At 37.6% G+C, this 67,339-nt stretch overlaps 4 protein-coding genes across 4 annotated transcripts; 3 read left to right on the top strand and 1 right to left on the bottom strand.

Moving 5' to 3' along the window:
- The first annotated feature begins 13,114 nt into the window (after positions 1–13,114).
- On the top strand, positions 13,115–14,152 carry LOC137726253 (uncharacterized). Its single transcript, XM_068465154.1, has 2 exons — positions 13,115–13,555; positions 13,640–14,152. Exons 1-2 carry the CDS (start codon positions 13,115–13,117, stop codon positions 14,150–14,152), a joined length of 954 nt encoding a protein of 317 aa, XP_068321255.1.
- Positions 14,153–28,048: 13,896 nt separating this feature from the next.
- Positions 28,049–34,037, top strand: LOC137715265 (flavonol synthase/flavanone 3-hydroxylase). Its single transcript, XM_068454528.1, has 3 exons — positions 28,049–28,648; positions 32,598–32,925; positions 33,633–34,037. The coding sequence occupies exons 1-3, from the start codon at positions 28,185–28,187 to the stop codon at positions 33,843–33,845; spliced, it is 1,005 nt and encodes a 334-aa protein (XP_068310629.1). The 5' UTR covers positions 28,049–28,184; the 3' UTR covers positions 33,846–34,037.
- A 4,197-nt stretch (positions 34,038–38,234) lies between these two features.
- Positions 38,235–41,301, bottom strand: LOC137726236 (uncharacterized). Its single transcript, XM_068465132.1, has 7 exons — positions 41,212–41,301; positions 40,770–41,154; positions 40,231–40,656; positions 39,571–39,759; positions 39,316–39,441; positions 38,874–38,947; positions 38,235–38,420 (listed from the first exon to the last, which is right to left on the bottom strand). Exons 1-7 carry the CDS (start codon positions 41,299–41,301, stop codon positions 38,235–38,237), a joined length of 1,476 nt encoding a protein of 491 aa, XP_068321233.1.
- An 11,179-nt stretch (positions 41,302–52,480) lies between these two features.
- LOC137726226 (uncharacterized) lies at positions 52,481–52,855 on the top strand. Its single transcript, XM_068465121.1, has one exon. It carries the CDS (start codon positions 52,481–52,483, stop codon positions 52,853–52,855), a length of 375 nt encoding a protein of 124 aa, XP_068321222.1.
- The last annotated feature ends 14,484 nt before the right edge of the window (positions 52,856–67,339 follow it).

Genomic DNA, 67,339 nt, shown 5'->3' with positions numbered 1-67,339 from the left:
ACACAATTTAAATAATTGGAAATTAAATAAGTTAGTTAAGAAAATAACCTCCAAAATTAACGGCAACAACGCATTGAATGTTGTTGGAAATTCTAGCATGAAGGCAGCTGCTGCAATTGTTTTGCAGCTTTTGCCATCCTGCATTATGGTTAAAATCAGTAAAGTGAAAAGACTTTGCGTGACAAAAGCACCGTCGAGCAAAACATGTTGCTACCACTTTTGGTGCCATCCAACCACTATTTCCTGCGTTTGTTATAAGACTTTGCGAGATGAAAACACTGTCACGCAAAACATGCTGCTTCCACATTTGGTGCCATCCAACCACTATTTGTCGCGGCTTTTATACCACTTTGCGCGACGGACCATTGTTCGTCACGCATTACCAGTTTTTTTTTTTTTTTTTAAATAATAATAATTTGTTTTAAAAAAAAAAATTGAATTTTTCCATTCAGTCTCCAATTTTTTTTCAAACCACATAAATACTTAATAAATCAAAAACTTATTTCATTAAACCATTTGTGCATAATTAAATAATATAAATATTTATTAAAATGCATTAAATTTATTTAAAAAAACATTAAGTACATGTTTAAGTAAACCGTTCAAAATAAAATACTTCTAATTCATATCTCATTATTAAATAAGCACTAAATTTAGAATAAAAAACACTATTCTACTCTTTCGTTGGTAGTTCTGGTTCTCGCTATAGTTCTGTCTGTAGACATCGAAATTTCAACATTTCGTGTTTACACTGTCACACGTTGATTATCAAACTTTCACTCCCGGAAATGAGACTTGAACATGTTGTTGATTGCCTTCATCACATTTGGGTTACTTTTGGCAATGTCCCAATTAGGCTGTCATGCGAAAAATATAAATTAAAATCTCCCTATTATATTAAATTTAACAAACATAATTATTATTTAACTAATAACTTAACACATACAACTAACTCATCAATCATGTGCATCTTCAGCTCCTCGGGGATGGCTCTCCAAGACTCCCAATCCACAACACATTCGACACGAACTAATGCTCCAACACCGGACCAAAAGCTATCGCGCTTATTTGACTTCACCACCCCTATTAATTCGTCACGGTAACGGCTCCCACCATAAGTGTGTCGGACATCAACAAAATATATATTCATAATATTAAAGCTAAATAGAAACTTTATACAAACTGCAAATTTAAAACATAAACCTTTTTCGGAACCTTTGCCATCTATTGTCTTTGACAAACGTGCACCACCGCCGGCCATCCCACCAACAATCAAAAAACAAATTGATTATAATTTGCAAAATTGTAAAGCGTCTCCAAAATGCATTCTGAAGAAGAAGGAGAGCAAAAGCGCATATTTATAGGAAGGTCAGAGGCTTTGTGCGACGAAGCTTTGTCGCACAAACATCTGCAGTAAATACGGTTTTGATTCATTTGATTCACATGCACTGAATGCTCTAACCTAAAAACTGAACGACCTTTGCACGACAAAGGCTTTGTCGCGCAAGGTTTTACCTTCGTCGTGCAAAACATATAGATTCGAAATACGACAGTAAGGTTATCTGCGTTTATTTCGCCCTTTGCGCGACGAAACTATTGTCGCTAAAAATTTTGCGCAACGAACTTTATGGATTCTAATTATGAAGTTTATGTAAACATAGATCTTTAGTATCTATATTTACGTAAACTTCATAATTACAAACAAATATTCAGTTATAATATTTATTCTAAAAATAATTTAAAACTTAAGTAAATTGAATTAATATTCCATGCAATTATTTAAACAACAAAACATGAATTAAACCCTAATTAAGTCCAATACATAACCAATAAAAAGACCTTAAAATTAAATATTGTCCTAAAAAACATAAATTTAAAACTATTGTTTCAATGGTCATCCATTCTGCTCGATGGCATAACGCCATCGCTTATAACCCCCTTTCAACGCCTCCTCCATCAACTTCATTAACTCTTTGTCCATTTCGTCAAGAGTATAGTTACACTGTTACACATATATGCAAATAATTAATTCCAATATATAACAAAAAATTTAACAAAACTATATATTTTCTACTTTTGTCACACTTACTAATAATTGATCCATCACCGCCTTTTTTGCATTCTCGGGCACATATTTCTAAGACCGCCACTCAGCAGTAGGACAATTAGCTCGCATTGCTGCATTAATCACATATGCAAACTCCACATATTAGGCCCCGGGTGCATGCTATACTCCTGATTTTTATCCTCCATTCGAGCATGAAGAGAATTGTGAAGAATAAGGAGAGTTGAAGCGCATATTTATAGGAATGTTAGGCACTTTACGCGACGAAGCCTTTGTCGCACAAACCTCTGCACTAAATACAGTACCGATTCCTTTTATTCACATGCACTGAATGCTCTGGAACAAAAATTGACTGGACTTTGTGCGACAAAGCATTGGTTGTGCAAGTGTTTTGTGGATTACCATGCACTAAATGCTCTAACCCAAAAATTAAACACTAACGGACATTTTTACAGTGTTTTGCGCAACGAAATGTCGTCCATCAATGGTTTCTGTGACAAAAGTTTTGTTGAGTAAAATCTTGCGCAACAATTGAAATTATTTATGTTATTCCATCTCAAAAATAGTTCCTCAAAATACTAATGTCAATATTATAGTATTTTGAAAATCTATTCTCGAGACAAAACAAAATAAATACAGTCCATATAAATTTATTCTTCCAAATTATTAATAATTCAGTGTCATTATTTAATTAACCATAAATAGACTAATAAAAAAAACTATTCTAATCTTCCTCTGGTCCAGCCACTTCGTGTCGCTCTGCGTCACGTTGAACATTAAACTTCAACTCTCGAAAACGATACTTGAACACAACGTCAATGCACTTCATTAGATTTGCGTTACTTTTGTCAATGTCCCAATCAGACTGATATGCAAAAATAAATAAATTATACACATCACTATTATATTTTATCTAAGGAACTAAATTATTATTTAACAAATTAATAATTTACACGTACTGCTAATGCATCGATCATGACTGTTTTTATGTCCTCGGGACGTCTCTCCAAGACTCCCAATTCACTCCGCATTTGTCGCACACCAATACCACGACGTTGCCTCTAACCTTGTTCACCATATCCTACTAATTGTGCATTACAGATTCGGTAGCGACTATTAGTAGAAGAATGACCAACAGAGTCTACCATTGCGTACAAAAAATCAAACAAAAATTGGAATAATAATTCAGTGAAAAGAATTCTGGCTTCTTTGCATTTCTGAAATGAATTGCGAAAATTAAAGAGAGCAGAAGCGCATATTTATAGGAAGATTAGGAGCTTTGCGCGACGCAACCTTTGTCATGCAAACATCAGCACGGCCTTTGCGTGACGAAGCCTGTGTCACAAACAGTTTCCGGGGCAAAACTTTGTCGCACGATCTTTTTGCACAAAAAAAAATTACCCGCAGTTTTCTTACTAACTTTGCGCAATGAATATCTTTTTTCCATCATGCAAACACTATTGCACAACAAATTTGTGCGTCATGCAAACACTATTGAGCGACGAATATTGCTTTGTTGCCCAAACATCTGTTATGCAAATAGTTTTTCCTACTAGTGTATGTAGATTAGGGGAATTTAATTTGTCCAGCATGAGTGTAGGAATTTGTGGTGTGAAATATCTTAAAATTTCAGAACCGTTTATATGAAGTTAATTGTGTTGATTAGATTTGTATAATAAAATCGGATAGTTCGAGAGTGCACTAGTATGTGTTTAGGGTTTGCGATGAACATAGCAAGAAATTGTACATGTAGCAGAATTCCTTGGTATAAGAAAGCAATGATGACTCAAGCAGTGAAAGCGACATTGAGAAGGACACAAAGGAAGCACATGAGTATATCGACAGTGATTAAGAGTTTATCATTAATTTCTATAATAAACTTAATGTAAATATTTAGATAAAAAATATGTTTATGCAGCGGAACATGTTTCGTCTGTTAAGAAGAATTTACTCGGCAAAATATTCGTCGGAATAATCCCATTACTCTTAGGGTTTAGGGTATTTTTTGAGTACGTATTCGTATAACTTGCCTGACGGAGATTCCGTCGTTGAAGTACACAGCCTTATTTAACATTTCCAAATTCATATTTGATTTTTTGTCTTCGAAAATTAATTGTGACAATCAAATCTTCAATATTGTTCACATAAACAATGAGATTGTATAAGCCAAAAATTGGACAAAAAATATATTTCGACATTAGGTAACATGACAAAATTATTCAATGATTCCAAAAAAAAGGGACCCGATCATGAAATAAAAATACTTACGATAGGGATTAGAACAAAATGATACAATACACCTAATAGTGTCAATGATGACAACACTAAGTGTTGTTTGAATCAATTGAATTGTGGGGAGTCAAACTCCACGAACATGTTTTCGGTGATTCGACTGCCAAACTTGTTTGAACAAAGAAAGAGATCGTATACGTCGAAAATCATGACAAATAAACTTAAATGGACTAGAGATCAGTTCAAAATGTTGGACTGTTACAAACTTAGCGTCAAGATCAAATGACTAAATTACTCCTTTCGGTTGTTTTTACAAAATATGCTATTTGAGGGTTGAAAGACACGTTCAATGTACCTGATCTTAAACATCGATTATTGATTAACTATTACAATAATGGATACAAAATTTGAGTTTTTTACTTAAAATTATTAATTTAATTAGGCAACGGAACAGAAATCCATAGGACGAACTTTACTTCTTCCGTCCTCTAACCCCATTTTTTCCATCGGGCAAAACTTCAAAATTCCTCCCTTTTGTTTTCCAGAAAATCAAACGTCCCTCCAAAATTTGATTTGCCCGACGCTATTGATCTTTTCCCTCAATCAAGTTTATTTTCATGCCAAAACATTTCACTTCCCGGTTTTTAATGCTTTTATTTACCCGACGGAGACACAAACAGACACGTGTAAACACATATAAGTGTTTATCTGATGGAAGCTCCGTTGGGTAAACCCTGCTTCCTCTATATCACTGAGAGCCCTCCATTTCCGCAATTCATTACAAACTTCACTCTCACTTTCCTCGGTAAGAACGGGGAAGGAGAGGGGGATGGGTTTGGGTTTGGTTCGGTACAACTAGGAGTGGGTGGGTGGGAAGGGAGATGGGGACGGGGTCGAGTTTGGGGAAGGGTAAGGTGGGGAGGCGGAGGGGGACGGGTTTGGGTACCAAGAGGGGAACGTTTTTAAGGGTTGACGAAAAATTGCTGTTATAATATTATAACTTTTGCTATATTATAATTTGTTGTGTTCTAAACATAGGAGGTATATCTATAAAAGTCCAACTTTTTTTTTCTTTTTTTCAAATAGATGCCTAGGCATAACACTCATTCTAATCCACGAGTAAGGATTGAATATGACAAACTACGTGGGCGTCTGGCACCCCCTTAAGTTCAGGCATTGTTGAATCCTTGATAGGTGTACTCATTCCTACTAATTGTCGTATGTCTATCCACAAATGGAACTACATCCCCCGCAATGCGAAGCACAAACTAATAGAAGAACTCTCGATAAGTGTTTTATTTTTTTCATATAATACTTTTAGAAAAATTTAGTATCCGGTCCCTAGTTTCTAATGTTCATTGACTAAGATCTTATTAGTTTTTAGATCTTGATCAAAGTCCTTAGCATTAATATATTAATGAATTACATGTAAGTTACATAATTTTTATAGTAAAAATTAGTAATTGATTTAGAGTTTTAATACTCACACTCTTATTAAACTCCTAATTAATTTCAATTCAAACATTTTCAAAATATAAAAATTAAAATTAGAATAAGTTTGTACCCATTAAATTTTTATATAAAAATGATATGTACCCATTCTTAAATATACTATTTTTTTTTATATGAAAATGTACCATTTTTTAAATATAAAATGTACCCTTTGTTTTTTGGGGCTTTTCAATCTAAGTCCAAAAACATAGGTAGTTTTTTAACTAAGTCCAGTTATCCAATTACATATTTTTATACCAATTCTGCCCTTTTAGATAAAAATATTTAAATTCTTTAATTTTTGTATCATTTATTCAGTTTTTAATTTTGAATATTTAAATACTAACTAAAATATTATCTAGTAACCACCTAATGATGTTTACCTACAAAACCGATATAATTTAGTATCTACCTATTGTATAGGAAGAAAAATACTTTATACCAACAAAACATATGTAATCTACTGCAAAACAAAAATAAACTACCTATTGTATAGGAAGAAAAATGCTTTATACCTACAAAATAGATATAATCTACCAACAAAATAAAAATAAACTACCTATTGTATAGGAAGAAAAATGCTGAACCTTCATGGCAGAACATTAGAATAGAAATATGATATAATATACCTCCATTAAAGGAACAAATACTAAACAAAAAAAAGGAACAAATACTAAGTTTCAGTTTACCCTTATGATACGCACAAAAATATAATAGAGCAAATATAAATGCATGATACTGTATTATTGCTTGCAATTGATACTGTATTGCCGAACGAATATGTAAAAAAATTGTGAAAGCTATGTAAAAACTGAAATTGTCATGAAGGAATTTGGAGGGAGGAACACAAAATATCACCCATGAAAGATGAGAGAAGAAAGAGGATGATTGATTCCATGATCTAACAAAGGGAATTGTTTAGAAGAAGGGAAAAAAAGGAGGGATAAAACAGACTGGGGGTTGAGATTTTATTGCTATAACTAATCCTACAATTAAGGGATTAGATAAACCACAAATAATCATATAATTAAGAAATTTTGAATATTTACTACAATTTATAAGTCTAAGGGATAAATATGGTACAAATTATAAATAAGCTTACGTGGAATATCAATTATTGGACCTATTTCAATGCAGTGGACTAATTATAGTAATGACTCACAAAATTGGATCTATATCAAATTATCCCTTGTTTTTTTTATATATTCTATTTTTTTTATATGAAATGCTTAATAATTATTAAGCCTAATATCTTTTTTTTTTTTTTTTTTTGTGTTTTTGAAAAATGTACCCATGTATTGGTAAAATAATTTTTTGGTTAGGTTTTTATGAACGTACCCATGTATACACATAATATATTGGAGAATATAATTTATCTTTAATATTTTTAATCCCATAAATTATGGGTTTTATTTAAAATCTCATTAATATAAATAGTTACAAATTTCATTTTTAGTTTAAAAATAAAATAAATACATTATTACATTAATGTTAGGGACTTCGATCAAAAACTAAAAATCACAAAGGTTTTAGTCAAAGAACATTGATAGTTAGGGACTGCATCCAAAGTGTCCCTTTTTTTTTTGTTTGTTTTTTTTTTTTTTTTTTTGCAAACGATATTATCTACCTTAAAAGTTAGGAGAGTTGGCTAAACCTCTCAATAAGCTAGGAATAATGTTGTTAAGATTTGCATGTAGCGATAATCGAATCTAAGACCTCTCACTTACAAGTGAAGACTGAAAAGGAATACCACTAGACCGTAGTATTAAGTGGTAAAACTCTTTTTAAATTATAGAAATTTTCTGTCCGTCTTCATCATGGTAGTTCTTTTTTCATCATGGTAGTTGAAGCGTATAAATCTTACTTAAAAGTATGTGTATTCTTACTTTTACATATCATTTGTTTTCTAGCAGATATACACCACTACTAGAAAACAGGCAACATGACATTGTTTTGGAGACACCATTCGTTATCAATGTCTTTTGAAACCAGGATTGTACCGTTGTGTATATTTGGTGTCCTTTAAGCTTTCCGACACCGATGTATAGTGTCATTCTTCAAATTTGTATTCATTATTTTGCTTTTTAATGCAAAATAATAATTACTTTGAGAACTTTAACGAAAAGCTCTCGGTACTATTTACTTTAATGAAAAACCACATTTTTACAATAAAAAGTCAATCATGGTACTATTCACTTTACCTTTTATTTTGTCCTTATCGTTAAAACTCAAAGTTTTTAAACCATTTTTATTAGTTTTCCTTTCTTTTAGGGAATTGTTATTGGCACTCCAAATTTCTCATTCTACACTCCAAACTTTCTATATTTAGAAAGAAAAATACACTTGTGAGGAGTGTAGAATAAGATTTTTGGAGTGCCAATAATACTTTCCTTCTTTTAATGTCAAAATAATAATTATTAAGTTTTTTAATTGTCATTATATTGTGCCAAAAGCCAATCAACTAACTCTCTCTCTTCATTTTCCTTTTTCTCCTTTGTTTTTTCCGACACACACTATCTCTCTCTCTCTCTCTTACTTTCCTCTTTCTCTCTTTGTTTTCACCATCGACATCTCTCTTCCTTTTTTTTCCTCTTCTTCTTGTGTTTTTCCTCAAGACTCTCACTCCCCCCCCCCCTTTTGTTTTATTTTGGATTACATAAGAGTTGGTGAGAGTTTTTCTCTTCGTTTGTGAGAGCTCTTCTCTCCTTTTGTGGGAGCTTTTCTCTTTCTCTCTCTCTCTCTCTCTTTCCGAGAGCTCTTTCCCATTCCTCTTTTTCAGATCCGATTTTGCTTTCAATCTCAACCTTGAAGCTCCTTTCTTTCAACCCCATACTTTCCATATTCCCATCAACTTTCTACATCTACTTCCTTTTCTCCCATTTTCTTCCCCACCACCGTTCCTTCTCTTAATCAAACATTAGAACTTGTCGTTTTGGATCCGATTTGTTGGGGATTAGGAGTTGTTAGGACTAGGAGATGAACTAGTTGAGATGCAATCTCCATTATATATATTTTTCTAAATTATTAACATAAGACGTGCTTGCGCAACGGAAACCATGTTTCGTTGCTCAAAATGGACAGGATAGGAAAAAAAAATTTTCGTTACAAATATTTGTTGTTGTCTCGTAAAGTTAGAAAGAAAACGCGGGGTAATTTTTTTTGGCGCGAACCATTTGCGTGACGAAAATGGGACATTTGCTCGACCAAGTATTCGTTCCGCAAGTTCCTATTAGTTTTGACCATTCACTGCATGTGAATCAGAGGAATCAATACCGTACTTATTTGCAAAGGCCTTAACCTTCCTAAAAATATGCGCTTCTGTTGTTCTTATTCTTCACATTTCCATTCTAATTTTGTTTGTGGTGAGATGGAGGATAAAAACAAGGATCAGAGCATGACCGACGCTGACCCAAATGATTTGAGGCAACATTTTCAGTTCGCACATGAGGATAAAAACAAGGATCAGAGCAATTGTCCTACTGCTGAGTGGCATTCTTGGAAAGATGTGCCCGAAAATGCAAAGAAGGCGGTGATGGAAGAATTATTAGTACATATATTGTTGATGGATCAATAAGTAATTTTGTGAAATTTTTTATCACATGTTGGAATTAATTATTTGCATATATGTGTAACAGTGTAAGTATACTCTTGATGATGATACGAACGAACAGTTGATGAAGTTAGTGAAGGATACGTTGGAGGGAGGTTACAATCGGTGGCGTATGAAGTCTTGCGGAATGGACCAGGACCATCAAAATAGTACTTTTAAATTTATGTTTTGTATGATAATATTTAAATTTAAGGTTTTTATTTTTTTTATTTTTATATTTTTTTTTATTTTTATAAGTTATGTATTTGGACTTAATTAGGTTTTAATCCCTGTTTGTTTTTTTATTGAGGCCTAATGTAAACACCCTATTCTCGGTTTGTATGTGTTTTAAATCTTCGTACTTATGCTCAAAATAATTGTATGGATTAATGCATTAATTATTCATAGAATAAATATTTAAAGTATTAAATATTTTTAGAAAAAGTATTTAACTGAATATTTGTTTGTAATTATAAAGTTTACATCTATGCTTATGTAAACTTTATAATTATAATCATTCCACTCGTTGCGTAATATATTGCGCAACGCTACTCGATCGCGTAAGACAGAGAATGAATATTTATTGCATATTTATGTAGCGTTTTGCATGACGAACATGCAATTTGCGCGAAGAATATCTTCGTCGCAGAAAGGGATCCTTGTGCTATATAAACACAGTTTCAGAACCCTAGTTTTTAAAAAAAAAAAAAATTGTTTGGAAAGAATGATTGATTCTGGAGAAGGTTCTAGGAAAAAGAAACTCGTCATGCGATTAGAGAAGCATCGATGGAAGCAAGTGCCATACTTTGAAGGCAAAAATATGGCTGAGGCGTACTACGAATTTAGGTATGACATTGGGAATTTGGTGCGGAAGGATTGTTATACCGAGTTTGAGTCTTGGAAAAAGGTCCCTGAGGAGTTGAAGAAGTCTATGCTGAGGGAGTTATCGGTAAGTTTGTAGTAAAATAATGAACAATTATTTTTGTTAAAACGTAATATTTTTGTAATTATTAATTTATTGTTATCGGCATTACTGTAGGTTCATTGAGATGTTGATGAAACCGATGAGAAGCAACAGACTTATGTAGATGGGCTTTTCAAGTAGAGTTTTTGGCAGTGGAAGTCTGATGTGTTGTAGGCGAGGGAGGATTGAAGTTGAGAAGGGTTGCTTTTATTTAAAAAAAAAAAAAAAAAAAAAGAATTTGTGGACTTTATATTTAATTTAATTAATAAATTTATGTTATTTAGATGATTAATATTTGCATTAATTATAATATCTATTTGGTATAGTAAATTAGTTTTGTTAATTAATTTAATGTTTAACTAGGTTTGACTTTTTTATTTATAATAAAATAAAAATGTACATTACATAAAAATAATGTGACAGCCCGTTCCGAAAATTTTTAAAACGTATGTGTGAAAAGATGATTTTGCCCCTAGTGTGATTTTTACGTTGTGTGGTTGTTTTGAGCTTGGTATGGCTGGTTGTGGGCGACACACATTTCCCTACACTTTTCCTTCACCCTTCCCTGTCCTTGCACCCTCTCCCGTGCCATTTCCCTTCCCAATTTCTATCCCATTTGTACGGACATACCCCAAAACCCTTGTAATCTTCATAGATCGAAGAAACAAAGTACATATATATGCTCGTGAGGTCCGTAAAAGTTCAACCATACCCATTTCAGGTAAGGATACCTTCGTTTTCACGTCGAACTTGGGATACCTGATTTTTTTCACTGTTCATGCACACATAAATTCTTATGTTTTTGGGAATTTCAAGCTTGTAGGAAGCTTGGTAAGGTCCTTAGGAGGCTCGGGGTGGTTCGTTTGAAGGTTTTGGACGTCGGGATCGTGAGTTTCGAGGTTGGCTGGAGTTGGTGGTGTTTTCTAGACGCGATTTTGTGGATTTTAGCACTTGAAAGTGGTATGAACTTGTTCCTCTCGTTGTAAGCTTCAATTTGGTACCAATTTTGTGAAATTTGGTTGAAAAACGAAGAAGATACGACGATTTGAAGTTTTCCCGATTTTCCGGCACGGGCGACGGCGCCAGAGCCTCGCCGGAGAAGACAACGGAATATTCCGTCAGTTTGGACGAAATATTCCTAACTGCGTTAACGGAATCCGTTAAAGTTAACGAAATATTCCTGACGGCGTTAACTGACGTCGTTAGCGTGCCAGGCACATGCCTGCGCGTGGGGGCGCGTACGACGATGAAATTTTTTTCTAGAAATATGGGGATGTTCCTGAGGTTGAGTAGATCATGTTGGTGTATTCATACACCCCATTTGAGCATTGTATGAGAAGTTATTTCTTAAGGTTGGTTATGTGCTTTAAAATTAACGTTTTTATAGTTGTTTCACATATAGGTGAGACCTATCCCGAGGACGAGCGTGGTCACTCGAGGCAAGGGGGTTATGACCCTTCTACATACCAGTGAGTGGGCTTTTGGTTTTCCGTATATACCTAGATACTTATACTTTTCCCAGAAAGTGATATGAAATGTTTATTCGTTTATATGCCATGCATTATATTGCCGTTTGTTTATGCATTGTTAGTTGCATATATATATATATATATGTATGTTTGGTACGGCGGACACACAAGCCAGTGCCAGGTGAGTATGATTTATGTTTACGTTTAGTAGTGATTTGAGATGCATAGAGAGCTCATAACCTGCACCCCCGGTGTTAGTGCACCCGCCCAGAGTTGGGCACAGTCCTTCATGTGATGTTCACCTCCCGCACCACACGCTCATCTTGGATCCAAGTTAGGTGCACAGTCCTGTCGTACAGACCACTTTAGGTGGTTCCGACTCGTAGGTGACCCGCGATTATTCGCCCAGCCTTCACATGATCGTAGCACTTGAGCGTACTTATATTACGCACAGTCCTGTCATACAGACCACTTTAGGTGGTTCCGACTCGTGTGCAGGTATAGCTAGTGAGATGGAGATTTGAGCTCTAGATTCAGCCGTACACGTCACTTTAGGTGACTCCGGTTGACAGATTACATGGCATTGATTTGATATTCCTGAGCACTTGCATTCTATTTAGAGACATTTGACATGGCATATTTCCGAACATGATTTATATATATGTATATTATATTTTCTGGGAAGTATACAGGTTTTACGGCGAGGGGTTAGAATCTTGTTTATGAAATGGTTTTTGAAAAGCTTTGTTTTTGCCCACTCACACTTTTTGTTTTGCGCCCCTCCAGGTTCTAGTTGGCTAGCACGTTTGGTGGCTTCCCTAAGGATTTTTCCCCGGCATATCTGACAGACTATCACCAGTGTAGGACCACCTTCGGGTGTGCTTTTGTTGTGTCATTTTCTCCCAGACTGCATTAGGTCGTCGTGCTCTAAATTTTGTGTTTACACTTACGCTTGCACATGTTTGTTATTACTTTGTGTAAAGTTGGTTCTTTTTATTTATTCGTATTATTTTTATTATTATTTTATTAGCTTCCGCACTGTGCACATAGTTACGTCACTTCCATGTGACGGCCAGATCTCTATCGGGGTGTGTCAGTTTGGTATCAGAGCCTAGGTTTGGCAGCCCTGTACTTTTGTGAGTATTCTAATGATTTTGGTGTCTTCTGTCAAAATTATGCCACCTCGTCGGGAACCACGTCGCTTTGCTGAGCCTAGTTTCCCCGATATAGCTCAGGTGGGGGAAGCTATTGCTACAACTATTCATTCGACGATCCGCCCTCCCTAGAGGACTCCTCTGGAGACTATGTATAATTTGAAGTTGGATAAGTTCGAGGGTAACGAGGGTTATAAGGGCGCGGAGTGGTGGCTAGAGCATATTGAGAAGATTTTTCGTGTTTTGCATAATCAGGGGAATCTCCCTGTCGAGAAGTGGGTAGAGACGACATCGTGGTTTTTGGGTAAGGATTCTACATCCTGGTGGGAGAAGGAACTTCGTCGTTTGACTCCAACTGAGAAGACTGATTGGGATGTATTCCGAGAGTTGTTCAGGAGAAGGTTTGTGCCTCATGAGTATATTGATCGAAAGAAGCAGGAATTCACTGAGTTGAGACAGGGGAAGTTGACAGCAAATGAGTACTACCGGAGGTTCACAGATTTGTCTCGCTATCATCCAGATGTTGCTGGCAATCCAGCGGAGATGCTTCGTCGTTTCCGTTTAGGCACTAAGAAGAAGTGGTGTTCGATGGTGACCACTACCCATTGTGATACCTACCAGGAGTTTTATGAGATTCTGCTGAGAATTGAGGATTCAGAAAATATGCCGAGCTAGAGCGAGGAAGAAGAGAAAGACGGTAATCAGAGGAAGGATGATAAGGGTAAAGGTCAGGCGTCGCTCGAACCTCGTAGGACACAGAACTTCAAGAGGGGTGGCACTAGTTCTAGCTCTTCTAGCGGTGGTTTTAGCACCACTGGTCAAGGACGTGGTGGTAGGTTTGCTGGTGGTGCTAGAGGCCAAAGACAGGGTGATACTAGTAGAGGTAGAGCCCCAGTTTGCCGCGGATGCAATAATCGACATTTTGGTGAGTGTAGGCGAGGCAGCAGTGGTTGCTTTACTTGTGGGCAGATGGGACATCGTGCTGCAACTTGTCCCCAGAGTCAGCAGCAGAAGCCTCAACAGACTTTCTTTCCACCACCTGTACCGATTCAGCAGATTCTTGCCCCAGGTAGTTATGGGCAGACAGGTCGAGGTGGTGCCTATTACTATCAGGGCGATGCTGTTCCTCATGCCCCGGGACAGTATCAATATCCCCAGGATCCATATTCTCAAGGTGGTCATCCCTAGTATTCTAGTGCTTATATGCCGTATCCTCCAGTCCCAGCAGGTGGGTCTCAGTGGTTTCAGGGAAGACAGATTCAGCAGGGAGAGATTGCTATGAGTAGTACGGGGTCTTCGAGGCAGTCTGGTCAGCCCAGTCAGGGGCGTGGCACTCAGAGTCATGGTGGCCAGACTAGCAGAGGTCGAGGTGGATGACAGCAGACCTAGGGGCGTATTCATAACATTTCGCTGCATGACGCTCAAAACAATCCAGATTTGATCATGGGTACGTTAAATATCCTTGGTTATTTTGCTAGAGTATTAATTGATTGTGGTTCTACACATTCTGTGATTTCTCATACTTTTGCTCAAGTGACGCAACCTCGCCCCACACCTCTAGGGTATGATTTAGAGTTTGCTATGCCTAGAGGGGAGAGATGTATTGTAGATCATGTGTACCCAGGATGTCTAGTGATATTGGAGGATGTTGTTATGCCAGCTGATCTTATCCCATTGGATATTGTTGACTTTGATGTGATTCTGGGCACGGATTGGTTGCATTTCAATCGCGCCAATATTGATTGTTACGGGAAAATAGTTACGTTCCATCGTCCTAGATTACCTGTGGTTACTTTTGTGGGTGAGCAGAGTGGGGTGAGACATGGCGTTATTTCGGCCGTACGGGCAAAAAGGTTGTTATCTAAAGGTTGCCAGGGGTACTTAGCTCATGTGGTGTTGGATGAGGCTGCTCCTAGTAAAGTAGAGGATGTGAGGGTAGTCAGACATTTTCCTGATGTTTTCCCTGAGGATTTACCTGGTTTGCCGCCAGACCGAGACATGGAGTTCACCATTGAGTTGTTTCCAGGTACTAATCCTATTCCTTGACTCCTTATCGTATGGCTCCCGCTGAGTTAAGGGAATTGAAAGTTCAGCTGCAAAAATTAGTGGATAAGGGTTTTATTTAGCCTAGTACTTCACCTTGGGGAGCTCCAGTGTTGTTTGTGAGAAAGAAAGACGGAACTTTGAGGCTATGTATTGATTATAGGCAATTGAATCGGGTAACGATTAAAAACCGTTATCCATTGCCGCGTATTGATGATTTGTTTGATCAACTTCGAGGTGCTTATGTATTCTCCAAGATTGACTTGAGGTCTGGATATTATCAGGTGAAGATTAGTAGGGATGACGTTCCTAAGACGGCATTCATAACTCGTCATGGTCATTACGAGTTTCTGGTTATGCCATTCGGATTGACGAACGCACCAGCTGCATTTATGGATTTGATGAACCGGGTGTTCCAGCCGTATGTGGATAGGTTTGTTATTGTTTTCATCGACGACATTCTGGTGTATTCTAAATCTAAAGCGGAACATGTTCGACATCTTACTTTAGTGTTGAAAAGGTTGAGGGATCACTAATTGTATGCTAAAGTTTAGCAAGTGCCAGCTTTGGTTAGACCAAGTCGCATTTTTAGGCCACGTCATTTCAGCTCAGGGTATCCTGGTGGATCCTCAAAAGGTGGTAGCTGTGGAGAAATGGGAACAACTGCGAACCATCACTAAGGTGAGGAGCTTCCTTGGTTTAGCAGGGTATTATCGACGGTTTGTTAAGGATTTTTCTGTGATTGTTTTACCACTGACAAGGTTAACGAGGAAAGACGTTAAATTTGAGTGGGATGATAAGTGTGAGCAGAGTTTCTAGCAGTTGAAGTATTGTCTCACTCATGCACCTGTTTTGGCACTCCTGGACGATAGTGGTGATTTTGAGGTCTATAGTGATGCTTCTTTGAATGGTCTGGGATGTGTGTTGATGCAGCATGGTAGGGTGATTGCTTATGCTTCGTGACAACTGAAACCTCATGAATTGAATTACCCTACACAAGATTTGGAGTTAGCCGCCATTATTTTTGCATTGAAGTTGTGGAGACACTACCTTTATGGACAGAAATGTAAGATCTTTATAGATCAGAAGAGTCTTCAGTATCTTTTTACGCAGAAAGATCTTAATCTTCGTCAGCGGAGGTGGATGGAGATGCTCAATAATTATGACTGCACGATTGATTATCACCCTGGTCGTGCAAACATTGTGGCTAATGCATTTAGCATGAAGTCTCAGGGCCGTATTAATGCGTTGTACGCTAGTCGTATTCCTCTCCTGGCAGACTTATGATCTACGGGAGTGAAGTTAGAGGCGGAAGATCGAGAGGTGGCTTTACTTGCTAATTTTCAAGTTAGACCAATTTTAGTTGATCGGGTGCTTGAAGCTCAGGTAACTGATAGAGAAACTCAAGAATTGATTCAAGCTTGAGATCGAGGGAGGAGAAGAGACCTCAGAGTTCATGATTCGGATGGCATGTTAATGCAGGAGGGTAGGATGTTCGTGCTTAATAATTTGGAATTAAAGAAAGCAATTCTCGATGAAGCACATATCTTGGCTTATGCTATGCATCCATGAGCTACTAAAATGTATCATACCATTCGACCATTTTATTATTGGCCGGGTATGAAAAGGGAGATATCTGAGTATGTGAGTAGGTGTGTCGTTTGTCAGCAAGTTAAGGCAGAAAGGAAGAAACCGTTTGGGTTATTGCAGTCGCTTCCCGTTCCAGAGTGGAAATGGGAAAACATTACTATGGATTTTGTGTACAAGCTTCCGCGTACACATAATGGTTTTGACGGCATTTGGGTGATTGTTGATCGGCTTACTAAGTCAGCACATTTTATTCCAGTGTGGGAGAAGTATTCTTTGGGCCGATTAGCGGAGTTGTTCATTTCAAAGATCGTGAAGTACCATGGTGTCCCTGTGAGTATTGTCTCAGATCGTGATCCAAGATTTACATCTAAGTTTTGGGTGGCGTTTCAAGAAGCTTTGGGTATAAGGCTACTTTATAGTACGGCGTATCATCCTTAGACGGACGGACAGTCAGAAAGAACCATTCAGACTTTGGAGGATATGTTGCGAGCTTCGGTGTTACAGTTTGGTGATGTTTGGCACAAGCGGTTGGATTTAATGGAATTTGCCTACAACAACAGCTTTCATTCGAGTATCGGCATGGCACCATTTGAGGCATTGTATGGCAGATCTTGTCGCACACCGTTGTGTTGGTCAGAGGTCGAAGAAAGAGTTTTGGTGGGCTCGGAGATTGTTGAGGAGACTACTTAAAATGTTTAAGTAATTAAGTTTAATCTGAAGGCAGCCCAGGATAGGCAGAAGAGTTTAGCAAATCGACATGCTACTGACAAAGTGTATGAGGTTGGCGATTGGGTATTTCTGAAGCTTTCACCATGGAGAGGCGTTGTACGGTTTGGAAAGAAAGGTAAATTGAGTCCCAAGTGTATCAGACCATACGGTCACTGAGCGAGTTGGTGAGGTAGCTTACAGACTGGAGTTGCCTCCGGAGTTGGCTAGAGTACATAACGTTTTTCACGTGTCCAAGCTTCAACATTATGTTGCTGATCCGTCTCATGTGATACCTCATCAACCTTTGGAAATCAATCCGGATTTAACTTATGATGAGGAACCAGTGACGATTCTAGATTGGAAGGAAAAGGTTCTAAGGAACAAGACAGTGAACTTGGTGAAAATTTTATGGAGGAATCATTCTGTGGAGGAGGCTACTTGGGAAACTGAAGATCGGATGAGAGATTTGTATCCTCGGTTGTTCTTTGATCACTAGGGGTTTGTTGTATGGTTGTTTTGAATTTCGGGACGAAATTCTTATAAGGTGGGTAGGTTGTGACAACCCGTTCTGAAAATTTTTAAAACGTACGCGTGAAAAGAGGATTTTGCCCCTAGTGTGATTTTTACGTTGTGTTGTTGTTTTGAGCTTGGTGTGGCTGGTTGTGGACCACACGCATTTCCCTACACTTTTCCTTCACCCTTCCCTGTCCCTGCACCCTGTCCCGTGCCATTTCCCTTCCCATTTTCTATCCCATTTGTACGGACATACCCCAAAACCCTTGTAATCTTCATAGATCGAAGAAACAAAGTACATATTCATGCTCGTGAGGTCCGTAGAAGTTCAACCATACCCATTTCAGGTAAGGATACCTTCGTTTTCACGTCGAACTCGGGATACCCGATTTTTGTCACTATTCATGTACATGTAAATTCTTATGTTTTTGGGAATTTTAGGCTTGTAGGAAACTTGGTGAGGTCCTTAGGAGGCTCGGGGTGGTTCGTTTGAAGGTTTTGGACGTCGGGATCGTGAGTTTCGAGGTTGGCCGGAGTTGGTGGTGTTTTCCTGGCGAGATTTTGTGGATTTTAGCACTTGAAAGTTGTATGAACTTGTTCCTCTTGTTGTAAGCTTCAATTTGGTACCAAGTTTGTGAAATTTGGTTGAAAAACGAAGAAGATAGGACGATTTGAAGTTTTCCCGATTTTTCGGCGCTGGCGACGGCGCCGAAGCCTCGCCGGAGAAGACGACGGAATATTCGGTCAGTTTGGACGGAATATTTCTAACGGCGTTAACGGAATACGTTAAAGTTAACGAAATATTCATGACGGCGTTAACTGACGCCGTCAGCGTGCCAGGCACCTGCCTGCGCGTGGGGGCACGTGCGACGGTGAAATTTTTTTCTAAAAATATGAGGATGTTCTTGAGGTTGAGTAGATCACATTGGTGTATCCATACACCCCATTTGAGCATTGTATGAGAAGTTATTTCTTAAGGTTGGTTATGTGCTTTAAAATTAACGTTTTTATAGTTGTTTCGCATATAGGTGAGACCTATCCCGAGGACAAGCGTGGTCACTCGAGGCAAGGGGGTTATGACCCTTCTACATACCAGTGAGTGAGCTTTTGGTTTTCCATAAATACCTATATACTTATACTTTTCCCAGAAAGTGATATGAAACGTTTATTCGTTTATATGCCATGCATTATATTGCCGTTTGTTTATGCATTGTTAGTTGCATATATATATATATATATATATATATGTGTGTATGTTTGGTGCGGCGGACGCACAGGTAAGTGCCAAGTGAGTATGATTTATGTTTACGTTTAGTAGTGATTTGAGATGCATAGAGAGCTCATAACCTGCACCCCCGGTGTTAGTGCTCCCGCCCAGAGTTGGGCACAGTCCTTCATGTGATGTTTACCTCCCGCACCACACACTCATCTTGGATCCAAGTTAGGTGGACAGTCCTGTCGTACATACCACTTTAGGTGGTTCCGATCGTAGGTGACCCGCGATTATTCGCCCAGCCTTCACATGATCGTAACACTTGAGCGTACTTATATTACACCCAGTCCTGTTGTACAGACCACTTTAGGTGGTTTCGACTCGTGTGCAGGTATAGCTAGTGAGATGGAGATTTAAGCTCTAGATTCAGCCGTACACGTCACGTTAGGTGACTCCGGTTGATAGATTACATGGCATTGATTTGATATTCCTGAGCACTTGCATTCTATTTAGAGACACTTGACCTGGCATATTTCCGACCATGATTTATATATATGTATATTATATTTTCTGGGAAGTATACAGGTTTTACGGCGAGGGGTTAGAATCTTGTTTATGAAATGGTTTTTGAAAAGCTTTGTTTTTGCCTACTCACACTTTTTGTTTTGCGCCCCTCCAGGTTCTAATTGGCTAGCACGTTTGGTGGCTTCCCTGAGGATTTTTCCCCGGCATATCTGACAAACTATCACCAGTGTAGGACCACCTTCGAGTGTGCTTTTGGTGTGTCGATTTCTCCCGGACTGCATTAGGTCGTCATGCTCTGAACTTTGTGTTTACACTTACGCTTGCACATGTTTGTTATTACTTTGTGTAAAGATGGTTCTTTTTATTTATTCGTACTATTTTTATTATTATTTTATTAGCTTCCGCACTGTGCACATGGTTACGTCACTTCCACGTGACGGCCAGCATGCCCTGATCTCGATCGGGGTGTGTCAAATAAAACTGAAAAACATAAAAAATAAAAAAAAATTAAAATATGCATTGCCCGATGAGACATGTTTTTGTTGCGCAATTTGTTGAAAAGAATAAATTATAAAGTAAAGGAAATAAAATTAAAAAAAATGGTAAACTTGCGCGACGAATGTTTCTTTTTTTGTCGTGCAAATAACATTTGCGCAACGAAAGCCATGTTAGTCACATAAAGGACATTTGCTCGACGAAGATCTTGTTCGTCGCACAAAATCATTCGTCCAAAAGTGAACTTTTTAATCTGGATTCAACTATGTGCATAGACAAATTGCAAAAAAAATTGTAGATTGTGCCTCTGCACTAATCCTGCTGATTTTGCTCAATCTGGCATCTGTCATTTCCATTTTCTCTCAATTTCATCATCTAATACTCTCTCAATCTGCTTTTCTAGGTTGATTGAGCTATCTCGGTGTGTCTGGTAAACGTTTTTTGTCGTTAGGTTAAAAGTATTAATGTAAATTCATACTAACGCCATTAATTTCGTTGTCTATAAGGATATTGTGTGTGATTAGCAATTGGTGGAGAACGATTGAGAATGTATTTTGTTTGTTTTATTTTAAAAAAATATAAAATTAATTAAATTATGTTGAACTTAGTTTGTTTTGTTTATATTGTGTTGTGAAATTATATTGATATTATGTTGTTAAATTTGTACGTGACGTACAAATATGTGTTGTGATGTTAATTAACTTCGTACTTGTTTTTTATTTTTAGTAAAACTTAGTTTCCCGTTCGAGGATTAGTTGGATTTTGCGGATGGATGCGAAAACATAACTGCGGTCCAATTAATTCTTGAATTGCCCCATTATTTGGACAGTTTGGGAATACTCTATTATGGCGTGTAGTTTATGGTTGAAGAATTAGGTTTCGGTTGTGGGGGTTTTCAATTGTTTGCCGAAAGACAAAAGGTGTTGAATGGTCTTGGATTGGGTTATGAAAAATTCACGCTTGCAAAAATAATTGTATTTTATTCTACAAAGAGAATAAATCATTGGATAAATGCCCTGTATGTAATGAGTTGAGGTTCAAAATGACATCTCAGAATAGAACAACTAAGATCCCACAAAAAAATGATGCGTTATCTGTATGTGTGATAAGTTTCTTTTGTCACACTATATATGACACGTGAAATTGTTAGATTGTTTACATGCATCGTTAATTAGGGTAGTGTGCTAGTATAAAGGTTAAGTGATCGGGATTTCTTTCAATCAAAATTGTTACATAATGCAATTGTGCGTTTAGTCCAAATTTGGCTTATTCAACTGTTGTGATTGTTGTCGGATATCATATATTATTCATTACAATGTCCAGGGTTTGGGAATTGTTATAATTTTAGGGGAGGTTTTGCTGGAATTTTAGTTTTATTTGTTGCGTTTGTTTGAATTTTTTTTTTTTTTTTTTGCAGCAAAGAAAAATACCCGGACCTTGTTGCCAGTTGAAGATGGCGAAGGTTACCCAGGTGACCAACGGACATATCAGGATCAGATACAACAATCGGCATCAGGCTGCACCAACAACGAAGCAACATAGCGCATTGGCCCACGACAATGGTCATGTCGTTTGGACCTTTTCCCTATGCAATGGAAGTCTTGGAAGGCGATGTCGGACAAGGTGGGGATGAAGGTGGGCACAAAGTTGTCGGTAAGTATCCTACCTTTTAATTGTTTTTCCTTGAAATTTTATATATTTATATTACTTAATGTATGTGGTTACATTGCAGACAAACTACAATTTCGACGACATCAATGACGATATGTTGGAGTATGTCAACAGTCTCTTCGCTAAACAGTACAAGCAGTGGAAGAGCGACCTGCACCAATATTTTGAGACATTTGATGATTCGCAGGTCGCTCTTGAGGAGGGTTACCCAAAGGAGTTTGAGGATCGAGAAGATAATTGGGTATGGCTCTGCAGTCATTTTCAGGAGCCCAGCTATGTGGTACGTTTTTTATATTAAGTTTAAAAGTATTATACGTTTCTTACTAATGTTTATTGATTTTTTTATATTTCATTTAAATTAGAACTAATACGTTTGTCTTTTGTATAACAGAAGAAGGCGAAAGCCAACAAGAGCAATCAGGAGAAGAAGACTTTTCTCCACCGTTCCGGTTTGAGGCCCTTCTCATATAGGATGGAGGCACAGCGGCAGATAATAATAAATTTTTTCATATTAAATTTTCAATATGTCAATAATATTTTTTTTTTCGTACTAACAATTTTCATATCTTGTTCTATTCAGGGGGGTTTAAATTTCCCGGCAACGATGTCTTTAGCGACGTTTATATTCGACCTCAGGATGAGTTGGCCGAGTCACTTCATGTAAGTATTCTTCAATTGTAATTACTATCTTACGCATTCAAGTATCATGATTATTATTTGAATGTTATTATTAATATTTTCATGTTATCTTACACAAGAGACGATGATGGAGAAGAGGCAATTGGTTCTTCAAGAGTCCACCTCCCAGCTTCCTCCTGACACTCCACTCCAGTCTTTGAATCTCCCAGAGGATGCAGGGTTTTAGATCGTTACAGAGACCTTGGATCAGAATCTTAGATGGAGGTTAGGGACGTATTGTAAGGGATGAGGAATGCTCAACGACGGGAACCTAGAGCCTCTTCATATTCGCAGTCAAAGAGTCAGGTGACAACTTTGACAACAGAGGTGGGCAACCTTAAGACTAAGCTGGCCTCGTATAAGAGCCAAATGTCATAGATTGTATAGGCCCACAGTCAATTTGGCATTCGTCTCCCGGATCTTCATCCACCGTCGACATCCGAGCCCCTCCAACCCAAGCATGCCCACAACTCTGCCCCTTCAACCTCTGAGCCCGTCCCCAACCTCGAGACCTTCTAGCCGCCTCCAAATGACGACCATGTTGATTATGCCGCATTATTTTCTTAGTTTTGTACTCCTTTACTTTTTAAACATTTTCCTTGTACATACATTTATATTTATTTAAATAAATTATTTTTCTCTTCTTTTTTTTTTTTGTCAAAAAATTATTTTTCTCTTCATTACATTTTTTTAATTGCAATTTAATTTTATTACAAAATAAAAAATGAAATTTAAAAAAAATTATTTTTGCGCAACGAATAGCTTCATCTCGCAATATTATATTATAGCGACTAACAAGGTTTCATCCCGCTACTGTAAATTTTCGTCATGCAAAGTTTCGAGAGACGAATACTAGTTGTCCCATGTTTTTCTCCAAGTATTTTGTGCGATGAACACATTCGTTCCTATAAATTTTGTGCAACTGTATGACACTTGGCACGACCAACTTTTGTTCGTCGCGCAAATAGTTAAATGAAGTAGTGTAACTTTCTATTTCTATTTGTGCTGAAGGTTCACAGCTCGGAGGCTGGTGTCATGCGATGAAGTTTGGAAGCTGGTGCATGTAGATGTGTAACATACTAGGGCGTCTGAGACTAGAAGATTGGTTTGGTGAGTGGACTCTTTTTCTGATTTCTTATATCTTAATTTTGTTCTATTGGATTACATAGAAGTTGACAGTAGATAAGTTGAAGTTGTACAAGGGGTTGGTTGTCTATATGAGATGTGCATGATGGTGAATCAAACTCAGGTAATTAATTCATTAAGTTAGTTCTCTCCCTCTCTAATTTTTTTAACAACTAAATCTTGTTCTCTTTGTTGTTTGTATAGAGAGTTTGCGAAGTAACCAAAGGTCCAAAGTCCCACAAGATATTGGTTCACAAAAACTGGGAGAAGCCTAGAAAGTGTTGAAACAAAACACTTTCTGTAAGGATTTTTTTTTTTATTTTTTCTCTCTCAAATCACATGAAATTACTAAGATAAATTTCCATTTCTACTTTTACTGAACTTATTGTATTAATCTTCCATTTTAATTTGTCCTGAAATCAATTTTTTTTTTTTTTTTTGTGTTTTTGTTATGCGGTGCCGGTGTTGATTATGAATTATGTGGCAGTACTCATTTTCTTGGATGGAAACAATTAAAACTAACCAAGGTTTCAAATTATTATCCAAGATTTGTAATCTCTAAAAACATAAATTATAAATTTGAACTCAGAATTTAGGTGCTCAAGTTGGCACCCATTTTAAAAAATGTAATTTGGATTTTGGACACCGATGACAAAGAGCATCTTTTCTGACATAGTCACATCAAGATTAAATTAATTAGGAGTTGACTCTATTAAATAATTTAAAATTTCTACCACCAACTTGTAAACGGTGGCGATTGTGGCATTAGAGACTGCTAGGTCTTGACACCGAAAACGGCGTGCAATGAAATCAATGGAAACCAATGGGAACGGTGTGGTCTAGCCTGTTTTCTAGTAGTGCAGTCTCAATATCATTTTCAAATGGAAGTTGTGTTTATCCCATAATATACCGGAACAATTTAATTATCATTTCACATTTTCTCATCGCCTTGTCAAGTCGACTTTATCTAGTGGTGACTCACTTGTTTGGTTTGAAGAACCCTCAATGTTAATAGAGAGGTATTACCAAGATATGTACCCTAGTTGATTTCATTCAATAATAATATCAATTCCATTCTTGAAACCGTTGATAAACGTGACCTAGTTGCACGTCCAAGTAGAATATTTTGCTTTTTAAAAAAAAAATAGATAACCATAATTTGACAAAAACGATATATAGCACATATAATACATGCATGAAAAAAAATATTACTATCTAGATATTAATTTAACAAAAGACATAAATCGCTTTAGATTAATACTAGCAACATTGTATTAAAATTTTTAACCTTCTTAATTAAGTAGCCATTTCAGCTTTTAAAACAATAATACGTAAGTACTAACTGATAACGTTGAGACATAATTAACTAAGAAGCCATATCAGTTTTTAAACGAGTATTAAGAAATCGTTACACATTTTTCAATCTCTTTAATTTGATTCCGGTGCATATCCTGGTCCCTCTGTCAATTACATCAATTCGTGCATGATTCATTCAAGGAAAAACTTCTGAATAGCCAGCAAAAGGCTTCTCAACATTGATACTTAAATCTCGTGTCTTTCACCAGTCCTCCTTTGGAAAAGGTACTAATTGCTACTATTCTATCTTCTATTTCCGTTTGGAAACGAAGATCATTTTTTTTTTTTTTAAGTATTCTATTTATTGATTTTAGTTTTGTTTTCTAAAGAAAAATGTAAACCATCTTATCTTTTCAAGCAATATATCCAATAATTTTGTTCGATTCAAGTTTAGCAGCTGTGGATTTATTCTTCTATTTTGATTAGGGTTGGTTCGATATGGGATACTGAACCAAAAATGGCATATCAAATCCCGAACCGAAAATTTTCAAGACGAAAATCTCATGACCGCTCTCAAACCGAAATTTCGGGATTCTTGAAATATTTTCAGTATTTCGGAATTTCCTGAAACCAAACCTGTATCAGAATCCAAATCATCTAAATTGAAATTGAAATCATCCGAACCTGCATTAAAAATCCAAATTGAAATCAAGGACATAGTGATAGTGAATCAGTGAAGATTTTTGGTAGAGAGGAGACAAAGTGAAAAGAGAGACCTAAGTCCTCCTCCTGACCCAAGCCCCCAATTCAAAACCTTAACCTTAATTCGAAATCCCATACACACAGAGAATCACTGGAGAGAATCGGAGGTGGGGATGAAGCCGTGAGGTGTGGTGGCGGCCAGAGTGGAGACAGTTTGTTGGAGTGAGATTGTTAGAAGGTGGGTGGCTGCTGAGCTTTGAATCCGAGAAAAAGAGAGAGTTTGAGGCTAAGTGAAGGCAGATGAGAAAGGCAAAATGAAATGAGAGAGAGTGAGAAGGGATGTGTCGACTCGGTTTTGGATTCAGTGGAAGGAAAGGTAGTTTCGATTTTGGAGTGAGTAGGGGTGGTTTCTAGGTTGTACAGGGTGAGAGAGAGAGAGAGAGAGAATACGAGAGAGATGAGATAGAAAATAGAGTAATGATATTCATATCATATTTTTGTACTACATTTTCATATCACCTTATATGGCATTTGATGTGGACAACCACATCAATTGAATTAATCAGTTTTTTTAATTTAGTTCATTATTTAATAAACTAATAATTAAAAAAATGGTTAATTAAATGATAATTATGGTATATAAGAAGTCTTTCTCCTTCATTTCCTTAGGTTTTGCAAATTTTTCAAATAATGTGGCTATCCACATCAGATGCCACCTAAGATGGTATAAAAATATGGTATAAAAACATGATATGAATAATATTACTCTAGAAAATAAGTGAGAGATAAAGGGTTAGGTGGTTTATGGATTGTTGAGAGACCCATCCATCCCATGTGTTTGATACAATTTTTGTCAACACCACACCATACTTTAATTATTTTAATAATATAATAGTAGTCATTACACATTCCAACACACGCACACACACATATACATATACATACATATATATATATATATAATATTAGTAAAGTTTGGTTTGAGGATAACGAATTATTTCAAAGTGTCACATCGAATCTCATACCAAACAATTCGGAATTGGTTTAGTTTCGGTACCAAAATTTTCGGTATTTTTTATTCGATATTTTTTCGGTTTGATTTCAGTATAGTTTGAGATTTTCGGTATTTTTTTTTCAACCCTAATTTTGATGCATGGTTTTGACATGACTTAGATTATTAACAATATATATAATTTGGCAAAGCTTTAAAGGCTTTTCGTTCTAGTTGTCATAGATCAAAGTTTGTACGCCGGTTGTGTTGTGACCAGAGCTAGCTTCAAGATCAACCCCAGGTCCCCAACCCTGGCTAGTGATTGCTTTTCCATTGGCGCGTTTTTTTAATCCGCCTAATTGGGCCCATGAAAACTGGGGACACTTTTTGCTGTTGTCAGAATGTCAAGCTTACTTCCTTCATCGTCATCCAAATAGAGGGAAATAGTATCGCTGAAAAAATAATAATTCTGTTCTAAAATCTTTTAATTGTTCTTTTATTATTATCAATAACATGTTCGCTTATTTTATTTTTATTACAATTAGATTTCTAGTGGTGTCATATTTTGTGAATAATAAAATTTAGAACAAACGACATTAAATATCTCTCAGATAAAGTTATATGGGAAATACCTTCATAGAACAACCCTATACATGTCTGACTTATCATGCTTGAATTTGTTGAAAAATTGAAAGTAAGATTTCGTTGCTATTGTTTTAGATCATTAACGAGATTTGGACATGAATTTTTGGGTTGTTAGTCGTGTGATGGATTAGGTTTAGTTGTTATAAGTTGGCATGAAGTTTTGGCCGCTATTGTTAAACTCAACTTTGAACTTAAATTGGTTCTATAAGTTCACCCCAAAAGGTATTGGTTCTATAATGTTGAGGGTATTAATCTTACATTGGAAAAAGAAGGGATTTTTGTAGAGGTTTATAAGTAGTTAGCCTACTTCTCATATTATCAATTGGTTTTATTGTGGAACCTCAACTTTTCTTATCATATCAAAGCAGGTTGTCCCATGTTTGAAGCTCAAAGGTCACACGTGCTCCATGTCATCCGATTTGTGTTGTCAACGTACTATACTTGAAAATTTGTTATAGTGAGGGGGCTTGTTGGGTATTATACTCACATTGGGAAGAGAAGGAACTTGGCATGGGCTTGTAGTTGGATTACTCCTACTAGTATCAATTGGTTTTATGGCAGTGCCTACATCCATAGCCATTGAAAGTTAACAGACAAAAAAAAAAAATAAATAAATAAACACATCTAGGGTAGTTTCGAGTTTATGGTTATATTAGGAATGTTCATTAAGATAGATTTCATTTTCTTTCCTTTTAAGAGAGTTATATTAGGAGAGAGAGGGGCTATAAAAATAGCTTTATTTTTATTTTTTATTTGAACGTGCGAGAGGGGGTAGTTAAACTATCTAATTAAGCTAGTGAAAAGCAATGAGCCACGTCCACCCCCCTCCCACATTTTCAGTCATGCATTACCACCTTTCTGAAATTCTGTTTGAAAGGTTTGCTGCCACACAAATATAAATACGTGCTTCATGGCAAGCTTATGACTTTGTGACCCGAGAAAACACCGCAAAAAAACCGTCACAGCATCTTTCAAATTTGTTTTGCTCAGGCAATCCATCGAAATATCCAGAAGACATATACGAAATGCATGCGCATGAGAGAGTGCAAAACATTGCTTCAATATCCAAGGACGAAATCCCGGCGGAGTTCATTAGGTCAGAGAATGAGCAACCAGGAATCACAACCGTACATGGGACAACCCTGGAGTGCCCTACAATTGATTTTAGCATCCAGGACGATGAAAAGATCCTCAACCAAATTGTCGAGGCAAGCCGTGACTGGGGCATGTACCAAATTGTGAACCATGACATTCCCAATGAGGCCATAAAAAAGTTGCAAGAGGTGGGGAGGACATTTTTTGAGCTTCCACAAGAGGAAAAGGAGCTTTATGCTAAGCCTCCAGATTCCAAGTCTGTGGAAGGGTACGGGACACGGCTTCAGAAGGAACTGGAAGGCAAGAAAGGGTGGGTGGACCATTTATTTCATAGGGTTTGGCCTCCTTCTGCCATTAACTACCAGTTCTGGCCTAAAAACCCTCCTTCTTACAGGTTAGTCGACTCACTTTATTTTGAGCAGTAATATGGTATTCTAGCTCTTGTCAAACCTCTCCTAGCTTTGAGCTGGTGAGTTTGCTTGAATGTGGCCACGAGCAGGATGAAATTACCCATAAAAAAAAAAAAATGAGTAAGTACAAAGAAAGAAAAATAAAGTGAAATGTTGCACGTCTATTTTTTTTTTTTCTTCTCTCTTTCAAAAAGGGACTAGTTGGTGCATATGCCACGATAGTCCATCGTTATAGGACTGAGAAGCCTCACTGAGACATTTCAGCCTCCTCGTGACCATCATCATGTGAGCTATATGTTTTTCTTTAACACAATGATCTATTTATACCACAATATTATGATTATAATCTACATTCTCTACTTTGTAATATGTAAAATAATACAACACAATACTTAATTTGCGTAAGAAATTACATTTTAGGATTTAGCGATACATATACAGGATCACATTTGTAAATCACGTAATTAATTGGCTTAGGAAAAAGAAAAGGGAAATTTTAGTTGAACCCACATAACCTCTTTTTACACCCAACTTAAATTTTAAATGTTAATAGTCTTTTTTATCATATTGTATAATTACCATAAAATACAATATAAAATTAACAATAAAACTTAAATTTATCAATAAACTCACACCCTATAATTAAACCCACCATCACTCCTTGTTTATTCTAAACTCAATCCGGCTAAAACCCTAATAACTCTTATAGAGAAAAACAAGCTTTTTTTTTTTAATCGATAGATGGTGCTTTTGAAGTTTTAAATACTCCAACTAAGGTATAAATCAATTTGTGAAAAAAAAAAAAAAAAATCGTTTAATTTCAATTTTTTAGAGTTTAGAAGATTAGTATTTGCGTTTCATTTTTTTTTTTTCGTCAATCCAGGTTGCACATAGTTTGTTAAACTTTCTATGGGAAATAGTGCAAATGTTATAAAAGATGTTGCAGGCACCAAATTTACTTGATACGAAATCTTATTTTGCAACAATCACAATGAAAGTATTAATAATTTGTTGCAGACACCAAATTTCTTGGATACTAAACCCTTTATATGGAAAGTAGAAGTATTAATAATTTGTTTGGCATATTAGAAAGAAAAAACTGTTTCTTTGGCATTACAATTTGTTGCCGTACTAGTTTGTCCTCCCATATTAAGCATGCATTAGTTACCATGCTATCATTGACCTTGCATGAATAAGTTGATAGCCCATGAAAATTAAGGGGTCTTTGCTTTACTAGGAAGATTATACAAAAAAAGATCAAATAAGATGCACACATAGGAGATGCCATAGTGTTGTAAAAAAGCTCCAGATGGAAATTTGAAACTTAACGAAAAAATCAAATAAGATGCAGTGAAATAATTGATAGAAAAATTCAGAGAGAAATTTCAAAAACCTCAGTCACTAGCTAAAAGCTTAAGAGGAGACAAAGGGCTAAAAACTTTGTTTCAAAGAGCTCAAGGTGGGAGGGGAGACAAAGGACCCAAAATATTTTTTATTTCGAGTTTCTTTGAATACACAACTTTTAAAGCAACTTCTTCTGCTCAAGAAAATCTATTATTCCTACATGCAAATAAAATCACAGGTACATGAATATCAAGAAAGCAAGGAAGATTCATAAACAAGTAGAAACTTCACCAAATTATTTAATTTTAGATTTTATTTTCTAAATGGGTGTAAAGATAAATTTACATTTTTAATTGAGTTTGGGAGGGTAATTTAGGTAATAACTTTGGCTTTAAAGAGATATTAATTCTTTAATTAAAAATAATAAGGGTTTAAAGAGTAAGTTGGGTTTAGAAAGAGGTTATATGGGTTTAAATAAAATTTCTCAAAAGAAAATTCTCACATCTTGTGGACCTAAAAAAAAAAAAAAAAAAAAAAAAAAAGCCTCCCCCCATCCACATAACTGCCATTCAAATATGCGTAAGCAGCCAGTTTCATTAGTTAACATTTAGCCCATAAATTTAAGCATTATGGCACCATAATTTGGATGGACATAATTTACAAGAAGTGATTTTGGTAACACCAGTAAATGTGATACAGAAGATAAAAATATTTTTCTTTTTGTCACACGATAGATTGGCTCAACACTTTTCACCACTGTGGTAAATGACCACTAGCCAGAAGATAAAAATATTAATTTGAATATAATTTGAATATAGATCCATAAATTTGATACAGAACATAAAAATATTAAATTGAATATAAGTTTCAATATAGATCCAATACACTAGAAATGAATTTAAAACAGGGGTTTTTGAACTTTAGTCCTTGAAGAAGATTAAAATTTAATAAAATTCTAGTGTTAGATTACATATTGATTTTATTCCTTTAATGTGTACTTAATTCAATTTTGTATTACATTTGGTTTTTTATATCAGCACCCCATATTAAAATTTAATATTAAATGACTTATTTACCCTACTATATAATGACAATTTTGACCTTATTAGGTTTTTGAAAAAATATTTTATATACACCCCAAATCACTTTTAACGTATTATTTATCTTCTTCAACTATCAAAACTCTTCCGACCCTCCATTGTTGAACAAAACCCTAACCAATGAAACTACAAACATGTTGATTACGAAAAATTATTTTTGACGAATGAAACACGAAATCAATGTTTCGGAAGCTTAACATGAGGTAAGACTTCATATTTTTTATTATTTTAGTAATTTTGACGACATCGATAATTATTTAATCTTGCTTTTGATGTGTTATTCAAGCTTCTATGTTCGTATTCATCTTTTAGGATGACATGGATTACATGAAGAATTAAACACCAAAAATTACCACAAAATATTAAAAACAGACGACATGTGTTTTAATGGTGGAATTAAAAACAACCCACATATGCTTTAAATCCCATGCGGCATTTTTTGTCAAAATTCTAGTCGGCATTTTTTGTCCAAATTAAAAGCTTTATAAGATTTGAGAAATATGGGGTGTATGTAGAAAATGTAAGGTGTATATTAAGAATGTGGGGTGTGAGGGTATTATGGGGAAATATGTACCGTGTATTAAGATAATTTTTAATTAAAAAAACAAATGTGGGGTGTATTAAGTTGTGGGGTTTATTCAACAATTTGTGGGGTGTTAATAAAATAAGCCTTGCATTTTTGTTTGAATATTTACAGATATCTTATTTAATGTCTCCACATTAAATTTTAAATTTATTTTTATACATATTTTAATTCATTAATTTTGTTTAACTTCCCTCTAGTTAGTGTACCAAAATGTCCGTATCATAATATATTTTCCTAAACTAGTGTACCGAAATGTCGGTACCTAAATATTTTGTAATTAATTAGTGGCACATAAAAAATATGCAAAAACATAAGTGTATTGAAAAATCCGTACGTAAACATATTATACTAAACTAGTGTACCAAAATGTCTATACCTAAATATATTATACTAAACTAGAGTACCAAAATGTCCGTACCTAAACATGTTATGCTAAACTAGTGTATTTAAATGTTCATACCTAAATATATTGTAATGAATTAGTAGCTCATAAGAAAATATGCAAAAACATAAGTATACCGAAAAGTCTCTACCAAAAAATTTCCTTACATAAGATACTTACCATAAACTGGTGATGGAAAATGTCAACAAATAAAAACTAATTCATTTGAATTTCAAGTATTAAAATTTACAATATTTTTCATTAAATTTAATTCATGGACACAATAAAATTATATATAAAAAAAAGAGACATTGAATGTGTATCTTGGCATTAAAATAGTCCTGGGACTAAAATTCATTTTTAATCTTCTAAAAGACATTTTTCTAAATCCCTCATCTTAATGTAGATAATATCGTTTGTTCAAAATAAAAAATCTTTGCGTATATATAAGAATATAGTTTTACAAAAGAGCACTAATGTGAATTAGAAATGGTTGTTCAAATTAATGTTGATGGGTGCAGGGAGGCCAGTGAGGAGTATGTGAATCATCTCCACAAGGTGGTGGACAAGTTGTTCAAGATGCTATCTTTAGGGTTGGGGATTGAAGGACACGAGTTAAAGAAGGCTGCTGGTGGGGATGACTTGGTTTACCTTCTAAAAATAAATTATTACCCACCATGTCCCCGTCCTGACCTTGCTCTTGGGGTTGTGGCTCATACTGACATGTCAGCACTCACCATTCTTGTTCCCAACGATGTTCAAGGCCTCCAAGCATGCAGGGACGGCCATTGGTACGATGTTAAGTACATCCCTAATGCCCTTGTCATCCACATTGGTGATCAAATGGAGGTATACATTTCTCTAGCTCATCTCTCTCTGATTAAAAATTTATTTAAGAAATTTCATCTCGCTCAAGAGTGTTAGGTGTTATGTTTCCGAACATTCTATGTGTATAATCAATCCTATAAAAGAAGCTCCATACTTTGCAACCCATTTACATATACATGCACATTATTTGTTAATCCTCCTTGTCATGCATCGACATTCATTAATCATACTTTTAAGTAATTTCATGTTTATTGAAGAGTCTTACTTGTTATGTTGCCAAACATTCAATGTCTACAATAACTAATCCTATAAAAGATGATGCATACTTTTAAGCAACCCATCTGCTTATAGTATGCAATGTATTCAGTATAAGCTACTTTTTGAGCTACCCATGCACCATTTAGTTTTTAGAAAAAGCAGACTTTAGTCACCTTAGGGATTTGAGGATAAAATAAAAAAAAAAAATATCAGTAAATAAGAAAAACTTCCATCAAAGCATTGAGGAATTTTTTAAAAATATATACCACATATAAAGGAGAGTACTTGTCAGAAAATTGTATTATTGTCATCATCTTTTAAATTAGATGTTAAATTCTATGTTGAACCCTAATGGTAGATTAGATTTTGGTTGCAAGCCAGAGCATGTGCATTATTTAAAAAGGGTATGTAGACATCATTATCCTCTTTTGTTAATGAAATTTATAAAATGATAAACAATTTGATGGTAGATAATGAGCAATGGAAGGTACAAAAGTGTCCTGCATAGAACGACGGTGAATAAAGAGAAAGCAAGACTCTCGTGGCCAGTTTTCTTGGAGCCTCCACAGGAGCACGTAGTAGGGCCTCTCTCCCAGCTTGTGAACGACGAGAATCCACCTAAGTACAAGTCCAAGAAGTTTGGCGAGTATTGTTACTGCAAGCTCAACAAGATTCCACAGTAAATTTTAAAGGCAACTCTCTCTGACTATGAGAGCGCAACGAACTTTACATGCACTTCTAGTTTTCATTTTAATTTGCGTACAAGGATGTTAGTATAGTTAACTCTTTTCAACTGTACGTCAAAGTTGAAATAATATTTGTCAGATAATCATCAACAATCAATGACAATTTATATATGCTAATAAATAATAAATGCGAACAGATAATTTAACAGAATATGAACTCAACGAATTAATATTTAAATAGACAAAACTGAAGATGGAGATTTGCATACCGCAATTTTCTTGAAACAAAACTTTCGCCCGACGGCAATTGCGGCAACACTCTAGAGGGAAATCTTGAGTTGGCTGTAGTTTGACGGACGAAGTACTTTTAAGTCGATGAAAGGTCGGTGATCGTATAAAACATAATATTTTATTTCAAAAAATTATTGAACTATTGATCGATGACAACTTCGTTGGTTAAAATATTTACTCTCGACGGCCACATTAGTCAGAAAAGTATTAAAAAACTTAATATTTATTACGTTTTCGTCGGTTTAGCATAATTTTAGCAAACGGCATTGTTCGTCGAGTAAAATTTAATTAAATTAAAAAAAAACAAATTAATTAACCAAACATTAATTTATTTGTTTATTTTTTTTAATTTCCTTTAATCAAACATTATTAGATGAGCTTAGCAAAAAAAATTACTATATCAGTATTAAAATATTCAACACATTTAATTGTCCTAAAAAAAGTTGCATAAAAATAAAAAATTAAAACACTTATAAATTCTAAAAATGTCCACATAGCCACTCCCACTGGTCCCTCCTATTATAAACTTCATCGGGTGGATAGTTTAGAGTTTCTTCATGACTTTTGTAATCAAAATAGTAGGTGCATAACTCGAATAACCACTCTTTGAATTATATCATCCACAGCCGATCAACGTAATAAAGCACAAGCAGTTTATCAAAGTCAATATTGAACACCGTCTGAAATAGAAAAAAAATAAATAAATGTTACATATAAAAAACAATAAATTAGTAATTATATATAATAATTAAGTTTAATAAAAATATGGGACACTTTGGAAGCGGTCCTTAACTATCAATGTTCTTTGATTAAAACCTTTGTGATTTTTAGTTCTTGATGGAAGTCCCTAACATTAATGTAATAATGTATTTATTTTATTTTTAAACTAAAAATAAATTTTGTAGCTATTTATATTAATAAGATTTTAAATAAAATGCATAATTTATGACACACCCCGATCGAGATCAGGGCATGCTGGCTGTCACGTCGAAGTGACGTAACCATGTGCACAGTGCGGAAGCTAATAAAATAATAATATAAATAGTGCGAATAAATAAAAACTAACTTTACACAAGGTAATAATGAACAAGTGCAAGCGTAAGTGGGAACGCCAGGTTCAGAGCAAGAAAGCCTAATACAGTCTAGAAGAAACGACACAACAAAAGCACACCCGAAGGTGGTCCTACACTGGTGGTGATCTGTCAGATATGCCGGGAAAATCCTCACGGAAACCACCAAACGTGCTAGCCAACTAGAACCTGGAGGGGCGCAAAACAAAAGCGTGAGTGGGCAAAAACAAAGTTTTTCGAAAACCATTTAATAAATAAGTTCTAACCCCTCCTCGTAAAACTTGTATACTTCCCAGAAAATAGCATATATATATATATATATATATATATATAAGTCATGCTTAGGAATATGCTATGCCAAAACCTCAAAGTAAAATGCAAGTGCTCAGGTAATATCGCATATATCATATAATCTGTCAGCCGGAGTCACCTAATGTGACCTGTACGGCTGAATCTAGAGCTTAAATCTCCGTCTCACTAACTAGACCTGCACACGAGTCGGAACCACCTAAAGTGGTCTGTACGACAAGATTGGGTGTAATATATATATACGCTTAAGTGCTAGGATCACGTGAAGGTTGGGCGAATAATCGCGGGTCACCTACGAGTCGGAACCACCTAAAGTGGTATGTACGACAGGATTGTGCACCTAACTTGGATCCAAGCTGAGCGTGTGGTGCGGGAGGTGAACATCACGTGAAGGACTGTGCCCAACTCTGGGCGGGAGCACTAACACCAGGCTGCAGGTTATGAGCTCTTTATGTATCTCAAATCACTATTGAATGTAAACATAAATCACAACTCACCTGACACTTACTTGTACGTTCACAGCACCAAACATATATATATATATGCAACTAACCATTTATAAATAAACGGCAAACTAAAGGCATGGCATATAAACGTATAATGTTTCAAATCAATTTATGGGAAAAACATAAGTATATAGGTATATATGGAAAACCAAAAGCTCACTCACTGGTATGTGGAAGGGTCGTAACGCCCTTGCCTCGAGTGACCACGCTCGTCCTCGGGATAGGTATCACCTATATGCGAAACAACACTTTCAAGTGCTAAAATCCACGAAATCTCGCCGGGAAAATACCCCCAACTCCGGCCAACCTCGAAACTCGCGATCCCTACGTCCAAAACCTTCAAACGAACCACCCCAAGCCTCCTAAGGACCTCACCAAGCTTCCTACAAGCTGAGATGGGTATGGTTGAACTTCTACGGACCTCACGAGCATGGATATGTACTTTGTTTCTTCGATCTGTGAAGATTACAAGGGTTTTGGAGTGTGTCCGTACACCTAGATATGAAAATGGGAAGGGAAATGGCACGGGACAGGTGCAGGGATAGGGGAGAAAGGATGAGGGAAAATATGGGAGAGTGTGTGTGTGGTCCACAACCAGCCACACCAACTCAAGATAACCACACAACGTAAAAATCACACTAGGGGCAAAATCGTCTTTTCACGCGTACGTTTTAAAGTTTTCAGAATGGGCTGTCACAACCTACCCACCTTATTAGAATTTCGTCCCGAAATTCTAAACAACCATACAACAAACCCCTAGTGATCAAAGAACAACCGAGGATACAAATCTCTCATTCGATCTTCTGTTTACCACGTAGCTTCCTCCACAGAATGATTTCTCCACAAAACTTTCACTAAGTTCACCGTCTTGTTCCTCGGATCGTCACTGGTTCCTCATCATAAGTCAAATCCGGATTGATTTCCAAGGGTTGAGGAGGTATCACATGAGACGGATCAGCAACATAATGTCGAAGCATGGACACGTGAAAAGCGTTATGTACTCTAGCCAACTCCGGAGGCAACTCCAACCTGTAAGCTACCTCGCCGACTCGCTCAGTGACCATGTATGGTCCAATGTACCTGGGACTTAACTTACCTTTCTTTCCAAACCGTACAACGCCTCTCCATGGTGAAAGCTTCAGAAATACCCAATCGCCAACCTCATACACTTTGTCAGTACCATGCCAATCTGCTAAACTCTTCTGCCTATCCTAGGATGCCTTCAGGTTAGACTTAATCACCTAAACATTTTGAGTAGTCTCCTCAACAATCTCCGGACCCACCAAAACTCTTTCTCCGACCTCCGACCAACACAACGGTGTGCGACAAGATCTGCCATACAATGCCTCAAATGGTGCCATGCCGATACTCGAATGAAAGCTGTTGTTGTAGGCAAATTCCATTAAATCCAACCGCTTGTGCCAAGCATCACCAAACTGTAATACCGAAGCTCGCAACATATCCTCCAAAGTCTGAATGGTTCTCTCTGACTGTCCATCCGTCTGAGGATGATACACCGTACTATAAAGTAGCCTCGTACCCAAAGCTTCCTGAAATGCCACCCAAAACTTAGACGTAAATCGTAGATCACGATCCTAGACAATACTCACAAGGACACCATGGTACTTCACAATCTTTGAGATGAACAACTCCGCTAATCGGCCCAAAGAATACTTCTCCCTCACTGGAATGAAATGTGTTGACTTAGTAAGACGATCAACAATCACCCAAATGCCATCAAAGCCATTATGTGTACACGGAAGCTTGTACACAAAATCCATAGTAATGTTTTCCCATTTCCACTCTGGAACGGGAAGCGGCTGCAACAACCCAAACGGCTTCTTCATTTTCGCCTTAACTTGCTGACAAACAGCACACCTATTCACATACTCAACTATCTCCTTCTTCGTACCCGGCCAATAATAAAACGGTCGAATGGTATGATACACTTTAATAGCTACTGGATGCATGGCATAAGCCGAGATATGTGCTTCATTGAGAATTGCTTTCTTTAAATCCAAATTATTAGGCACAAACATCCTACTCTCCTGCATCAGCATGCCATCCGAATCACGAACTCTAAGGTCTCTCCTCCTCCCTCGATCTTGAGCTTGGATCAATTATTGAGTTTCTTTATCAGCCACTTGAGCTTCAAGCACCCGATCAACTAAAATTGGCCTAACTTGAAAATTAGCAAGTAAAGCCACATCTCAATCTTCTGCTTCCAACCTCACTCCCGTAGAACGTAAGTCTGCCAGAAGAGGAATACGACTAGCGTACAACGCATTGATACGACCCTGAGATTTCCTGCTAAGTGCATCAGCCACTACATTTGCATGACCAGGGTGATAGTCAATCGTGCAGTCATAATCACTGAGCAACTCCATCCACCTCCGCTAACGAAGATTAAGATCTTTCTGCGTAAAAAGATACTGAAGCCTCTTATGATCTGTAAAGATCTTACATTTCTCTCCATAAAGGTAGTGTCTCCACAATTTCAATGCAAAAATAATGGCGGCTAACTCCAAATCATGTGTAGGGTAATTCAACTCATGGGGTTTCAACTGTCGCGAAGCATAAGCAATCACCCTACCATGCTGCATCAACACACATCCCAGACCATTCAAAGAAGCATCACTATAAACCTCGAAATCACCACTATCGTCCGGGAGTGCCCAAACAGATGCATAAGTGAGACAATACTTCAACTGCTGGAAACTCTACTCACACTTATCATCCCATTCAAATTTAACGTCTTTCCTCGTTAATCTTGTCAGTGGTAAAGCAATTACAGAAAAATCCTTAACAAACCGTCGATAGTACCCTGCTAAACCAAGGAAACTCCTTACCTCAGTGACGGTTTGCGGTTGTTCCCATTTCTCCACAGCTGCGACCTTCTGAGGATCCACCAAAATACCCTGAGCTGAAATGATGTGCCCCAAAAACGCAACTTGGTCTAACCAAAACTGGCACTTGCTAAACTTAGCATACAATTGGTGTTCCCTCAAACTTTTCAACACCAAAGTAAGATGTCGAACATGCTTCGCTTTAGACTTAGAGTACACCAGAATGTCGTCGATGAAAACAATAACAAACCTATCCAAATATGGCTAGAACATTGGTTCATCAAATCCATAAAAGCAGTTGGTGTATTCGTCAAACCAAACGGCATAACCAGAAACTCGTAATGACCATAACGAGTCCTGAACGCCGTCTTAGGAACATCATCCCTACTAATCTTCAACTGATAATATCCAGACCTCAAGTCAATCTTGGAGAATACACAAGCACCTCGAAGCTGATCAAACAAATCATCAATATGCTGTAACGGATAACGGTTTTTAATTGTCACCCGATTCAATTGCCTATAATCAATGCATAGCCTCAAAGTTCCGTCTTTCTTCCTCGCAAACAATACTGGAGCTCCCCAAGGTGAAGTACTAGGCTGAATAAAACCCTTATCCACTAATTCCTGCAACTGAACTTTCAATTCCCTTAACTCAGCGGGAGCCATACGATAAGGAGTCAAGGAAATAGGATTGGTACCTGGAAGCAACTCAATAGTGAACTCCATGTCTTGGTCTGGCGGTAAATTAGGTAAATCCTCAAGGAAAACATCGGGAAAATGTCTGACTACCCTTAAATCCTCTACTCTACTAGGAGGAGCCTTATCCAACACCACATGAGCTGAGTACCCCTGGCAACCTTTAGATAACAATCTCTTTGCTCGCACGGCTGAAATAACGCCATGTCTCACCCCACTTTGCTCGCCCACAAAAGTAACCACAGGTAGTCCAGGATGATGGAACGTAACTATTTTCCCGTAACAATCAATATTGGCACGATTGAAATGCAACCAATCCGTGCCCAGAATCACATCAAAGTCAACAATGTCTAACGGGATAAGATCAGCTGGCATAACATCCTCCACTATCACTGGACATCCTGGGTACACACGATCTACCATACATCTCTCCCCTCTAGGCATAGCGAACTCTAAATCATAACCTAGAGGTGTGGGGCGAGGTTGCGTCACCTGAGCAAATGTATGAGAAATCATAGAATGTGTAGCACCACAATCAATTAATACTCTAGCAAAATAACCAAGGATATTTAACGTACCTATGATCAAATCTGGATTGTTTTGAGCGTCCTGCAGAGAAATATTATGAATACGCCCCTGGGTCTGCTGTCATCTATCTCAACCTCTGCTCATCTGGCCACCACGACTCTGAGTGCCACGCCCCTGACTGGGCTGACCAAACTGCCTCGAAGACCCCGCACTACTCGTAGTAATCTCCCCTGCTGAATCTGTCCTCCCTGAAACCATTGAGGCCCACCTGCTGGAACTGGGGATACGGCGTATAGCCGCCAGAATACGGAGGATAACCGCCCTGGGAATATGGGTCCTAGGGATACTGATACAGTCGCAGGGCATAAGGAACAGCATCGCCCTGATAGTAGTAGGCACCACCTCGACCTGTCTGCCCATAACTACCCGGACCCGGAATTTACTGAATCGGTATAGGTGGTGGCAAGAAAGTCTGCTGCGGCTTCTGCTGCAGACTATGGGGACAATTTGCAGCCCGATGTCCCATCTGCCCACAAGTAAAGCAACCACTGCTGCCTCGCCTACACTCACCAAAATGCCGATTATTACACTTGCGGCAAACTAGGGCCCTACCTCTACCAGCATCACCCTGTCTCTGACCTCTAGCACCACTAGCAAACCTACCTCCACGTACCAGTGGCGCTAAAACCACCGCTAGAAGAGCTAGAACTAGTGTCACCCCTCTTGAAGTTATGTGACCTACGAGGTCCGAGCGACGCTTGACCTTTACCCTTATTATCCTTCCTCTGATTGCCATCTTTCTCTTCCTCCTCACTCTCGCTCGACATATTTTCTGAATCCTCAATTCTCAGCAGAATCTCATAAAACTCTTGGTAGGTATCACAATGGGTAGTGGTCGCCATCGAACGCCACTTCTTCTTAGTGCCTAAACAGAAACGACGAAGCATCTCCGCCGGATTGCCTACAACCTCAGGATGATAGCGAGACAAATCAGTGAACCTCCAGTAGTACTCATTCGCTGTCAACTTCCCCTGTCTCAGCTCAGTGAATTCCTGCTTCTTGCGATCAATATACTCAGGAGGCACGAACCTTCTACTGAACAACTCTCAAAATACATCCCAATCAGTCTTCTCAGCTGGAGTCAAACGACGAAGTTCCTGTTTCCACCAGGACGCATACTCTTTACCCAAAAACCACGATGTCATCTCTACCCACTTCTCGACAGGGAGATTCCCCTGACTATGCAAAACACGAAAAGTCTTCTCAATATGCTTTAATCATTGCTCCGCACCCTCATGACCCTCGTTGCCTTCGAACTTATCCAACTTCAAATTATACATAGTCTCTAGAGGAGTCCCCTGGGGAGGGCGGATCACCGAATGAATAACTGTAGCAATAGCTTCTCCCAGCTGAGCAATATCGGGGAAATTAGGCTCAGCAGAGTGACGTGGTTCCCGACGAGGCAGCATAATTCTGACAGAAGACACCAAAACCATTAGAATACTCACAAAAGCACATGACTGCCAAACCTAGGCTCTGATACCAAACTGACACACCCCGATCGAGATCAGGGCATGCTAGCCGTCACGTGGAAGTGACGTAACCATGTGCACAGTGCGGAAGCTAATAAAATAATAAATAGTGCGAATAAATAAAAACTAGCTTGACACAAGGTAATAATGAACAAGTGCAAGCGTAAGGGGGAACACTAGGTTCAGAGCAAGAAAGCCTAATGCAGTCCAGAAGAAACGACATAACAAAAGCACACCCGAAGGTGGTCCTACACTGGCGGTGGTCTGTCAGATATGCCGGGAAAATCCTCAGGGAAGCCACCAAATGTGCTAGCCAACTAGAACCTGGAGGGGTGCAAAACAAAAGTGTGAGTGGGCAAAAACAAAGCTTTTCGAAAACCATTTAATAAATAAGTTCTAACCCCTCGCCGTAAAACCTGTATACTTCCTAGAAAATAACATATATATATATATATATATATAAGTCATGCTCAGGAATATGCTATGCCAAAACCTCAAAGTAAAATGCAAGTGCTTAGGTAATATCACATCAATATCATATATTCTGTCAGCCGGAGTCACCTAATGTGACCTGTACGGCTGATTCTAGAGCTCAAATCTCCGTCTCACTAACTAGACCTGCACACGAGTCGGAACCACTTAAAGTGGTCTGTACGACAAGACTGGGTGTAATATATATATATACGCTCAAGTGCTACGATCACGTGAAGGCTGGGCGAATAATCACGGGTCACCTACGAGTCAGAACCACATAAAGTGGTCTGTACGACAGGACTGTGCACCTAACTTGGATCCAAGCTAAGCGTGTGGTGCGGGAGGTGAACATCACGTGAAGGACTGTGCCCAACTCTGGGCGGGAGCACTAACACCGGGGGTGCAGGTTATGAGCTCTCTATGTATCTCAAATCACTACTGAATGTAAACATAAATCACAACTCACCTAGCACTTACCTGTGCGTTCGCAGCACCAAACATATATATATATATATATATGCAACTAACAAAGCATAAACAAACGGCAAACTATAGGCATGGCATATAAACATATAATGTTTCAAATCAATTTCTGGGAAAAACATAAGTATATAGGTATATACGGAAAACCAAAAGCCCACTCACTGGTATGTGGAAGGGTTGTAACCCCCTTGCCTCGAGTAACCACGCTTGTCCTCGGGATAGGTATCATCTAGATGCGAAACAACACTTTCAAGTGCTAAAATCCACGAAATCTCACCGGGAAAATACCCCCAACTCCGGCCAACCTAGAAACTCGCGATCCCGACTTCCAAAATCTTCAAACGAACCACCCCGAGCCTCCTAAGGACCTCACCAAGCTTCCTACAAGCTGAGATGGGTATGGTTGAACTCCTACGGACCTCACGAGCATGGATATGTACTTTGTTTCTTCGATCTGTGAAGATTACAAGGGTTTTGGAGTGTGTCCGTACACCTAGATATGAAAATGGGAAGGGAAATGGCACGGGACAGGTGCAGGGATAGGGGGAAAGGATGAGGGAAAATATGGGAGAGTGTGTGTGTGGTCCACAACTAGCCACACCAACTCAAGACAACCACACAACGTAAAAATCACACTAAGGGCAAAATCATCTTTTCACGCGTACGTTTTAAAATTTTCGGAACGGGCTGTCACAATTTATGGGATTAAAAATATTAAAGATAAATTATACTCTCCAATATATTATGTGTATACATGGGTACGTTCATAAAAACCTAATGAAAAAATTATTTTACCAATACATGCGTACATATTTCAAAAACTCAAAAAAAAAAAAAAAAAAAAAAAAAAAAGATATTAGGCTTAATAATTATTAAGCATTTCTTCTATTAAACTTGACATCGATACATTCTTAAATCAACAAAATAGAATGTACCCATATAAGTTTAAAAAATGGATTAGAGAAAAAATTAAATGAATTTTATATAAAAAATGGGCACATTTTATATTTAAAAAATGGTACATTTTCATATAAAAAAATAGTATATTTAAGAATGGGTACATATCATTTTTATATAAAAATTTAATGGGTACAAACTTATTCTAATTTTAATTTTTATATTTTGAAAATGTTTGAATTGAAATTAATTAGGAGTTTAATAAGGGTGTGAGTATTAAAACTCTAAATCAATTACTAATTTTTACTATAAAAATTATGTAACTTACATGACACACCCCGATTGAGATTAGGGCATGCTGGCCGTCACGTGGAAGTGACGTAACCATGTGCACAGTGCGGAAGCTAATAGAATAATAATAAAAGTACAAATAAATAAAAACCAGCTTTACACAAAGTAAGAACATACATGTGCAAGCGTAAGTGTGAAAACAAAGTTCAAAGCACGAAGACCTAATATAGTCCGGGAGGTAATGTCTCCACAGCTTCAACACAAAAATAATGGCTGCTAACTCCAAATCATGTGTAGGGTAATTCAACTTATGAGGTTTCAGTTGTCGTGAAGCATAAGCAATTACCCTACCATGCTGCATCAACACACAACCCAGACCATTTAAAGAAGCATCACTATAGACCTCGAAATCACCAATATCGTCTAGGAGCGCCAAAATAGGTGCATGAGTGAGACAATACTTCAACTGTTGGAAACTCTACTCACACTTATTATCCCACTCAAATTTAACATCTTTCCTTGTTAATCTCGTCAGTGGTAAAGCAATCACAGAAAAATCCTTAACAAACCGTCGATAATACCCTGCTAAACCAAGGAAACTCCTCACCTCAGTGACGGTTCGCAGTTGCTCCCATTTCTCCACAGCTGCCACCTTTTGAGGATTAACTTAGATACCTTGAGCTGAAATGACGTACCCCAAAAATGCAACTTGGTCTAACCAAAACTGGCACTTGCTAAACTTAGCATACAATTGGTGTTCCCTCAACCTTTTCAACACCAAGGTAAGATGTCGAACATGCTCCGCTTTAGACTTAGAGTACACCAGAATGTCGTCGATGAAAACAATAACAAACCTATCCAAATATGGCTGGAATACTCAGTTTATCAAATCCAAAAAAGCAGCTGGTGCATTCGTCAATCCACATGGCATAACCAGAAACTCGTAATGACCATAACGAGTCCTGAAAGCAGTCTTAGGAACATCATCCCTACAAATCTTCATTTGAAAATATCCAGACCTCAAGTCAATCTTGGAGAATACACAAGCACCTCGAAGCTGATTAAACAAATCATTAATACGCGGCAATGGATAACGGTTTTTAATCGTTACTCGATTCAATTGCCTGTAATCAATACATAGCCTCAAAGTTTTGTCTTTCTTTCTCACAAACAACACTGGAGCTCCCCAAGGTGAAGTACTAGGCTGAATAAAACCCTTAACCACTAATTCCTGCAACTGAACTTTTAATTCCCTTAACTCAGCAGGAGACATATGATAAGAAGTCAAGGAAATAGGAGTAGTACCTGGAAGCAACTCAATGGTGAACTCCATGTCTCGGTCTGGCGGCAAGCCAGGTAAATCCTCAGGGAAAACATCAGGAAAATGTCTGACTACCCTTACATCCTCCACTCTACTAGGAGCAGCCTCATCCAACACCACATGAGCTAAGTACCCTTGACAACTTTTAGATAACAACCTTTTCACTCGCATAGCAGAAATAACGCCATGTCTCACCCTATTCTGCTCGCCCACGAAGGTAACCACAGGTAATCCAAGATGATGGAACGTAACTATTTTCTCGTAACAATCAATATTGGCACGATTGAAATGCAACCAATCCGTGCCCAGAATCACATCAAAGTCAACAATATCCAACGGGATAAGATCAGCTGGCATAACAACATCCTCCACTGTCATCGGACATCCTGGGTACACACGATCTACAATACATCTCTCCCCTCTAGGCATAGCAAACTTTAAATCATACCCTAGAGGTGTAGGGTGAGGTTGCGTCACTTGAGCAAATGTATGAGAAATCACAGAATTTGTAACACCACAATCAATTAATACTCTAGCAAAATAACCAAGGATATTTAACGTACCCATGATCAAGTCGGGATTATTTTGAGCATCTTGCAGAGAGATGTTATGAATACGCCCCTGGGTTTACTGCCGTCCACGACGACCTTTGCTCGTCTGGCCACCACGACTCTGTGTACCATGCCCCTGACTGGGCTGACCAGACTGCCTCGAAGACCCTGCACTACTCGTAGCAATCTCCCCTTGCTGAGTCTGTCCTCCCTGAAACCACTGAGACTCGCCTACTGGAATTGAAGGATACGGCATATAGCCACCAGAATACTGGGGATAACCACCCTGATAATATGGGTCCTGGGGATATTGATATTGTCCTGGGGCATAAGGACCATCATCGCCCTGATAGTAATAGGCACCACCTCGACCCGTCTGCCTTTAACTACCAGGACCCGGAATCTGCTGAATCGGTGCAGGTGGTGGCAAGAAAGTCTGCTGGGGCTTCTGCTGGGGTTTCTGCTGACTCTGGGGACAATTTGCAGCCCGATGTCCCATCTGCCCATAAGTAAAGCAACCACCGCTACCCAGCCTACACTCACCAAAATGCCGATTATTACACTTGCGGCAAACTGAGGCCCTACCTCTACCAACATCACCCTGTTTCTGGCCTCTAGCACCACCAGCAAACCTACCACCACGACCCTGACCAGTGGCGCTAAAACCACCGCTAGAAGAGTTAGAACTAGTGCCACCCCTCTTGAAGTTCTGGGTCCTACGAGGTCCGAGCGATGCCTGACCCTTGCCCTTATCATCTTCCTCTGATTACCGTCTTTCTCTTCCTCATCACTCTTGCTCGGCATATTTTCTGAATCCTCAATTCTCAACAGAATCTCATAAAACTCCTGGTAGGTGTCACAAGGGGTAGTGGTCGCCATCGAACGCCACTTCTTCTTAATGCCTAAATGGAAACAACGAAGCATCTCCGCCGGATTGCCAGCAACATCCGGATGATAGCGAGACAGATCAGTAAATCTCAGGTAGTACTCATTTGCTGTCAACTTCCCCTGTCTCAAGTCAGTGAATTCCTGCTTTTTGCGGTTAATATACTCAAGAGGCACAAACCTTCTCCTGAACAACTCTCTGAATACATCCCAATCAGTCTTCTCCACTTGAGACAAACGACGAAGTTCCTGCTCCCACCAGGATACAGAATCCTTACCCAAAAACCACGATGTCATCTCTACCCATTTTTCAACAGGGAGATTCCCCTAATTATGCAGAACACGAAAGGTCTTCTCAATATGTTCTAGTCATCGCTCTGCACCCTCAAAACCCTCGTTGCCTTCGAACTTATCCAACTTCAGATTATACATAGTCTCCAGAAGAGTCCTCTGGGGAGGGCGGAGTGTCGAATGAATAGCTGTAGCGATAGCTTTCCCCAGCTGAGCTACATCGGGGAAACTAGGCTCAGCAGAGCGACGTGGTTCCTGATGAGGCGGCATAATTCTGGCAGAAGACACCAAAACCATTAGAATACTCACAAAAGTACAGGACTACCAAACCTAGGTTCTGATACCAAACTGACACACCGATCGAGATTAGGGCATGCTAGCCGTCACGTGGAAGTGACGTAACCATGTACACAGTGCGGAAGCTAATAGAATAATAATAAAAGTATGAATAAATAAAAACCAGCTTTACACAAAGTAAGTACATACATGTGCAAGCGTAAGTGTGAAAACAAAGTTCAGAGCACGAAGACCTAATGTAGTCTGGGAGAAACAACACAACATAAACACACCCAAAGGTGGTCCTACACTGGTGATAATCTGTTAGATATGTCGGGAAAATCCTTTGGGGAGCCACCACAAGTACTAGCCAACTAGAACCTGGAGGGGCGCAAAACAAAAAGTGTGAGTGGGCAAAAACAAAGCTTTTCAAAAACCATTTCATAAACAAGATTCTAACCCTTCGCCGTAAAACCTGTATACTTCCCAGAAAAAAAAATAGAATATACATATAAATAAGTCATGCTTAGAAATATGCCATGCCAAAAGCCTTAAAATAAAATGCAAGTGCTCAGGTAATGTCAAATCAATGCCATGTAATCTGTCAGCCGGAGTCACCTAACGTGACCTGTACGGCTAAATCTAGAGCTCAAATCTCTAACTCACTAGCTATACCTGCACACGAGTCGGAACCACCTAAAGTGGTCTGTACGATAGGACTGGGTGTACAATAAGTACGCTCAAGTGCAACGATCACGTGAAGGCTGGGCGACTAATCGCGGGTCACCTAAGAGTCGGAACCACCTAAAGTGGTATGTACGACAGGACTGTGCACCTAACTTGGATCCAAGATGAGCGTGCGGTGCGGGAGGTGAACATCACGTGAAGGACTATGCCTAACTCTGGGCAGGAGCACTAACACCGGGGGTACAGGTTATGAGCTCTCTATACATCTCAAATCACTACTGAATATAAACATAAATCATAACTCACCTAGCACTTACCTGTGCGTCCACAGCACCAAACATATTTATACATATGCGACTAATAATGCGTAAATAAATGGCAAACAATAAGCATGGCATATAAACGTATAAACGTTTCATTTTACTTTCTGGGAAAAGCATAAGTATATATGGAAAACCAAAAGCCCACTCACTGGTATGTAGAAGGGTCGTAACCCCCTTGCCTCGAGTGACCGCGCTCGTCCTTAGGATAGGTCTCACCTATATGCGAAACAACTATAAAAACGTTAATTTTAAAGCGCATAACCAACATCACGAAATAACTTCTCATACAATGCTCAAATGGGGTGTATGAATACACCAACGTGATATACTCAACCTCAGGAACATCCCCATATTTTTAGAAAAATTTTCTGACGCCGCACGCGCCGCCCACGCGCAGGCACGTGCCTGGCACACTGACGGCGTCAGTTAACGCCGTCAGGAATATTCCGTTAAATCTGACGGATTCCGTTAACGCCGCTAGGAATATTCCATTCAAACTGAAGGAATATTCCGTCGTCTTCTTCGGCCAAAATTCGGCGCCATCGTCGACGCCGGAAAACCGAGAAAACTTCAAAACCTTGTATCTTCTTCGTTTTTCAACCAAATTTCACAAAATTGGTACCAAAATGAAGCTTATAACAAGAGGAACAAATCCATACCACTTTCAAGCACTAAAACCCACGGAAACTCGCCGAGAAAACACCACCAACTCTGGCCAAGCTTGAAACTCACGATCCCGACGTCCAAAACCTTCAAACGAACCACCCCGAGCCTCCTAAGGACCTCACCAAGCTTCCTACAAGCTTGAAATTCCCAAAACACACAAGAATTAACGTGTGCATGAACAGTGACCAAATCGGGGTATCCCGAGTTCGACGTGAAAACGAAGGTATCATTACTTGAAATGGGTAAGGTTGAACTCCCAAGGACCTCACGAGCACGAATATGTAATTTGTTTCCTCGATCTGTGAAGGTTTCAATGGTTTTGGCTGTCGTCCGTACAAGAAGAATAGGAATGGGAGAGAGAGAAGGCTCGAGACAGGGCAGGGAGAGAGGGTGAGTGAGTGTGGTGTGTGTGTGGTCCAAAACCAGCCAAGCAACACCCAAAAACAACCACACAACGAAACAACCATAATAGGGGCAAAATCGTCATTTCACCCCTACGGTTCGAAAATCCGGAACGGGCTGTCACATACATGTAATTCATTAATATATTAATGCTAAGGACTTTGATTAAAATCTAAAAACTAATAAGGTCTTAATCAATGAACATTAAAAATTAGGGACCGGATACTAATTTTTCCAAAAAAAATACGGTTTTACATATTTCTAACTCATGCACATGAATCATGGTGCGAGAGAAGTAATATACTTAGGTACCCAAATTCCATAGGACTTGATCTCTTCGTGACATTAGAAATTGAAAAACCAAGATACACCACCAAGTGTTCCCAATTTTTCTGTCTTACGAGGGCATTCGGAGTAATACAAACTAAGATACATTAATGGGGGTATTTGCCCAACGAAAAATTGAAAGGTATTTGGATGATTTACGTGGAAATTAAAGAAAGGAGGAATAATAAATTTTGGGGTGGGTAACCGGATATATGGCATGACCTTACACTTACATCCTTGAAAGTTTAGAAATAGTAACCTAAATTTGGTAGATAAAAAAAAACAAAAAAAAATTGCTAAAGAGATTAAATTTGTACACTAAATTTTGTACAAGATAGACAACATTGCCCAAACCAAAAACCTAACCACCCCAAACCTTCCCCTCACCCCACACCGCCACCCTATTACATCACTATCCCTCCATTAAGTTCTTTATATATCAATCTTTTTTTTTAATGCATGATTTGAAGTTTTCAATTGTTGTCCATCTTTTTCTAGTAATTACAAGAGGAAAGGGATCACCAATTGGTATGTCACATGAGCGGTTCCGTCTCGTCACGGGGTGATTGAGACACTTGTGTGAACATATATCTTCAATATTAAACTTTTTCGTAATCAAACAAAAAGAAAAACTTAAGCCATGCACCTCAAAGTACTTTAGGCCTTCTCTAATGATTATAGCAGATTTAGGGCTAGTTTGGTATTACTGTGCTTTGAAAAAAAAGCTGCTTCTGCTGTGCTGTGAGAATAAGCAGCTGAGAAATAAAATAGTAGAGTGTTTGGTAAACTTTTTTATAAAAGTGCTTTTGAAAAAAAAAAAAAAAAAGCATCATTGTAGTGTTTGGTAAACTTTTATGTAAAACAGATGTGAAAAAAAACCGGTTTTTCAAAGCTGAGTTTTGCAGCTTCTTGTTTTTGGCTTTTTTTCACCCAAAACTATGAAAAAAAAAAGCTGAAGCTAAATGTTTACCAAACACAAAAACAGCTCCCAGCTTTGTTTTATACTAGTTTTTTTGAGAATCACCTCAGTACCAAACCAGGCCTTAGCCCTCGTTTCTAAATATAACATCCTAAAAATATAGTTTTAAACGAATAGTGCAGGGCTATAATGTTTCATCTTCAATGGTACAAAAATTATATTTTTGTTGTAAACTTTCCTAGTTTATATGTAATTGTGTAAATTCTAGATTAGATTTGATTCTAGTTATCCTTTCCTATTGCAACTTGTATTCCTTGCGGATGAAGGAATTTCTTCTCTCTTTTACTAATATAAATAAAGGTACTATGTAGGAGGGATAACATACACATTCCCCTACAATTCTACAAACACCTCTCTCAATCTCTCTTCTCCTTGCCGCCGGCCCCTTACCCTTGTCAGATAAAATAGGTTACAACACGTTATTAGCATGCTCCTACCATTGTGGTTAGGAATTTGACGAGGAAATTTTCTGCATCAAACCAATTCATCCATATCATCAAGCAATCAGGTTCTTTCAAAACAACAATTTTTATCTCGATATTTTTGCAGTCCTGATAGCATGAACATTCACCATAATGCATGACCCAACTTTACGTTTTTCGAATTTTAGATTCTACATAAATTGTTTATGCATTATATTCATAATTGTTGAATTATGTGAATTTGATATTATCCATGAATTGCATCAAATATATGTACATGCATTAAACTATTGAATTGAATATGCTTTGAATTAAGTTGTATATGAATTGAGTTAAAAAATAAATAAAAAGAAAAAGGGAAACAAAAGAAATCAGAAACCACAGACTAGGTTCTTTGAACCCATGCCCAAGCTTGTAGCTTGATGGTTGAGATGTGCCGAAGCTAAGAGTCCCAAACCTGGAGCCAAGAACTCCAGGTAGAAACCCAAAAAACCTGACACAATTGACGTTGTCCTTGTCTATATCGACCACATGGCCTGCAACTATCACCCTGCACATTTCGTTCACGTTGCCAATGACCAGAAGTCGTCCCACATCGAAATTGGACCAAGATTCGTGGGAATTTTTTCAAAAATTTGATTTGAAATTTTCTAGGGTTTTGGTTGTTGAAACATTGAGATTAAACCATCTTCGTGGTTGTCCATGATTACCGTGACTCGCCCTGAGTCCCAACAACCCAGACACAACCACCATAAGTGGTGGCGCCGAACATCTTCTTCAATGCGCACACCTAACACGGCTAAGATTTGTGTTCAGTTTGACCTACGACCTTTTGGGCCTAAACCCTTCTAGGCCTAAGCATAAAACCCAACATCGGTTTTGGGCTTGCATGATGTAGCCCATAGCAGCCCCTTTAGCCCAAACTGTGACACTAGCTCGAGGGTTATGGTGTCCCATATGCACTGCGCCATACTAGATCAGCATCCATGTAGGCCTCTATTTCTTGGGCCCTACCTTTTTCTTTCTAGGTAGCTCGTTTGCTACCTTGGGCTTGAACTCCCGTGGCCTGATCCACTCAACTCAGCCTAATTCTTGGGCCTGGTAGCACGATTCAAACTTGCTCAGCCCACCCGTGGGTTTTGGCCTATATTTTTGGGATCTTCGATTGTTTAATATTTTTAGACAATTTGGGTATTACTTTTTTCACCCACACTTTAATTTGGCCCAAAGTCCAAATAATTAATTCAATTATAATTATAGGCCCGAAGTTCTATTTACATATTTTCTTGTTCCATATTTATGTGTCTATTTTTGCATATATTTGCGTTTGTCTGCAGGAACATATGAACTTGAAGTTCATAATTATTTTGAAACCCGAAGTTTCTATTAACATGCCTTGTTTGAAAACCTGACGTTTTCGCTTGAAAACATTACCCATGAAAACCCGAAGTTTTTCATGCAAATATTAACCAATACATGTCTATTAGAACATGAATGTTCTACTCATATGTGAATGGATTGATTTTTTTCCTCCATTACATCAACCACATCTTGTCCATCTATTTTGTAATAAGAACATGTCGAATTTGAACAAACTCGGCTTCACCGCTTTGGAGGTCTCTAGAAGGAACAACCTTAAGTGGGTCCAAGATGTGAAGCTCCACCTCACTGTAAAGAACTTACGTGCCGCCATTGAAGAAGAGACAGACAATCCGACTGGCAAAGCTGAGAAAGCCACTGCTATGATCTTCATCCGAAGACATATTCATGATGCCTTGCAAACCGAGTACCTTGCTGAGGAGGATCCACGTGCACTATGGGTCGCTTTAGCTAATCATTTTGATCACCAAAAGGACATATTCTTGCCCGAAGCAAGACATGACTGGCAGTATTTGCGCTTCCAAGACTTTAAGTCTGTGAATGAATATAATTCCGAAGTTTGTCGAATCTGATCACTTCTTAAGTTTTGTAACGAAACTTTGACCGAAGAGGATCTGCTGAAGAAAACCTATTCGACCTTCTCTGATACTAATATTATCCTACAACAACAATATAGAGCTCAGAAGTTCACTAAGTTCTCAGATTTGATCTCTGTTTTACTTCTCGCTAAAAAGTAGAACCAGCTATTGATGAAGAATCATCAAGCTTAACTTACTCGGGCGACTAATGTGCCTGAAGCACATTATAGCACAAACCAACACCCAAACCGCCAAGTAAGGCATGGTAAGGGCGGCCAGAAGCCATCCCACCAAGGTCAACAGAGTCATGGCCCATCCAGGGAAAGAAACAAAGCCCAAAAGTCTTAAACCTCACTCCTAAGGCCCCAAACTTCAAGAATAAAGGCAAAGCACCTGAAACCATGGATGCAAATATGTGTTATCGTTGTGGTTCAAAGGACCATTGGTCCCGTGTTTGCCGAGCTCCCCACAAGGTTGTAGTTGAATATCAATCTCATCGTTAGAAGTTTGAATCAAACTTCGTGCAAGTGGACGAACCGGAGACTTCAAAGATGGAGGTTTTTTATTTTCAAGAGGATACCACCCCTATGAAAGATTAGAATCTTAGGCATAATAGGGCCGAATTCCACCTAGTGGCCAAACACCCCCCCTGTTTTTTGGTTGATTTGTGTACAATTTTCCCTTATGTTTGGATTGTTTGTTAGTGATTTGTTTTGGATATTAAGTTTTGATTAATTACCATCCTTGAATAAATGAAATTATTTTGAATTGATAATTGTTTTTATAACTTTTATGCATGTGACCTATTCAAATTAATTTTTCATTCTAAGTATGACTAGTGGGGAAGTTAGTTGTCTGGCAGATAATGCAACCACACAAACCGTTTTGAGTGAACACATCTATTTCACTAACTTCATGCCTAAGAATGCACCTCTGACAACTCTCTCAGGCCCATCCAACTTGATTGAATGATACAGTAAGGCACGTATAATGTTGTCTAATGGTACAATCTTGACCATTGCTGAGACACTCTATTCTTCACGTTCCAGAAGAATGTTGTTGAGTTTCAAGGACATTAGAGATAACAATTGTCACGATGAAAGCCACATAGAAAACGAAGTTGAATTTCTATGCATAACCTCCTACGAATAGGACCAGAAGTGTATCCCGAGTGGTCTATATACCACAACCATACGCCCCATAGAATGGCACTATGTGGTTGGCTCTACTACTGGGACCCCGCATGAAATTATACTTTGGCATGATCGTTTGGGACATCTTGGACGAATAGTGATGCGCCATATCCTCAAATCATCACATAGGCATCCATTAACCTGAAGTTTAGGTTCGATCCAAGGAATTGCATGTCAAACATTTTCTATGGAAAAACTTATTACTAAGCCTTCTTACGACAAGATTTGGTTGAATCCTCCCATTTTTCTACACGTTGCTCACACCTGTGCTTGTTGTCCACAAGGAACGCTACATTCTCCAAACTGTTGGCTCAAATTATCAAGCTCAGAGCTCACCACCCTAATTATTCGATCAAATCTATTTGATTAGATAATGTTGGAGAATTCACATCTAAAACTTTGGATGACTATTGCATGCCGGTTGGGGTTAAAGTTAAACATCTCGTACCCCATGTTCATACCCAGAAAGGCCTGGCAGAAGCTTTCAATAAGCGCTAACAAATGATTACTTGATCGTTGGTCATATGTACCAAGCTCTCGATAGCTGCTTGGGGCCATGCAATATTGCATGCAGCAAATTTAGTCCGCTTGAGGCCTGTTACGACTCAACCATTTAGTACCCTTCAGTTAGTTACCATATATGAACCTGACATATCATATCTGCTCCTTCTTGGTTGGACGGTCTATGTGCTGATCTTGCCGCTCTTACGTACAAAAACGGGGCCTTAGCAAAGGATTGGAATTTATGTCAGATATGATTCTCCTGCGATTATTCGTTATTTAGGACCTTTGACAGGCGATCTATTTACAGGTCGTTTCACGGATTATCACTTCTATGAGACAATCTTCTCGTCGTTAGGGAGAGATAAGAACGTCAATGTTCCTGAAGAACGACGCGAATTATCGTGGACGACTCCTACTTTGCTCATTTAGATCTCCGCACCGCTCAATCTGAAACTAAAGTGCATTGTATATTAAATCTTCAAAGCATAGCTCAGAGCATGCCAAATGATTTCACCGATCTAGCGTGAGTGACAAGATCACATATTCTATCTCCGAATATGTCTGCAAAGCTGGATGTACCAAATGTACGCCGGACTTCCCTCCTGGAGGCCCAGGACGCCAATCTTGGTAATCCACGTACATTAGCGACTAGCCAATCATCTGCCCCTACACAAAAGCATGGCAAACCTCTTGGTTCAAAGGATTTGTTGGAAATGTGCCCTAAAACCAATCATATGATGATACTTTATGGACATTTCACATGTTAAACTAATATAGTTTAATGTAAAGAGCAAAGATTATTGTTTGAACCGTCTCATATAAATGTTATATGCTTAAACGATAAGTCCAAGGAATATGTGATTGGAAGAATGCGATCTAAAGAAGTTAGATTCATGAGACCATTCTTTCGTTGACACATCCTAAACGTTCCTGATCATAGGATTGTCAATTGGGCATTGACAGTCCGTTAAGATCAATACGTGCTATGTCTTCTCTCAGGGAGAGTGACTAGTCTCGAGTCATTGGTGTGTGTGACATCAAGACAAGTACGTAGGTGCTCAATAGAGAATAAGTTCACTGAACACAATCAACGAAGAGTTCTCATATTCATGTCACATGAGAACTCATGGTTGGGATAATGCAAATTAGTCTTTTGACCTGAGGCATCACAGTTGTCTTGTGGTTAGGTCCTTAATCTTTGACTATGTCAAAGTCACTCCATCAGGAGGGTGTCCACGACATCGTTGGGGTTAAGCCACTTAGCCATGGAGGCAAGTGAATGCGCAACAAGGGATCTCTAACCTTCAAACTGTTTGAGGGAGAATACTCTATGATATGATTTAGAATCTCTGGCCAGAGTATGAATGAGATGTTGGAATGCGTTCCAAATCACATTCAAGGTAATCATATAAGCACAAGACTCACATTGGATAGTAGACATGAATAAACTATCAAACCAAACAATGTGGTCAAGAGTATTGTATTAGAGAAAGACCGTATTGCATTTGTAATCCTCAACTGAATAGGTTCTCCACCTCTTCTGATTAGCTTGGGTAACCATGACATGCTGCTATGCGTCAACCATGGTTTGTGGAAGCCCTAAAAGTGTATTATCACTAACGGGAGAATTGAAAGTAAGTTTCAATTCACAATCGATTAGAAAAAGTTTTAATCGCCCACTGCCTCGCTAAAAGGAACCTAATGGATCGTTCACCGAGTAAGGTAGAGTTCGAAGAAACAACGGAGATGAGTAAGAATAATTAAATGGTTTAATTATTTATCTAAGGCTAGGATTAATTAATGTGTTAATTAATCAAACGAATAAGTTCGTTAAAGACCTCGGGTTAGTTTTTGGCCGCAAGGCCCAATGGGATTTGAATGTCAAGCCCATTAACTCAAGTTGTATGACAACTTGAATAAACAAAGGGCTTGAAAGCCCAATAAACGCTATGGCCGGCCATGTTAGAAGAATAGGGCATTTGGTCCATTAGGTCACTTATTTGAAGGGACTATATAAAGGACTTTATAGCCTAAAATTCATTAAGGGTTATTTTTTTTGGGGAAAGGATGAGAATACAAGCTCTCTTTTCTCTCTAAAATTTTGGCCACCTTGGAGGGATCATCTAGCAATCAAACTCCTCCAAGGTCACTCATTTCTTTTTCATTATGCCTTGGTGATGAATCATTAGAGGTTCTCAATTTTGGGAACTTGGAGAAACCTTTTCATCCATCCAAATCCATGGATCTAAGATGCAAGGAATGAAGGCCCTCTCTTTGGGTGATTAGCCTTTGCTTATGCAAAGAGGAATTTACAAAGGTATTGATTTCTCAACTCACTTTGTTTTGAGTTGAGTCTTGGTTCACCTATCTACTAGGCTTTGAAGTTCATGGGTTAAGTTTTGTTTTTGAGTGCATATAAACATGATTCCGCCTTTTAATTGTTAATTGCATGTTGTTGATGTTGCTCAAATGAACTTGTTTTTCACAAATTTTCCTTCAGGATTCACACCCCTAGAAAAGGAAATCCATAGCACAAGGTCCCGAATAGCCTACCGTGAATCCAACTATCACTTACTCATTTTAACCAACTCATGAGGAAATTCTAGATTACAGAAGCGTTTTTGGAGAGACGAATCCTCATCCCGAGAATTGTGAGATTTCGGTCTATTATGCTAGCCAAGATGATGTGTGGGGTAGAAATGAAATGATTGTCGACAATGCATTAGCATATGCAGTAGCTACTGAGATCATGTTGAGTGATGACATTAAACCACGTTTCGTTGATGAATGTTGACATAAAACTAATTGGTCAAACTGGAAATAAGCAATCCAAGTAGAACTCGATTTGCTTGCGAAATGCAAGGTGTTTGGACCTGTAGCTCTTACTCCTCTACATGTGAAGCTCGTTTGCTAAAAGTGGGTTTTTGTTCGAAAGCGTAATAAGAAGAACAAAATTGTGCGTTACAAAGCTTGTCTTGTTGCACAAGGTTTCTCACAACACCTCGAGATTGACTATGATGAAACTTATTCATCCGTTATGGATGTGATTAGTTTTCGCTACCTTATCAGTATGGTAGTTTCCAAAAAATTGAGTATGCAGCTGATGGACATAGTAACTACGTATCTCTATGGGGATATTGATACGAAAATTTATATGAAAGTTCCCGAATGACTTACATTGACTGGTTCAAATATTTCCAAACCCTAGAACACGCTCTCAATTCATTTGAGGCGTTCACTCTACGGTTTGAAACAATCTGGAAGAATGTGGTATAACCATCTGAGTGAGTATTTGACTGGTCAGGGATATGTGAACAATGAACTATACCCTTATGTGTTCATTAAGAAGTCACATTTCGAATTTACGATAGTTGCAGTACATATTGATGACATAAACCTTATCGAAACTCCTAAAGAGCTAGTGAGAACTATCGCGTACCTGACGACAAAATTTGAGACGAAAGATCTAAGAAAGGCTCGATACTGTCTCAATCTTGAGATAGAGCACCGTTTGAATGAAATCCTAGTACATCAATCGAACTACACGCAAAAGGTGTTGCGCCGCTTTAATGAGGATAAAGCAAAGCCTTCAAGTACTTATATGGTCATTCGATCGCTAGATGTAAAATGAGATCCTTTCGGTTCGAAAGAGGATGATGAAGAGATTTTGGAGCCTAAAGTTCCTTATCTAAGTGCGATAGGTGCTTTATTGTATTTAGCTCAATGCACTAAACCCAACATCTCCTTCGTTATTAATCTTTTGGCAAGATACAGTAATGCACCAACGCGCAGACACTGGACTGGCATGAAAGACATCTTCCGTTACCTTAAAGGTACTACGAATTTGGGCTTGTTATATCCCTATGGATCTTTGAATAATGCAGTACCCCCTGCTTCTCGAGTGGATTCTCGCCTTGTTCTGCAGACGCAGGATATTTGTATGATCCGCACAAGGCACATTCTCAAATGAGTTATTTCTTTACCGTTGAAGGCAGCGCAATCTCTTAGAGGTCAACTAAATAGACCTTAGTTGCCACTTCGTCGAACCATGCTGAAATTCTTGCCTTACATTAAGCAAATTGGGAATGCTTTTGGTTGAGAGCAGTTGTGGGTCATATTTAAAGCTTCTGCGATCGCTACCCCGCCGTAGATGTCCCTACGATGATTTTTTAAGACAATGCAACATGTATTGAACAACTCAAGAAGGGTTATATCAAAGAAGACAACACCAAGCACATTGCGCCAAAGTTATTCTTTTCACATCAACAACAAGAGCATCAGAAGATTAAAGTCACGCAAATCCGTTCACAAGACAATCTAGCCAACTTCTTCACCAAATCACTGCCGAAGATGACGCTTCAGAAGCTTATTCAAAGAATTGGTAAGCGTAAATTGTATGAGTTGTAACATTGCTATTTCTATTTGGAATTGTGTCAAACTCAAGGGGAGTATCCTTGTTTGATCTGAATGTACTTTTTTTTCCCTATGATTAGGAGCATTTTTCCCACTAGGTTTTTGCTACCTAACTAGGTTTTAATGAGGCACCCACCTTGGGCTGGTCATATCCCTGATGACGTCCCATAGACGTTACTTTTAACTTTTGCATTTCTCACACATTTTTCATTAGACTATGGATTTTGTCCCTACTTGGGTTTTTGCCATAGCCTTAGGGTTTTTTTAGTGAGATTCACTTACTTATGCAAGTTCCTACCTTATTGAGAATAAGCGTTGTTCCTTAGAATTAGTGCCGACGAGTCGACTTTCTCAACTTCTGTATGATGCTAAATCTACCTTGAGTATTTACACACTCAAGAGGAGTATTGTAAACTTTCCTAGTTTATATGTGATTGTTTAAATCCTAGATTAGATTTGATTCTAGTTATCCTTTCCTACTACAACTTGCATTCCTTGGGGATGAAGTGTTGGAAATATGCCCTGAAAGTCAATCTTTGGAAGAAACCTTTCAGGACAATGAATTGATGTATATATGACTCTTATACATCGGAAGGCAAAGATACTAATTAGGACTATCTCAATGAACAAAATATGTCCTAAATAGTGAATCCATGGACAATGGATCGATGGAAGAAGTAACCTAATGATGTTAGATTACAGAGACCTTCTTCTCATAACCATCATGTCCAAAAAGGTTCCTGGTCATAGGATTGTCGGAGGGATACTGACAATCCATAGACCGGTACATACTATGTCCGCTTCAAATGGAAGGATGGAAAGTCTCATCCCATTCGTGTAGCGACACTAAAACAAGTATGTAGGTGCTCATTAAGGGAATGAGTTCACTGAACACAATCGAACGAGAGTACTTGCATGGAGGTCTACTCACATGTCAAGCAAGTAACTCTAATGGTTGGAATAATGTAAGTAATCCTTTGACCTGAGGCATCGTCGTTGTCTTGTGGTTAAGTACTTAATCTTTGATTATGTTAAAGTCATTCCGTTCTCGAGTGTCCAAGGCATCGTTGGGGTTAAGCCACTTAGCCATGAAGGCAAGTGAATGCGCAACAAGGAATCTCTAATCCTCGATAAAAGAGGATGAATACTCTAAGATATGATTCGGGAATCTTCGGCCGAAGTATCGAGCGTAATAAAGGAAAGCGTTCCTATACGTCTCAAATGAATCATATAAGAAGGAATAATCACATTAGGGGTTTGACATTATAAATCCATACCCTAGTAATGTGATTGAGACTATTGTTTTAGAGAAGGATCGAATTACATTGTAATTCCAACTGAATAGGTTCTCCGAATAACTTCTACATTAGCTTGGGTAGCCATGATATATGGTTAGATGTCACTCATGGCTTGTGAGTTCTTCTAGATGATTAAATGTAGTCATCAAAAGGAAGGTGAATTAAAAGTAAGTTTTAATTCACTAAGTGATTGGATAATCAATTGGATTGGTGCCAATCACCTCACTGCCTTGCTAATTAGAACCTAAAAGATTGTTCACCAATACACTCTTGTAGTGAGTAATTAATGGATGAAGGAAATAATTAATTGGATTAATTAAGTGATTTGATTAATTTAGAAAGTCTAAAGAAATCATAAAAGCGATAAAGATCGTTTTGGGCTTAAAGAAACGTTCGGGTTTAATTAGGCCCATTGGGCCAAAACCCATTGGGCTTTTATTCAAGCATTGGATGACTTGAAATAATTAAAAGCCCAAAGCTCAAACCAAACACATATGGCCGGCCACCAAGGGAGAGATAGGTTAAAAATGTTGACTTGTTTCTTTTGTCTATAAAAGGAACTTTATAACACAAAGTTCATTAGGGTTTTGATGTGTTCTAAAACAACAAAAGAGAAAAAGAAAAGCTCTCTCTCTTGAACACAAAGGGCCGGCCACCAAGGGGGTGATTTAACTAATCATCTATACACCCTTTTGGTGATTCCTTCATCTTTCTCATTACAAAGTGGGTGAGGATCTTTAGAGGTTTTCATATCTTTGGAAACTTGAAGAGAACCTAGGAGCACTTACTTTACAAAGTGGAGGAAGCAAGGAGGGAGGCTAGGCTCAAGGAATTTGAGGAGCAAAGATCTTGGAGGTGGTCCATCCTTGGTCTAAGATCTAGATCAAGAGGTATAAAACTAAACCTCTAGTTTGTTCTTCTTATAAATTTTGTTTTGATGCATCTTATATAAACCTATGCATCTTGAAGGGGATTTGCATGACTATAGCTTTGATAAAATGTATGACATGCTTCCGTTGCTTTCGTATATAAATTTTGAATTGTATATGCATGCTAGTCACTAGAAATCCCACATGAATCTCATAGATTTCCCATCATGAAGGAATTTCTTCTCTCCTTTACTACTATAAATAAAGGCACTATGTAGGAGAGATAACACACACATTCCCCTACAATTCTACAAACACATCTCTCAATCTCTCTTCCCTCTCCCCAGGCCCCCTTACCTTGTCAGATAAAATAGGCTACAACAATTTTTTCACTTTTTAGAATATTGAAAAATATTATGACTCATACATGTAAATACTATGTTTTTTTTTTTTTCAACAAACGATATTATCTACACTAAGAGGGGTGGGCTTAGCCTCACAATGTAGTTCAAATCCGTTTTTGGTAAGAATCAAACTTAAAGTACCACATTTTAAAATTAATTAAAATTATATTTAGTGAAAAAAAAAACAGCATAAAAAATGAAAGGATTAAGTACCTAAAACCTCCCAACCTTTTAGTGTCATTCCAAATTAGTCTCAACCTTTTTAAACATTTCAAACAACTACCAACCTATTGAAAATGTCACATTTGTTAAGTCCCAATTAATTTTCCATTAAATGCACATGTGGTAATAATGAGTCCCACTTATTTGCTTACTATGACACAAAATAATAATAAAAATATTTCAAAAAAATGCATGAAGATGAAATATAAAAATAAATAAACTCATGAATAAAATGGAAAACAAAAATAAAGATCAAGAAATCTCCTAGCATATAAGAGGGTTAAGAATTCATATAGGGCTTCAATGAGCTTGTTTCTACTCATGTGATTTCCTCATTTGTCGATTTTCGGCTTGCAAAGCTTCAAGTTTTTTTTTGTGGGTGGTGAAGATGATGGTGGCTACATCATGGCAGTCCATACCATTTCAGCAACCTCCATGACCATCTTCTCAATTTGTGGTTTAAGTTGTAAGGTGAGGTTTGTGGTTGTGCGCTGAGTTTGGAGGTAATTGCCTGAACGGGGTGGTGGTGACCATTACTTGGTAGAGGTCATGGTTCCATGACCTTCGATGTAGGAGATAAAGTAAATCGTGGTTAATTTAACAAAAATTTAATTAGGACTCAATGGATGTGACATTTTCAATAGGTTAGGTATTTCTTTGGAATGTTTAAAAAGTTGAGACCAATTTAGATGACATTAAAAGGTTGGAAGGTTTTAGGTACTTAATCTAAAATGCAATGGAGAGGGATAAGAAATTTCTAAAAAAAAAATTGAAACTGAATTAAACAAGAAATTAAAAAAAAATAAAATATATATATATATATATATATATATATTTAAATGAATAATTAATTTTAAACTAATTAATTAACAATTAGAAAAAAAAAAAAAAAAAAAGTCTTTTTGTTTCTCCCATAGGTGCTCCTCCCCTCTCATTCTTTGTTAGATAACTTTTGCCCAACCATTTGCATCTCAAAATCGAAGCAGATCTAGCAGCTCTGATAAGATTAAAAGCACACCACAAAGTAGCACACAAATGTCCTATTGATTTTCCTTACTAAGATTTGTCAATTGTAGCATATGAAAATAAGGGTCTTTCCCGCAAAAGATTGTTTTATCTAACTACTTAAAATGTCACAAAAACTGGGCTGATGTCCTTACTGGCCAGCCACCAAAACAATAATTATTAGACTGACTTACACTTATCTAAAGTCTACGAAATTTTATATGCAAACGCTAGACACACAGTGTTACACTCATACAAATGTTTGGGATTTTTGGAGTTGATTTGCTATTTAAATTAAATTGAACAAAAACAGGACAAAAACAGATTTTAAGTAGTTCACAAATTAAGAAAAACAAGTTAGGGGAAGTGTTATCCACCACCAAATAATCATACAAACATGTTATGTTTCATTCAAATTCCTTCTATTTCTGGATGAAGATGCTCAAGTTGGCTCAATGTTAGAACTCAACCTATTACTCTTTCTTATGTGGTATGTTAAGAGAATGGTGTTTTCAACTTAACTTAGTCCCTAGCATGCAATCTAGAATGGCATGTTCATAGAATTAACAAGTAGAAATCATTAAGAACGAAAAGAGTTTGAGTCATCACAAGGCATCGTAAGTACTGGCGTTATCTTACTTATCCTAGAAATTGATTCACATGTTAATCGCAATTAACAAGTACTACTCTAGAACATATGTAGGTCCTCATTCGACAAGGGTAGGCACACACATATTCATAGCATTAAAATCCTAGATATGCTTACTAAGTATGCATCCGTAGAAAACACATAAAGAATTCATCAATGAGATAAGTAGTGAACCAATTTTCATTCATTCATAAAAGTAATTCAAACGAAATGTCATAACAAACTTGCAATCATATTCGGGGCTTCAAACAGCCCCTAACTACTCAAAATTTAGTTACACATTCCTTAAGTTAAAACAAAAGATAGACATGAGTTTGAGAAAATGGAACCAAAAGAAATCAACTGAGGCCTCCCCTTTCCTTCCTTCCCCAACGCTAGTTTTAAACCAATTCTTGCTGCATCATTTTCTTCTCCTTAACTCACCCACTAATAGCCATTTAGTGATGACAATAAGTGAGAGCAAAATGGTAAAACAATTGTAACTCCCTGGGTAGCCTTTATGCCAATTACTCTGTCTTAATCCTCATCTTTAATTCCATTTCCTCTGATATTTGAATAGGTGTCAACTGGTTTGTTCTTGATTGCATCAGTTTTGGCTGCTAGTTTTATTAGATTTATTGCTTTCAATGCTTTCTTGTCAGTCACAAACTACTCAGCCTCTTGGGAACCTTTCAGTGTTAAAACAGCCATAACTTCTTCTAGAAAAATGATATTAACAATCCACGAAATGATCCTGAAAATAGACATCCTTATCTTTCCAAGCATATAAAGGGCATTCTCTAATTCATTCTGAGCTGTCCACAACTTGCTTCCAAAGTCAGCTGACCTGCACAGGCAGTTTTGACTAATTTGTTACTTAAAATCCCACTTGTGCTATTTTTCTTTTCTTTGCTTGACAAATCCTACAAAACACAAACACAAATTAAATAACTCAAAAATATAAGGAACTAACTAAGAAAAGACTAGTGAATTTGATATAAAATATATATAAATATGAGCTTATCAAGCTCCACCTTTTTATTTACTATATTCTCATCCTCATCCCTCCCTGTTTCTCGCATTCTCTTCCAACAAACCCAAACAACAGTTGAATTAAACATGGTATAATACCAAAATTATATAAGACAATATTTGAGAATTTCTTGTATATACATTAATCTCCAAAGTGGATTATATATAGGAGCTACAATTGGTATTACGTATGCACTTCATCAATGTGGGATAACAGACTACTATTTACACTTTAACTAATATATAAATCTATAACTCGCAACACCCCCCCTCAAGTTGGAGCAAAGATGTCATGCATGCCCAACTTGTCAAGCGAGTTGGAAAACACAGTATTAGACAAAACCTTCATAAGCATATCAACAAGCTGATCTGGAGATCCCTCAAACGGAAAGTTAATAATTCTAGCATCCAAGTTTTCCTTGATTAAATGTCGATCAACTCCACATGTTTTGTTTGATCATGTTACACTAGATTATGAGCAATCTCAATAACAGTATTGTTATCACAATGGAGTTTCATAGCACCCTTGGGTTTAAACCCAAGATCTGTCAACAATTTTTTCAATCATAACAACTCACATGCACCATGAGACATACCACGAAACTCAGCTTCAGCACTTGACCTAGCCACCACTTTTTGTTTCTTGCTTTTCCAAGTAGCTAGATTATCACCCACAAAAGTAAAGTATCCAGTTGTAAATCGTCAGTCGGTGATAGAACTTGCCCAATATGCATCTATATACCTTTCTACATTCAAATGATCATTCTTGGAGAAAACCAAGCCTCTGCCAGAAGCCATATTCAAGTACCTCAAAATACGAATTACTGCATTCATATAAGCTTCACTAGGTGCGTGCATAAACTGACTTACCACACTAACTGCATAAGCAATGCTAAGGCGAGTGTGAGAAAAATAAATTAATCTCCCCACAAGCCTTTGATACCATTCCTTATGAGTAGGAACTTGATTCGGAAATAAGCCCAGAAGATGATTCTGCTCAACCTAAGTATCAACAGGTTTGCAATCTAACATACATGTTTCAGCTAATAAATCAAGAACATGTTTCCGTTGAGACAAAAAAATACCATGCTTGGATCATGCAACCTCGATTCCAAGAAAATACTTCAATTCCCCCATTTCTTTCATCTCAATTTCAATAGCTAGGTACTTTTGAAGGCGTTGTACCTCCTCCTGATTATCACCAGTCACTATTATGTCATCAACATAAATAATCAATGCAGTTACCTTACCATTTCGTAGCTTTAGAAACAAAGTATAATCTGAATGGACTCTGAAAATACCCAAAATTCTTCATTGAACTTGTAAACCTCCCAAACCACACTCTAGGAGATTGTTTCAAATCATACAAAGCCTTTCGCAATTTGCACACAACATTTTTTTTTAGGAGATATGCCAATATCAGGTGGGTGATCCATATAAACTTCCTCCTTTGGATCATTGATAGACACAAAATTATTACATTTGCTACCCTTATATTTATATTTATTAGTGCTTGATTCTGATTATTTGGAGCTAAACTACTTTAGTTTTGTAATAAAAAAAAAAAATGGAGTTTAACATGGTCTTAATACATTCTTTACGTTTTAGTCTTCCTATTCACATTGACTTCACTTATTTAACTAATTATTATTTCATTTTTGGGTTGAAGATCAATCAGTGGTGTGATTCCTATTTATTTGGACTAAAAGCTGGTGGTGACCAAAAAGGGCTTTTCAACTTCACACATGAAGACAAGGAATTACTTTCTCTATTTCATTTCCAAGCGGTGGATGCTTAATATTTGGAGTGGTGAGTGCAAGAAAAGAATGAAATTGGAGAATTTGGAGAAGGTGTTTTCACTTTCCTATTCCTAAATGGATTCTATCTTAGCAAATCAAATTGTAAGTGGGTTGGACGTGTAGGGTTTGGACCCATTTAATTCTCAGAGAATATAAAAGGGATGGAAGATACAAAAGAGGACGGGGATTTTTCCTTTGGCGTGAAACAGAGAGAGCAGCGGCAGAGCAGCAATTTAGGTTTTTAAGTTTAGCTTTTATGCAATTTATTTTCCATAGAATTACCATGAACGTCTTTGTCATGGGGGTTCTAAACTCTTAGCTAAGGCTAAGAGGAAGCCCTAATTATGATTACTTTAGTTATTTGATTGTTTAATTCGTGGATTTCAGATTGATGATTAGTTTTCATTTGCTAGTTGAATTGGAATTTTGATATTTGGTTCTTTGTGCTTGACCATAGGCTAGGATTTTGATATTGAAATTATTTGCATATGAATTTATTTTTTACCATGAATTGGATTATATCGATACTTTGTGAATGAGAATCATAAACTTATATTTTCAACCGACTGTAGACGAATATTGGTTTGTGCGGCTTCCTAGAAAATTAGCTATTTGTTTGACAGGACCAAGTTGATAAGTAGTTAATTTGTTTCTCACTATGCTTAATTGGATTTCTACTTGTTTGTGCATACCGGACCATGGATATATAAATCGTAGGAATAGTTGAGTTTAAGCCTGACCATGGTAAAATTCAAATTTCTTTGAGTTTAAGCCTGACCACAGAAATATGTACGGAAGTTGTTTTCATTAATCTGATAATTCATGGATTGATAGTTGGATACTAGGGTATGATAAATAGTGGTGGAATCAAACCCTTAGTGTTTTCGTACATTTGCTCTCAATCATATTTTTGTTTAATCATTTTTAATTTTAATTCTTCTTTGATACAAACCCAATCTTTGTTTCAATTCGTTAAGAAATAGTTATAGGATTAAATTGTTAAATCAAGCTCGGTGGATTCGATCTTGTATTTACATATTCCTACTACAACTGAATCGTGCACTTGCGAGTAAATTTGGTTTGAATTAATCTATTTGTTAGGTTAGTTTAA

The sequence above is a fragment of the Pyrus communis genome, chromosome 1, assembly GCF_963583255.1.
Source record: "Pyrus communis chromosome 1, drPyrComm1.1, whole genome shotgun sequence".
NCBI lineage: Eukaryota > Viridiplantae > Streptophyta > Magnoliopsida > Rosales > Rosaceae > Pyrus > Pyrus communis.
Note: the sequence above shows the minus strand (reverse complement) of the source record. Positions and strands in the feature narration are given on the sequence as shown.

What these genes read in the sequence shown, in the direction of transcription:
- LOC137726253 (XM_068465154.1), top strand. Translation starts at nt 13,115, where the DNA reads ATGTATAATTTGAAGTTGGATAAGTTCGAGGGTAACGAGGGTTATAAG. An exon ending in AGAAGAAGTGGTGTTCGATG is followed by an intron (nt 13,556 to 13,639) that starts GTGACCACTACC and finishes ATGCCGAGCTAG; the next exon opens with AGCGAGGAAGAAGAGAAAGA.
- LOC137715265 (XM_068454528.1), top strand. Translation starts at nt 28,185, where the DNA reads ATGCATGCGCATGAGAGAGTGCAAAACATTGCTTCAATATCCAAGGAC. An exon ending in AAAAACCCTCCTTCTTACAG is followed by an intron (nt 28,649 to 32,597) that starts GTTAGTCGACTC and finishes TGATGGGTGCAG; the next exon opens with GGAGGCCAGTGAGGAGTATG. An exon ending in ACATTGGTGATCAAATGGAG is followed by an intron (nt 32,926 to 33,632) that starts GTATACATTTCT and finishes ATTTGATGGTAG; the next exon opens with ATAATGAGCAATGGAAGGTA.
- LOC137726236 (XM_068465132.1), bottom strand. Translation starts at nt 41,301, where the DNA reads ATGACATCGTGGTTTTTGGGTAAAGAGTATGCGTCCTGGTGGAAACAG. An exon ending in CGGTGGTTTTAGCGCCACTG is followed by an intron (nt 40,657 to 40,769) that starts GTACGTGGAGGT and finishes TGGTGAGTGTAG; the next exon opens with GCGAGGCAGCAGTGGTTGCT. An exon ending in TTTGTTTGATCAGCTTCGAG is followed by an intron (nt 38,948 to 39,315) that starts GTGCTTGTGTAT and finishes ACATCATTTCAG; the next exon opens with CTCAGGGTATTTTGGTGGAT.
- LOC137726226 (XM_068465121.1), top strand. Translation starts at nt 52,481, where the DNA reads ATGTCGAATTTGAACAAACTCGGCTTCACCGCTTTGGAGGTCTCTAGA.